General features: G+C 49.3%; 2 pseudogenes; one reads left to right on the top strand and one right to left on the bottom strand.

Annotated features, from left to right (window-relative positions):
- The first annotated feature begins 40,441 nt into the window (after positions 1 to 40,441).
- On the top strand, positions 40,442 to 41,008 carry LOC136316075 (rRNA-processing protein FCF1 homolog pseudogene; annotated as a pseudogene).
- An 8,382-nt stretch (positions 41,009 to 49,390) lies between these two features.
- On the bottom strand, positions 49,391 to 52,565 carry LOC136316076 (protein farnesyltransferase/geranylgeranyltransferase type-1 subunit alpha pseudogene; annotated as a pseudogene).
- Between the last annotated feature and the right edge of the window lie 13,455 nt (positions 52,566 to 66,020).

A 66,020-nucleotide genomic window follows, 5' to 3' on the forward strand; every position in this document is an offset into this window, starting at 1 on the left:
CTTGCTCAACGACAGTTTCCCCAGCAGCTGTTCAGTCTTTGAGGTCCATTGAGCTCTTCTATCTACATTTACAGTTTTCACCAATTCTGGGAAAGTTTTGGTCATTATTTTTTCAACTGGTTTTGTTGTTTTTTTTGGTCTTCCCTTCTCTCCCTCAGAAACTGCAATTTCACATATAGCAGGCCACATGAAGTTGTCCCACAGCTCTTTCCCAGTTACCTGTGGAGTAAATGTTGTGTGTGTGTGTGTGTGTGTGTGTGTGTGTAAGCATGTGTGTGCATGCACACCAGGAATTCCTGAGTCCAGAAACATCACTGTGTCTCAGCCTGTACAAAGAAGGAGCAGCCTACTAAGGAGCCTTGTCAGGGGCCCCAAACTCTGGGGTTCACAATTCATTCTAAAAAAGAGAAGATTGGGCCCTGGCCAGGTTGATCAGTAGATAAGAGTATCATCCCAACACGCTGAGGTCACAGGTTCCATCCCTGGTCAGGGCACATGCAAGAAGCAACCAATAGGTACACAACTAAATGTAACAACTATGTGAAACGGTAAGTTGATGCTTCTTTCTCTCTCTTTCTCTCTCACCCTCACTCCCTCAAATCAATGGAAAAATTAAAAAAGAAAGAAAGAAAGAAAGAAAGAAAGAAAGAAAGAAAGAAAGAAAGAAAGGATTAGATTGAAGTCCTGTCAACACCCTAAAGATTCTGATGTTGACTCAAAGATCATTAGAATCTTAAATTTTTACAATGAGAGGTTCTTTCTGAAAGAACCTGGCCTCAAACCTCACTAATTTTTATAAACGGATAGAGCTGTTCTGGGAATTGATAAACTTCTCAGTCACAGGGTCGAACGGAAGATGAATGTTCCAATCTCAACCCTGCCCAATATGATCTCAAAGGCAACTTGCTGGAAAGAAAACAAACAAGCCATGGACAAACTAATAGGATGTTTTTTCACCCTTAAAAAAGAAAGAGAGGATTATGATTGTTTTTGAACTTTGGCATCCTAACCAGCCGTGGTGAGTGATTGAAGTTCTGTGAAGTGGATTTACGGCTGGTGATGACAGGTGACGGAGAGGATGATGGTTGTTTGAAGAAAAAATAGGAAAACAAGGGATCTCTCTCGGGAGAAGGGGGACGATGACACGATGAGTTGTTGTTTCCTGTAACAGTTGCTGCCCGTCCTGAGCCAGAGGACTCAGCAGCGGCCCCCACCCTGGCCCGTGATGGGCGGGAGAGGGCACCTGCCTCTGCTCCAGGAGGCCAGGAAGCCGAGTGTCACGCTCCCAGTGCCAGAGGGAGACCGTGCAACCCCTCGAGTTTCCTCCGCTTCCTTCACTCCTCCTCTGAGCCGCAGGTCCTCCGGCCAGACAGAGAAGAGAGAGTCCAGCAGAGGACTTGCTTCACAGCCGGGGCTCTAAGTATAACGAGAAAACCTCAGCTGGGAGTGTGTGCCGTGCAGAGAACATGGGACTGAGGCCCCGACAGGAGCCCATGGGCAAACATGGCGGCCACCATGGGAGGACCGAGAGAGGAGGCCCCAGTCTGGATGACCCATCTTCCCCTGTGCCCTCAGAGCACTGGGGACCTGCATGTCCCTCTGACCTGACCTGCAGGGCCTCTCAGGCTTCAGGGAAGAGATGGCCACACTCAGGCCCCCGCTCCAAAGCCCTGCATGAAATCATCACTACTATCCCCGCTTTCAAAGGGAAAAGTCCCTCTCTGGAGTGGGACTTTGCCAAATCGCTTAGTTACCAAGCGCGCATGTGTGCAGTTATACTTACTAACCCGGTCCTTCCCCGTCCTGTTCGAGTCGCCAGAAACCCTGTTGGTTTACTTCCCGGCCCGATGGTGGGACCAGCTGCCAGAGGTGCTCCTGCCTGAGAGCTGCCAGGGTTGCGGGGCGGGGGGCTGTCCCCTGTCACAGGCCACTGTCTCCAGCAGCCCCACGAGCCTGTCTCAGGCCGTGCTTCCGTCCCCTCTGCCCCCAGCTCTCCCACAGACGGGTCATGAGCACCCGTGTCCCAGACGCCCTCCCGTGCATTCGGGGAGCCCTAACGAGAGCTCTGACGACCTTGCAGGCTCCACTCCAGCGACGTCACACGTCTTCATTGAGTTCATGCTCACAGTAATCCTACGGAGAAGATGAACGCAGTGGAGACACAGCACTTTAAGTGAGGTGACCACTGTCACACTGGTTGGCGTGCTGGAGCCAAGACTGGAGCAGGAATTCCGACTGCTCTGCTCATGCTCTCGAGCCCCACGCTGCAATCATCCCTCGGGACTCACGGGCAGAACCCGCCCTACGTCATTAGCTCAGGACAGTCAGGTGACGTGCTAGACATGGAGTCAGGGAATGGGGGGCAGGGCGCAACGGGCTGGCTTTACCTGGGGTCCTCTGCATCGAAGAAGTGAGGTCCCTCTGAGCCCCAGAGCCGTCACGGCAATGTCTAAACTGTGCCCCAGGGCTCAAGACCAACTTTCAGATCACAGTTGTGAGTGACTGAGGATCGGCCTCCACTCCGTGTACTGCGTGGACATAGCCCTGATTCGGCCCCTGCTCTGTGGGCTGGCTCTGTGCCATCCCCGCTCCCTTCCTGCTGCAGCAGGGGACGCGTCATTGAGAAGAAATGCCATTTCTGTCATTGAGAAGAAATGCTATTTCCGCCGGCGGCCCGGACTCCCACTGCCGCGGAGGAGCCTCAGGCGGGGCTCCCTTTGCAGTTAGAATTTTCCCAAGCTCTCCGGTTGTTGAGCTCCTGCTCTGGGTCCTGCCCCTGCTCCCCACCTGCCCTCTTGACCACAGCAGCCGCCGCTGTGGTCACACAGCGCTCTCACTTGGCACACGTTTACCAACCCCTACCACGTGCCCGGCACTGACCCAGGGGCTGCCAATTCTGCAGTGCACAAAACAGGGGGGGAAATAACTGCCCTCCTGGCCATAGTGGACGATGCATAATGAACAAAATAGTGAAATACTCTCCTTGCTGTTCAAATCGGAACCCAGTTTCTAAGTTCAGAGATGGAGAATCAGATAGGGCACCGCCTGCTGCAGCGTGGTGGGCCCATCAGTGCTGGATGCAGAGATGCCAGGCAGGGGAGGGTGCAGGGCTGCAGGGCGGGCGCCGTGGTAACAGGTCTGGAGAGGTTTCAATGAGAAGGGGACCCCTGAGTGCGGGAGAGAGTGACCCATGCAAATAACTACAGAAAGAGTACTCTAGGCAGAGGATCAGCAGGCGCAAAGGTCCTGAGGCAGGAGGGTGTCTGGCGTGCCGAAATGTCAAAGGATTTAGAGGACCACACAGCGTTCCCTGTGCACACAGAGCCGGGGACTTGAGCGGCAGGCAGCAGCGGGCTCTGCCATCTTGCTCTTTTTCTTACCAACCATGTAAACGTGGCCAGTCTGCCACATGGGAAGCTGTGACAGACAAAGTCAACAGCACCACGCTGGAATGAAATTAATGCTGTCGCTGCACATGTGATTCGGGGAAAAGGAGACCCTCCCTTTATTCCGGGGTACCATTTGGCTGAGGGGGGCCAGTTTAGAAGCAGTGCTCTAGAAGCATTCCTGGCTTCCCTCACAGCTTATTAGAGACCTGCCACACCTGCTGCCTGGGGGTAACAGTAATGACAGGAACGTCACCTACTACCAGGGGAGGAGTTGCAGGCCACTAGCAAAGTCCCACCTGCTGCCTTGTTGGGACACCTCAGCAACCTTCTCCAGCTGGGAGAGGATGACCCTGACTCCCCTCCTTGCATATGGAGATGCTTGAAATGCAGAGATAAGTGACTCAACCAGTCAGTGACTGAGCTGGGAGATCAAGGCCACAACATGGGACTTATTTTAGGGCACCCAAAGATAACTGGCCGGCCCACCAAACAGGGGGCCTGCTTTTATGTTTTTTCCCACGCAGGCAAAAAGTGGCTGGCCGTGAGAGGGGCGGCTTCCTGACTAGGAGCGGGCAGGGACACAGATGCGGGCCCCCAGGAGGCAGAGAAGACTCGTCAGCATGAGGACGGAGCCCAGGCTCCTGTCACCCGGTCCTGTGGGGTGCTGGGAGCCAGGGTGGGGCACAGCGTGGGAGTCTGTGTGGGTGTCGGTGCTCAGGGGAGCAGGGCTCCCACCAGAAGGGTGAAGAGCAAACAAAATAAAATTAAAATTAACCTCTTTCGGCCCTGGCCGGTTGGCTCAGCGGTAGAGCATGGGCCTGGCGTGCAGGGGACCCGGGTTCGATTCCCGGCCAGGGCACATAGGAGAAGCGCCCATTTGCTTCTCCACCCCCACCCCCTCCTTCCTCTCTGTCTCTCTCTTCCCCTCCCGCAGCCGAGGCTCCACTGGAGCAAAGATGGCCCGGGCGCTGGGGATGACTCCTTGGCCTCTGCCCCAGGCGCTAGAGTGGCTCTGGTCGCGGCAAAGCGACGCCCCGGAGGGGCAGAGCATCGCCCCCTGGTGGGCAGAGCGTCGCCCCTGGTGGGCGTGCCGGGTGGATCCCGGTCGGGCGCATGTAGGAGTCTGTCTGACTGTCTCTCCCCGTTTCCAGCTTCAGAAAAATACAAAAAAAAAAAAATTAACCTCTTTCCTAGTTTAGCTAAAGGTCAACCCTGTCAGTAGTCAACTGAGACTGTTCTAATTTTGTTAGCGAGCCTTGTTTTCATCTCATTTAATGTGTGTTCTCACACTGCCTGCCCAGGGCTCTGCACATCTATCTATAGAGTCATAAGTCACAGAAGTTCCAAGTTAGGGGCAGTGTCTGAGGTCACTCAGGCCAACGCCCCCCTTTTACAGGTGACGACACCGAAGCCCAAGGAGGTTTGATGAGAGATTCCAGGTCACTCCCCTCCCACAGTAGAGCAGGGATTGAAATGCCTCTGCTGTTCTGCAGTCTAAACTGCCCTCTACTTCCCGAACTCTTCGGGATCCGCTATTGAATGTCACGGCTATTTTTGTACTAAACATAACATGCCCAGAGATGGATTGCTGAGACTTCTACACTTGGTTCACCATTTTTCTTCAAAATGTCCCATTTCCTTCTTCCTTCTTAATAATGGTTTCTCTATTTGCTTCTGTGATTTTCACCCTGGGGTATTTTTTATTGCCTCTTATTCCCACTCTATCATAAAAGAATTCCATCTATTTCTAAACGTGTCTTCTGTCTTTGTCAGAGTCCACTGCCAACCGTCTGCGACCGGAGGGCCTGCAGCACCAGTCCTGGGCCACAGCGTGTGCCAGAGGGCCTGTGGCGTCAGCTGGTACAGTGAGCTGGAGACGGAGCTGAGCTGAGAGAAGACTAATGATGATTACACATTATTTACTGCCTTCCTTGTTCATTTGCTGAGAATCATGTTGAAATCTTCTCGGGTAGGAAGTTGCTTGTTACTGGAGGTTCCTCGCCCAGCATGCACAGATGTATGCAATTTTCCACCTCACTGACCGATCATGTACAATACACCGAGCAGGAGCCGCCCGACCAAAGAGGCGTCCAAGGACCCGAAAAGCTGCAGTCTCTCCTTCTACTTGGCCCCACTGCCAAGAACTCTAAAGGCACTGGGTCCAATCGCAGCAGCGCCTTCGTTAAGACGGACAGGAAGAGCGCCGCTTCCTTTGTAAATGGTAATCTAAGAGCAAGCTTGTCATTACTTCGAATGACTTCCAAGTATTTAACAGCTATGTCATTTTGTTTATTGTGAAGGCTCAAAGGAGGCACAGAGAACTCAGCCAAGAGAGTGAGGATGGTGGGGGAAGGAAGGACGCTAGGAATGCATCCAATGAAAGGGGGTCTTGAGAACATGGAGGTGTTCACCAGTCAAAGAGCGGGGAGTAGGGGGTCCAGGCCCAAGGAGCCCACTGGGCGGCCGCAGGAACATGACAGCGCAGGGTGTGAGGGGCCCCCAAGGTTGGCGGCTGGACGGCGATGCGTGAGGCTAGGAGGGGGAGAAGAGGCGGCCGGCAGGCGCGGGCTGGGCTGTGTGGTCCTTCCTCCCAAGGGACGGGGCCGAGCCCACAGACCAGCACGTCTCAGGGGCTCGCAAAGGGAGTTCTCTGACCTCCTAACAACTGTCTTCAAAATGTCTGTCTCTCCATCTTTTTCAAAAATGTTTCAAAGGCAGAGGTGACTCCCAAATACTTTTCAATCCACTGTTAGCAAGGATGAGGAGCCATGGACGTGTTTTTAAGCAACCTGATCATGTTTTTCAGCTCTCCACGGGGACAGTGTGGAGAAAAGACCCCGGCAGGGAAAGGCTGGGGCAGAAGTGGGAAGAGGATGAAGAGGGCCGTCCAGGGGCCGGAGGGCGAGCGCTGAGCCGGACACAGTGGGCGGGGCCAGCGGGGTGCGGAGCCGTGCACGCTAGGCGGCCAGGGCAGAGGAGGCCGGACGCTGACCGCGTGCAGGGAGTGGGGGGAAGAGAGGACTCGGACGTGAGCCCCTACGTTTCCAGCTCAGGTACAGCACTGGCAGTGTCACCGAATGAAGCAGGTGCCCCGGAAGGAGGAGAAGCTATTCTGAAGAAAAGATAAACTCAGCTTCAGACAGTCCACACTTGTCTCCTATGGGGAAAGACGTTCAGAGACGGTTAGAATGTGTTCAGAGTTTGTGCGGCGACCAGGGAAGTGCCACGCGCATTTAAAGGGTACCGGTGAAATGACGACAGTAAATAGAGTCAGGAGAACACGCGGCAGGAGAACGGAGGAGAAGAGAGCTAGGTGGCAAAAGCCTGCGACAGGTCACATCAGAGAGCGGAGAGAAGGGTCGTGGAGGAAGGAGAGGACGGAGGAAATGGCCCAGGAGGCTGAAGAGGATCACAAGACTACGAAAGCGGCCAGCTTTCCCCTGATAAGGCCTGGAAACTAGTCACGGGGTTTGGCAAGTGGAAGGTCACCAGTTACCATTCCAGCATCCTGATTGAGATGGAAGAAAAAATGAGTTTTAAACGTTTGAAAGGTAATCAAGAAGAAAGAGTGGGCGTCTCAGTTCATTCAGGCTGCTCCAACCAAATACCAGAGACCACGCGGCTCGCAAACAATAGGAAGTTCTTCCTCACAGTTCTGGGGACTGGAAGTCCAAGGTCAGGGCACCAGCAGGCTCAGGGTCTTGCGAGGGCCACTTCCAGATGGCAGACTGCCGGCTTCTCATTACATCCTCACACAGTTGAGGGGGGGAGGGCGCTCTGGGCTCTCTGAAGGGCACCGAGGCCATTCATGAGGGACCCCTCTCATGACCTATCACCTCCCAAAGGCCCCCCTCCTAACACCATCACGTTGGGAGTCAGTTTTAAATATATGAATGGGGGAGGGCACAAACATTCAACTCTCCCAGGCCCTGGCAACCACCACTCTACTCTGTTTCTATGAGTTTGGCTTTTTCAGATCCCACATCCAGTAAAATCACACAGTCTTTGTCTCTCGTGTCTGGCTATTCCCCTTAGCAGCGCCCCCCCCCCCCCGGGCGCTGGGCTGGTCTCGCTGTTGTTGTTAACGCAGAACAAGCAGTGTCCTTCGTACTTATTATCTGCACACTGTAAACCACTAAGTTTCTAAGACATGTTCATTTATCATATTCACACCATACCTTCCTCTTTTTTAAAAAATTGTGAAATGGACACAACAGTTCTCCAACCTCTTTGTCCTTCTGTTCTTGATCTTTCTTAGGTAGGGGATAGTTTTCATCACCGTTCATTTTATTCTCTCCCTCTTTCCTGTCTCTTTTTAGCTCAGTTAAAAACAAAATGTGAAGTCCGAAGTCAGCTCTGACACTCAGGAGCCACACTGAAAGCGACTGTCGCGGAAACGCGATTTCCCAGCTTTTGGAAGCAGGCTTCTTTTTCCATCGTTGCGTTTCTCCCCGCTGACCGGACCTGTTCAATCTTTTCATTTGTGTATACGTGGTGCTATTTTTTAAACTCAGTCCTGGAAAAATTTGTCCTTTCCACCCCCTCTGAACCATTTGTCTAACTCATCCAAGTACCTGAAGTCTGCATCTCGCTTCCAAGATGCCATATCCCCCGCCTCACTCGGCGACATCCCGAAGCTAGATGGGTGTGCCCCCTGCTCCTTCCCCCACAGTGACAAAGAAATGAAGCCACACAGACCGTAGGGCCAGCCTCTGGCAGGCCGTGGTCTCAGTGGGGTGATCGTAAACTGTGTGTGGATAGCTCGGCTCTACATGCAGAAGTACGTGGTCATCAGTCAACTGTAGCCCCGTGAAACCTGCCACCAGCAGGTCAGGGCTTATCATGCGCAGGAGCACTAGTGCCTGAGCTGAAACGGAAGCTCCCTCCCGGAGGGAAAGGCACTTCCTGAAGGAGCAGGGGATGTCCTAGTCTGTTCAGGCGGCCCAGCTGCCTGCGCTGCATCCATCAATCACAGGGCGTGGACAGTCTCTCTCGAATGTTAACCAACTCTCCAGTTTCCTAAGGAAGACGTACAATGGCCAATATCACTAATCGTCAGGGAAATGTAAATCAAAACAACAATGAGATAGCACCTCACACCTGTCAGGATGGCCATCATTTATAAAAGCAAAAGATAACATGTTGGAGCAATTCAAACTCTTGCACACTGTGGATGGGAATGTAAATTGGTACAGCCACTATGGAAAACAGTATGGAGGTTCCTCAAAAAATTAAAAATAAAACTACCATATGATCCAGCAATCTTTCTTTTGGGTATTTATCCAAAAGACTTGATCAGGATCTCAACCAGATACCTGCACTCCCGTGTTCATTCACCCAAGTCTTCAGTGCCAGGTGAATGGATAAAGAAAATGTGGTACGCACACACAAGAGAATGTTGTTCAGCCTGAAAGAAGAAGGCAAGCTGCTATTGGACAATGTGGGTAGACTTGGAGGAGTCTGCAAGTTTATAAAGCTTGCAATGAGCTCTATCAGATGCCAGAAAACTGGTAACAATAGTTGACACATGTATATATGTCACCAGCCGCACTTCCCAGAAACTGAAGCTTCACAGAGGGAAATAGGTTAGAGACACCTGTGAATGCCTCATGAAAGCTCTGGACCCTCTGTCCAGGGAAATACACATTCCCATAGACACCCGGAATGTGTTTCAGAGGACGCACGGACTCCCCGCTATTGAGGCCCCCACCAGTAACTTTTAGGAAAATGCCTATGAGAGCTGCTTCCCTTTGATTTAATAATAAAGTGGAAAATTACTTCCTTCCTATTTCAGAGAATAAGCCAGGAGCTTGGCAGGAAGAAGTAGCTAAATAGCCAGCCTATCTCTTCCTTTTCATTCACATGACATGACGGGGAGACAGATTAAAGGAGTCAGTAGAAGAATGGATGGGACCTGGAGGTGACCTCTTCATGTTAAAGATGCAGATGCCAATTAGTTTGAATAATCTAAGCATAGTGAGTAAATATCCAATTACTGAGCTGGGAGGCAGGAGTCACTGGTCGTAGGTCACAGATCCATGGACCAAGACCTGTGAAGTACCTGCACTGAGATGAAATGTTAGAACAGTTTGGATTCAGTTGTTCTCGATGACTGTTTCTCAGTGACAGCAATATAGAAGCGAATAGAGTTAGGAGTCTCTTTCTTTTAAAAGCTTACTCCATGAGATTATCTACATTTTTAGTGTTTGGATTTCTTTAGTATTGTTTTCATTTTATAAGTATGGCTTGAAAAATTCATGGGTATTTCTGGATTTCAAATAGGCATACATTCAACAGTTCAGACTGCTGTCCCCTGGTGGCAAAGTGCCAGCAGTGTAGATAGAGAAAGAGCACCTGTCAGGGTCATAGGTGACAGACGCAGCTTCAAGTTTAGAAACTACGGATAAAGAGTTAAGTGAGGGCAAAGGTCCCACACTGATTCGACACTTGTCCTTCCGACACTATACCATGATCTTTCCACGTCTGCGAGGGTGCTCACATATCCGTGTCTCTTTACTCTGGGAGGGTCTAGCTGGACGCTGTATCTGTGCTTGCAGCCTGGAGGGAGGCTGGCGTGGTGTCAGAGCCCTCTGGAGGTTTCTGTGACAGAGAGGGAAGAGAGACACTTCTGGGAAAAGTGGTGGGAAATTGCCACACACAAATTAGTTGCCAAAGAAATACTAAGATGCACGACAAAGACCAGAGGAGACAAAAGGTGGAGAGCAGGGATCTCGGGCTGCGGGACTACCTCTCCCCTCGTTCTCCACGACCCCCACCTGGCCTTTCTCACTCCGTGGCTGCAGGCACACTCTCACAGTTCACCTGCCTTGAAGGCGTGTGACCTGAAGTAATGACGTCACTCTACACGTGTGGCCCACCCACAATGATGCATGATCAAGGTGACTGCGTCCCACCACGGGTCAAGGGAGTTGACTGAGGGCACTGAAGAGTCCATTCTGGGCCTGATCTCTGCAGTAGTGTGACCATGGCCCCAAGTGAACAAGGGGCCTGAGGGACGTTCGGTGGGAGAGCAGAGGCCAGAGAGGTTAGGCGGGCTACCCACCAGAGACACAGAGGAAGTCCAACCGTTGTGCTCAGGATCAGAACTCATATGGCACAGGGTGGGCATGCAGGCTGGTGGGGCCAGTGCATCGTCGGGAAATGACTCTGTCTATGGTCCCTGGCGGGCAGTGACCGTAGCCGCAGCTCATCACCCTCAGAGAACACTGGACAGGTTGCCTGGGTGGCTCTCACTCAGTCCAGAGCTCAGAGGAAAGACGGCTGGGCAGACGGCCTAGCCTGCCAGACAGAAAGGAACAAATCGTCAAACGAGGCTGATCTGGAATTGGAATTAAATGTGAAAAGAGTCCCAGGACTCCCATAGAAATAAGACTCCTCGTGACAGGCTGACAGACAGGAATGGAAACCTGGAGGCTGTGGGGACTCATTGCCCAGTCCCTGAATGACAACGTTAGCAGCTCACATGCACGGAGCGCTTGCTCTGGGAGCGTGACATCGAGAATCTATCTTCTCCTCCGCACGAGGAGCAAAGGCTCCTGTTTCACAGAGGAGGAGGCTGAGCCTCAGAGGGGCGTCTGGGGTGACTTCGCTACTATGCCGCGGAATCAGGATCTGAACCCAGGCAACCTGACTCTAGAGTCGGATGCTTTTATTTTCCAGCTTTATTGGGGTATAACTGACAAATAAAAACAACATGTATTTAAGGTGTACAACATTGTGACTTCACATGTGTGTACACTGTGAAATGATCACCACGATCAAGCTAACTGTCCCATCCATCACCCCAGGTACTCGCCCCGTTTTTGTGTGGTGAGAAGACCTGGCACATGTTCCCTTAGTGACGCGGTGCTGTAACTACAGTCCCCGTGCAGATCCTGGGAACCCCGGAACCTGCTCATCGCAGGACTGAAACTTCAGTGCTTTTAATAACGTCACTCTACCGCCCCTGCAAGGGTCCTCCCCACCGCCTCCTCTCCACTTCGGTCACTTCAGAAGTGAGCCCAGCCGCCTGCCTGGGAGAGGCGGTGTTCGGTGTCAGTGGGGAAGCCGGTTTGGGCCCCGCCCTCTCCTCCAGCTCTCTCTCCGACCCTGACGCTGGGTGGCACCTGCCTCTAGAAGGCACACCGCCCTTGCCCGGAGGGTTAAGGGAAAGGTGAGCCATCTTACAATAGATGCGGGAAATGGACAAAACCTGTCAGGAAATTGATTTCTATGGAACTGTGAGGTCGACAGGCAGGAGTGACTGGATTTATTCTTAGCAGCTGAAGTCACTGCTTTGTCTTTTTTTTTTTAATACATGTTCATGGTCAGCTCTCAGCACCGGCGCCGAGTTCCATGAGAGGATGTTCAGCTGCGTCCCTGAGAGCACAGGTCCTCTTGGTGGTAGGATGTTAATCTCCCCGGCCCCCACGCCGGGCCCCCCCCCCCCCAGCCCTCCTCAGACACTGAAAATACATCACTTCCATTTCCATGTGTGTGGCTCAGAACACTTACTGTCATCACGCTGTCGCGTCTGCTGTCAACATTGGTGTCCTGGAAAAGCAGCCCACACCTCCTCAGGCCGTAGGGGGTGGGGGGCCGGCCCTGCTCTCTTCCCACCCGCGTGGTCGCCTCCCTTTCCTTGCTCCCCCCAGAAGCTTCAGGACTGCGGGGAATCTGGACGTGAGCACATCCCTACCTCACCAGGGAAGTCTGGGTCACCCAGGAAGGTGCAGAAACGGGACTCCCATTTCCCGGCCGCAACCCGCTGCCATCACGGGGGGGGGGGGGGGGGGGGCTCTGGAGCGGGCGCGCAGGGGCACCGTCCGCCCTGCGGCTCCACATCCTCCCATCTGGTTCAGCCCGCCTGCCGGACTCCAAGTGCCCTCAGCTGTCCAGCCACCCAGGGTGCTCCCTCCCCATGTCCTTCCTGAATGAGTGAACAGAGAGCGCTCTCGTTGTGAAGTGTTTTCAACATTCCAAAGAGAAGAAAGAATAATATAACAAACGCCATGTACCCATTGCCTAGATTTTGTAAGCGCACAGAAACGACTGGGCTGGCGGACGTTCCACGTCAGCTCTGCACGTCACCACTGCCCCTGGCTTACTGCACTGCCTGCCTGGTGACATTGGGGGGTTCGACGTCTGGGGGTGGTATCGGCCGAGGCGTGTAGACGGCATGTATAATCCTTCAAGCTGGTGGAAGGCGCCGCGTCATCACGGCCTGCCTTCTCCTCACTGTTAGTGAGCTCCCTCCTGCTGTTCGCACCCGGAACCTACACAAAGCGCCGGGGGTTCCAGGCCCTAAAAAACTGTCACCTAGTAGCAAAGTCACCATAATGTTGCTGAGTGCGGTGACCACAATAACCCTAATTTATGAGTGAGAGTAATCCCAAGGCCCACCAATGCAACCCCTCGTTTCACGGAGAGAAATCAGGCCTGGACCCTCATTCTCCACTGCCCTGAGGCTCATGTTTTTTCCATCGTCACAGCATTCTTTCATGAAACATGAAGTGAAATCCATGTGTACTTGCTCTAACCACGGCCGGGCTGACTTAGGAAGCAAAGGCGATGTCTGGAGCACCTGCCTGTCCGCACAGTGTGTGGGGGTTCCGAGGGCCCCGGCTCTCTCCTCGGCCCAGAGCACAGCTCTGTGGTTCCTCCCCTGGGCCAACCCCACCTACCCGTTGAACTGGGTCCCATCCCCCCCCCCCCCCCCCCCCCGTCCTCATCTGTGCCTGGCTAGTCTGAGCAAGGAGCTTTCCCTGGCATACTGCACTGGTCTGTCAGCCCGCCGGTGGCCCTCAGTCCTGCAGCACTATACCAGCCCTGACTGGACACCAGTCTCCTGCCCACCTCCACCAGGCCCGATTAGTCAGCTGGGCCCTCTCCCGTCTCCTTCCCTTCACCATTGAATAATGTCAGTGCACTGTCCCAGATGCAAAAACATACAGAAAAATCAATACAGGAGACTAGGGCAGGAAAAGACTGGCCTCATCCACTAACAGAATAATCCAACACCGAAGAATAAAGCATAAGCTACGATCACCATCCTGCTCCCGAACAGATTTCCAAGTGACTGAACTTCCCGAACGAATGGTTCAGACAGTGAAACCAAACCTGACACACCAAGACTTTCCCACCCACACTTCCATGTCAGGAAGAAAGAGGCATCTAGACTGCTAGTTGCCTGGGGACTTGAACTCGACCCGAATCCAAATGGTGTTTCCCAGAGGCCTCCCTGAGCGGCCCAGGCTCTGCCCCAATCCACAGTGACGTCAGTGCCCGGCTCCCTGCAGCCTGGAAGACGCATAGGAACAGGGGCCTGATCCAGAAGTTCGCCCGGGCACTTGGGACATCCTGACTGGACCACCCCGGGGCTCCCCAGACGGCCCTGAATCGCCTGCATCTTGGAGCCTGGCTCCAGACACCTGGCTTCTGGCTTCAGGTGGACCCAGGCATGAGAGTAGCCGAATGAAACATTCCTTTTACCTTCAGAAGCCTAAGACAATGATTTCGAGGTTACTTCTCTGCAGAGCTGGGGCAACTGGCATTCCCAGAGGGGTTTCCCTGCTCTGGGCCCAGTGGGCCCTGGAGGACTCCCCAGTGGTCCTGAGAAGCCTTCCTTTCTTCGTCTCACCTTAGTTCCCAAGTCCTGGCGCTGGAAGTGAGAAAAGAAAGCACACACGTCTATAAGAGGACCCGTGAATCTGCCGGCCACTGCAGCAGCCGGCCCAGACGGCGGCCCGGAACAGACATGGGGCCAGGCTGGTCTCTGGCCTCTCTGCATGCCGCAGACGGGGCACAGCGCTCCTGGCCTCTCACCCACTCGGTGCTCTTCAGAGGGGCAGATTCGGGGTTAACGCTGCCCCCAGAACCTTCTAGGGTAGTTCACAGAGAGTAAATGAGAAAATAGATTTGACGGTCTCGGCATAGCACCTAGCATACAGTAAGCAGGCCATCCCTGCCATTATAAGGCACCGGGGCCCTCAGAGAAGCGCAGGACAGAACATCACTGGGAACTGGATGGTCCAGGCTCCAGGGAACGCAGGAGAAAACACACACCAGGAAAGAACCCTGTTCCAAGTTCGTGCCGCTGGCTGGTGCAGAACACAGGTCAGAATGTGTGTCCCCAGCCGGCGTCCAGTGTGTCCCATGTCCCTCACAGCCTGAAAGCGGTCTCTCTCTCAGCCTGTCCCTTTTCTTAACAGCCACGCAGCCATAGTGAATGTTTACTTGTCCTTCATTAAACCACAAACGGCACGCTCCTGAGTGCCCTCTGAGCCTGACTTACTTTCTAGACGGACCTTCTGACTGTGCTGCATTCACACAGTATTTTTATTCGTTTCTTTTCCTCTCTCTCTCTCTCTTTTCTTGCCAGCCCTTTAAATACTCATCAGAGCCTCATCTAAAACATGCTTCAGAAATCCACACACTCATAATGACTCAACATCAAAGAGCTTTCCCCTCACCTCTCATGAATCACAGCATCCCTGCTGACAACTCATCTGTCCTCGAGAGGCGTGGCCGGGCCCATACACGTCATCGCAGGGACAGAAGCTACCTCGGGGCCTCGGCACCTGGGCCCCGCCACAGGGAAACAACTCACACAAGGAACATTTTACAGCTGAGTGGGAGAAGTGTGGTTTCTGCTCTGGAAATGAATTTGATAAATAGGCTTTCTCACTAGGAGTCCCACCCAACCACCCTGACGCTTCTTGTCATAAGACACACTTGCTGTATCCATCAATCCTGAGTCAGTTAACCCTTGGAGTAGTGAGTTTCTTTCATGCTCGCTGACCCCCGGGAGTGAGTTTTTTTCAAAAAGTGAAATTAGTTCCAGTTACAGTTTTAGTAACTTAAAATCATGTTTGTTTGATAACCAATTTATGGAAACAAGAAGAACATACATTGCCCTTTTTTTAATGTTAGGCCTTACACATTTTTAAAATAAATCGATCGTACTCTGGAGGTCAGGAGGCACGAGGACGGTCATGAACCTTTGTATTACTCAAAGGGTTAAACCTCTAGGAATCCTGAAATAAGCTTGCTGAATTCTTGGGTGAAAAATGAACTAGAATCAGTGCTACAATGTACAAAACAGAAACTCTATCTTCAAAGCCTTTCAACTCAACACATATAAACTCAGTGCCCTCTGTGAGCCCGGCTCCCACTGGGCGTTCTCGTACACACATCTTGTTTATCCTTCACAGCTGCCCAGCGAGTAGACTGTGTCCTGTGTCGGTGAGCAGTTCACGAAGACTAAAGTGGACAGTGGCACTGCCCAGGGTTAGCAGCCAAAAAGAAAATGCCTCTGTCATCAGTTCAGTGTGGCATTCCTCCACTTCCCTACTTAGATCACCTACAGAATCAGTGTTCCATCAGTGGAACTACTATTCCACCTGGTTTCAGCGGGTTCATTCTGAGCAAACTTAAGTTGAACCCTTAGCTACTATTTTTGTGTGCGTTGTCCTTGAGGAGGCAAGGTGAGCGGTAGACTCAGAGGGTCGACCGTTACTCACCAGAGACGTTCGGATTTTAATCGTCTGCTCAGTGTGAGCACACACAGCAGGGCCGGGAAGGGGTCTCCGGGGGGTGTTAGATGTGACTGAATGCAGGGCGCACACATGTCTCTCCATTGCTCCACGGTGTCGGCATGGAGGGCTCGTTGTGTCCCTGGGGTGGTGATCTCACACGGTGACACGAATTGTGAAATCCCAGATAGACCCAGTGTGGGTCGACATCTGCTCTCTTGATTGAAACCAGCCCAAGGAAGTGACCCTCCTCACTGCCCGGTAGCCGGTAACTCACTGCCTGACCTCCTGCCTTGGGACCAGGTGCTGCAGACGGCTCCCATGCGACAGAAGCCCTAGGGCAATCACCGTTCTCAGTCGCCACGTATTAGAATAGGGAGGCCCTCCCCATCCGAGCTGCTGGGTGTCAGCAGGGTTCTGTCCGCGCTGGGAAAGCTGGACCTTGGGCCTGCTGGTAAATGAAGAGGCAGCTCTGCGTCATGGGCAGTGGGCGAGCCCCTTGGTGATTGGCTGGCACACACCTGAGCCCTCTGGGCAGAGCTGAGATGTCCCCCACAGGCTCAGTGGGGACAGAGAAGGGCACTCCTCACCCCAAGTCCGCGCTCACCCAATAACCTGCTCCCCTTGGCTCCTCCTGCCTACCTTCCTACAGGAGGAAAACAGAAGCTCTACCTCTCACCGTGAATTGACATTTTAACCAGCGGTTTCTAGCCCACCTCCTGCGAGTGTCGTTACAGAGAGTTGGCTACCGAGGTGATGGGCCAGGGCCGCACTGGGGCGCAGGCCTCAGGAGGAAGAGAACCCTTACTAGCAGCCCAGGCGGCTCTGTCTGAGCTGTTGGCCAACCCCACTCTGTGGCTGAAGCAACCGTGCCGTATGCCGTACAGGGCCGGCCGCTGGAGCGGACCAGCTATTGCAGAGGGCAGCCAGCACGCTCTGTCCCCCCTGCCCCGACAGTTCACGCTCTCCCGGCCCCTCTTACAGACTCCACTCAAACGACCCCACATATAATGTACCAGCCAATCGGCTGGGCTCTTCATTAATCACAACTTCAGTGCTCTCATGTGTCTCTGAATCAACCTGATCAGATTGTGTGATCCCCAGTCTCTCAGCCCTGGTCCCAGTCTCACTGCCCATGTCCCTGGTCCTCCTGCCCTGGTCCTTGTTGTCCGTCCCGGGTGGCTGGGCACCTTGGGGAAAGTGTCCATTTATAAATTATTGGGAAATCATCCTTCCAAAGCAATCTTATTTGCAATGAAATGTGTCACAGTTAGTAAGGGGCTGAGGGAACTGAGAAAGCTCAAGGTAGGACACAGGCAGGATTTCCAAGTTAGATGATCAGTATGGACTCAATCGCACGACGTCAGCATTAGAGTGAAGGCTGCACTTCCCCGCAGCGAGGCCGCGCCTGCGCTTAAGGAGTCTGTCCTCTAATGACGGGAAATTTCCAAGCAGACACACAGCAAGCAGACTGAAGTCGTAAACGACGGATGAAAAGATGTGCGTAAACGGCAATGAAAGAAAGAACACGCCAACACTAATGAGATACCGTAGATAGGCAGCTCTGGCGCCCCCCAGAACAAAGACAGGGCGGTGAGAAAGGAAACTTATCTATACTGGATGCGTGAGGAGGAGGTGCGGCGAGCCCCCGGGGGCCAGCGTGACAGAAGGACTGTTAGAAAAGCAGACAGACGGAAGCGCTGGGCACGCGTGCGGGACGGAGGAAGTGGGAGGAGGGTGGGAAGCGCTGGGCACGCGTGCGGGACGGAGGAAGTGGGAGGAGGGTGGGAAGCGCTGGGCACGCGTGAGGGACGGAGGAAGTGGGAGGAGGGCGGGAAGCGCTGGGCACCCATGCGGGACGGAGGAAGTGGGAGGAGGGTGGGAAGCGCTGGGCACGCGTGAGGGACGGAGGAAGTGGGAGGAGGGTGGGAAGCGCTGGGCACGCGTGAGGGACGGAGGAAGTGGGAGGAGGGCGGGAAGCGCTGGGCACCCATGCGGGACGGAGGAAGTGGGAGGAGGGCGGGAAGCGCTGGGCACCCATGCGGGACGGAGGAAGTGGGAGGAGGGCGGGAAGCGCTGGGTAGCGTGCGGACGGAGGAAGTGGGAGGAGGGCACTGTGAGAGTGGATGGAAAGAAAGCAGCTGGGGTGACGTGACAGAGGGTCCCTGGGGAGGAGAGGGAGGAGAGACCACGGGGACATGCTGCTCTCGGGGGTGAGACGCAGCGCGTTCTCTGAGGTGCACGGGAAGCGTCACCAAAGTCAGGGTTCAGGGAAAGGCTGAGAGGGAGAGATGGGGGCTCCGTGCCCACCCCCTTTCCCTCTGGGAAGTGGGAACCAGCCACGCGCAGGAATGAGGGGTAGGAATCGGGAAAGTCAGAAGAGCTCTGGAATGAGCACGTGGAGAACTGTGCTCGTGGGTTGAATGAGAATAAATAAGAAGGAGTATCGGCAATTAGAACCAGGAAGCCCCCATTCAGGACTTTTCCCAAGGTGCCCAGCCACCCGGAACGGACAAGGACCAGGGCAGGAGGACCAGGGACATGGGCAGTGAGAGGATAGAGCGCGGCAGCTCACGGGCTTCCAGGGCCACCTGGTAAACCAGTTAGGCTCAGTAGTGTCTGCAGTAAAAACCAGTACAGCATCATTAGAAAATAAATAAAATGACGGGGGAAACATGATTCAAGTTTGGCTAGAATGCCTTTCGAATCTGTTTTAGGATTTTGGCACTGGCACACCTAATTTAATTTGGCCCCGGACCACCAACATTGTAGAATAGTTCATAATCAGCTAAGCGGGAACAAGAGCAAACTGCATAGTTCTTAGGAAAATATAAACATAAGCATATAAACACTATCTCCATAAAGTACAGCATTTGACAAGTTCACCCTAAACAAATGCAAACTTGGGATTGAACCAAAGCAGCCCTCTTCACAAGCCACTACAAATGCAGGCAGGGCAAACGGAGGGGTACAGTGTGACTTCATGAAACACAGGGTTTACTCCGGTATTATTCTTGGTTCGTTATTGCATTATTTCCCATGCGAACAACTGGAAACCTACTTCTGCCGCCTGTGCATGCACCCAAGCTCTTCATTTTGAAATGTGTCAGAACCAACAGCGTATCGTCTGCTCACTGAATTCTAATGGTTTATCTCCCTTAGACCATGTTTCTTACACAAAATATTTGGGGTTTCCAAAACTAATACTATTACAATGACTCATTTATGTATTTAAAATAAACTCTTCTCTGTCCCTGGGCAAAGGGGACGGACACATTGGCCAATGTTTCGCTGGCACGACTCTTGGAGTATTCCAGGCTGTGTGCAGGCAGGGGAGGTGGGAGAAGGACTCGGGCACTCGGTGGACTGGGGAGGGTGAGCCCAGGAAGAGGTGAGGAGGACGGTGGTCACGAAGAGCGGTTCCCCACGGCAGTGGGAAGACAGGAAGACATGGGAAGTAAGAAGTATCAGAGAATGGCCTGGACTGGAGGTGGAGGGCACTGGGGCCAGAAGGCTGAGTTGCTGTGGGCCCACTTCTCCTCCTGTCTATCCTTTGTAAAGTCAGCACACCAATCTTTCCAGTATCAGAACCTGAACTAATCTGTTGCATGTTCGACAAATAATAGACACTATCTGGGCCGTTTATTTCAACTGCTAAAGGCTTGCCTATCCTTCCAGCCTCTGCTCACGTGCTGACCTCCTTTGAGGACCCCTCCAGGGCTCTCAGACAGAGTCTGGCGTCCGTGACTCCATAATCCCACGGCTTGGTACCGCGTGTCATCAGCACTTTACTGCTGTGCTGCAAATTCCACAGCAGGTCTCTCCTAAGATACAAAATCCTTAAGGACAAAGAGGCAGACTTATTCATGTCTGTACCCCAGTGCCTAGCACAAAAGAGGGCACATTCCAGGCAAAGAGAATGCTGCGTGCCCAAGTCATTCAAATTTAAAAGTAGATGGTTTCAACAGGGGTAAATGGCTGAGTTTTCTGGGAGGACATTTTTCAAAATGCAGCATCCTATGGATTTGCTCTCAGGGGCTGCCTTTGGGCAGCTGTATTTTGGAGACCCTTCCTCAGACGAGCCAGAGGCTGCCCGCGCCTGAGAGCCTCTGCCCTGGAGGTACTGCTCCAAGTTCTAGGCCAGGGGTCCCCAAACTACGGCCCCGCGGGCCGCATGCGGCCCCCTGAGGCCATTTATCCAGCCTCCGCTGCACTTCCGGAAGGGGCACCGCTTTCATTGGTGGTCAGTGAGAGGAGCATAGTTCCCATTGAAATACTGGCTGGTTTGTTGATTTAAATTTACTTGTTATTTATTTTAAATATTGTATTTGTTCCCGTTTTGTTTTTTTACTTTAAAATAAGATATGTGCAGTGTGCATAGGGATTTGTTCATAGTTTTTTTTTATAGTCCGGCCCTCCAACGGTCTGAGGGACAGTGAACTGGTCCCCTGTGTAAAAAGTTCGGGGACCCCTGCTCTAGGCAGTTGTGTTACTGACATTGCCCGTAAGGTCTGGAGGCAGAAGGTCACCACAAAGAACCCAGGTTCCGGAGTCAGATGGATCTGAATTTAATTTGTAGCCTTAGTTTGTGTGTCTATTGCCAACCAAGCCTGGGATCTTGGGCAAGTTCCTAACCCTCTCTGAGCCCTGGCTCAGCCTTTACAACTCAGAGGCTGTTCAAAATTAAAAGGGACTATGCAAAGTACAGAGCAGACATCGGAGCTGGTCCTGATTATATCTGGTAATAAATCAAAGCCTTGGGCATTCAATCCTGTTGATTATAATAACGATGACCTTTTGTATATTTGCAAAGCTTATTATTCTTCCCACAAAATATTCATGTTGTGACATCATTTATACCCCTTAATAACTTTCTACAAAAGGGGGCAGAGAATGTCTTGTTTACTCACTTTATAGATAAGGGAATTGTATAGCACGGAAGTGTAAAGATTAGCCTTGAGCACATCCGAATGTCCCAACCGGAACAAACACCTTCCTGCTCTTCTCACTTGGACCATCAGCTCATCAGTGCACGGCCGCCCTCTCCCCAGGTAGTCACACAGGTGTGCGGGGAGTGGGAGGCTGGGAAGAAGCCCCAGGCCTACAGCCATTAGTTCAGTCCTGACCTGCTCAGGAGGAGAGGAAAGCAGCATGCCAGCAGAGGTAAAACTTCTGTCCAGAAAGACAAAACTGCAGGCAAAGAGAATTCCACATGCTAAGGAGCAGAGGCAGGGAAGAGACAGGTCCGTCCTCAGAAGCAGCTCGTGGTTCATTCTGGTGAGTAAGGGACTGTGTGGGCAGGAAGCTTTCGGCCAATCATGAGGGGCCCTGGATGACATTTATTCTCTATTTGTTCGGCAATGCAGAGTCACTGAAGATTGTCAGCAGAAAAATTAATAGTCTCAACACTCTATCCCACGCTTTTGAATGGATTAACATGGGGATAATAATAATTAAATCCTAAACACACACTGGGCACTGTCCTAAATTCTTACAAAAATAAACTCATTTAAAAAAATAAGAAAATGAAACTAAGCTCACAGATACAGAGAACAGAAGAGATTAGTCGTCGCAGAGCTGGGCAGGAAGCAGTCCAAAGGTCCAAACCGCCAGCTCTAAAACAAGAAAGTCCTGGAGGGGTCTTCTACAGCAGAGGCTACAGTGGACCTTTGAGAGCTGCTCAGAGTGAATCATAACAGTTCTCATCACAAGAAAAAAATCTGTATATTAACTAGACTTAATCTCAATTAAAAACATAATTAACTCATTTAATCCTCATAGACGCCCCTTAGGCAGATCCTATCATTTTCTTCATTCTACAGATGAGGAAAGAAGGTGAAGAGATGTTAAAGCACTTGCCAGGGTCACAGAGCAGGTGAGTGGCAGGGCTGGGATTTCCTGGTGCCCAGTTTGCGGGGCAAAGCTCTGAATTACCTCTGGGTATCTCCCACGAAACAGAACAGCAGACAGAGCAGGTAAGAGAGGGTGGTAATCGGAATGAAAAGGAAGGAAAAGAAGACCTGACTTAGAACGAATAAGTGTAGACTTTTAAAGATTACTATTTAGTATCTGTAGAAATCTGCCTTCCAGAGAGATCACAGATGCCTCCCATTCAACATTTTTGTGAGTGGAGGGGGGTTGGTAGGAAGGGCTCATCTTCATTTTCATCCATGTTCTACAGGTAAGGAAGTGCCCAGAGGCGCTATAAGAATGCACCTTCTATCCGCCGTGCCCAGTATTTGGTCTGATGGGACCGATGCCTTACGCCCCAGGGACACCAAGTAACAGTCTAGCAAAGAGAACACGGGACAGACAGGAGCCCAGGCTGTGTTTTCTCTGAGCCCCCTCCGCCTTCAGAGGCCATGCTTTCTGGAAGATACTTGGCAATAGGAGACAGAAAAATATAAAGACTGCAAGAGTTAAAGAGAAGGATCAAGAGAGAAAAGAAAACCAGAACTGAAATACTTCAGCGATCTTTGAAAATGACCAGAGATCTAAAAGCATTAAACATTTCAAACTTGCAACTGCACTGGAAACAAAAAGCTAGTGCTAAGTGCAGCGTGCCCAGAGCATTGCCTCAGCCATGCGGGTGTCCTCCCGGGTGCTGGGGTCTCCGTGCAAGAGATCGGTCCCAGCTGGCTCCGGGGGACGCCTCCCTAACCTCGTGCTCTCTCACTGAGCTCATCTTGGCTGGCTCCGTGGAGAAGAAATCTTGTTTTATGTACCCTGATTTATCAATGTCACTGCATTAAATTTAATAATAAAAAATTTTTTAAAAATCATGTTTGATATGCTGCCTTTACTATCTGCCCTTGTTTCTGACTTTTCTTTGCAAAACCTCACAGTAGCTCCAGCCTCGGGCTTCCCCCAAAGGCCCTGCAGGACCCGCCTACGCTGCCATCCGTGGGTTTACCAGTAGACCCCGCAGAAGTCCTGCCTTCGCTAAGCTGGGCTGTGTGATCGTCTTCAGAGGGCGCTGTGACAGGGACTGGCTGGTGGTTCCCCCAGCCATGTCCCTTTCCCTCCTGGACACCTGAACACTGCATTTCCCGGCCTCCATGGCTGCGGGGCACTCAGGTGCCCGAGCTCCAGGTGGAGAGTGTGGGAGGATGATGCAGCCATTTCCAGGCTGACCCGTACCCCTTTCCAAACACGGTGTGCGTCCCGCTTCGCTCACATGGTCTGCGTGCCAGTGAGACATCCGGACCCGTGGGCCGGGAGCTCATGACACACTCTGAAGCTGTGACTGCCCAGAGACTGGGGACTGAGGGGCACCGAGGGCAGACCCCTAAGGACCACCAGCTCTTCGTGAGACTATCCCGAGAAGCTGCAGATATGCTCTGAGAAAGAAAGAGAGGAGCAGAGGAGCAGGGTGAAATGCTCACGAAAATTAAGGAAGGAGAGTTTCCAGGCAGCAGTAACTGAAAGTGGCAACTGTTACTGCAAGTTCAGTACAATGAGGAGAAATCAAGGTGTGTTAGGTCTGCCGGTGCCAAGGTCTTGGACAGCATTTGCCAGCCGCTGGTGGGCATAGGGAGAGGGTGAGGAGAGAGGGGAGACAGGAGAGGGAGGTTCGGGGTGTAGAATACAGCCGGGAGAGCTGAGCTCTGAACGAGAGGGCAGAGACGCAGACAGGCTTGTAGACTCCCCATACTTACTAAGAAAAGGAAGATGAGAAAACCCAGCAACAAGACAGAAGAAACACAGCAACCGGGAAAGGCGTTTTAATGGGAAGACAAAGCAAATTAGAAAATAGATCTACGCTATCATCCTGATTTTGCAAGTGGGGAAAAGGGTGGATGGATGAAGAGAAAAGAAGAGGCAACACACGTACAAAAAACAAAAATCCAAAAAATAATAACACAAAAACGTTCAGGGTGATTCTCTTCCGCCAGTGGTAAGCCCATGTGTGGGTTTTTGTTTTCTTCTGTGTAATTTTCTGTATTTCCCAAACTTTCTGCACTGACTCCTATACTGCACAGGTAACAGTTACAGGGGCTGGGTGTCGGCTGTTGGTGGCAGAGACTCAAGGAGGTCTGTGAGCAGGAGACCAGAGGGCAAGAGGCAAGAAGGGCAGCTGAGCAGCCCGGCTCTGAGGACAGTGGGAGCGCGGGAATCTAGGCCCGTGGGGAAAGTTCTCGTCCGATACTTTATTTTCTCAAGGCCACCGCTGAGGAAGGAGCAGGAGGCATGGGCTGGAGAGTCCAGACTCGGGAGTGGACAGAGCGCGGAAACACGTGGTCAGCACGGTACCCGCCATCGGCTCCCCCGGTCTCCTGCAAGCAGCTTCCAGTCTGGATGGCCCGGCCTCGTTTCCTCAGCCTCAACTGACGCCCTGGGGCCAGGCCCCGGGCTGCGGAGCTGAACTGCTGCCTTCCTTCTTCCAAAATTTACTGTCCCCGTCCATCCCTCTGTGATCCTCACTCTGAGCTGACATCATCACCCACCCCTGAAGGGAAAAGCACCTCATGAATTAACTCATCCCTTGAAGCTGACAGTGACTAATGACTAATACTATTCCTTCCTACTGATGAGCAATTGCACTGAAACAGAAGACTTTTCGAGTCATGCATTTTAATCAAGAGGTGGGCATTTCCAGCACTGTGACACTTGGGCAAGAGCTTTTCCTTTGTTTGTCTGTCTGTTTGTTTGTTTGTAATGGAAAGCGTTGGTCCAGTTTCCTGTAACCCACTATGTAGGGAAAGGTGCGGCTTATCCAATGTGACGACAGCCACACTGATGGTTGGATTCCAAATATCACCTGCTATGCATCACTTTAACAGAAAGAAAAATAATGGCATAGGGAAAGAAAGACTGTATCCATCAAATAGATTTTTCAAGGTCCAGGATAAAATAAAGATATTTCAAGAAAAACAAAACCTGAAAGAGGTTCAGTAACCACAGGTCCTCACTAAAGGAAGCCTTAAGGCAGCGGTTCTCAACCTGTGGGTCGTGATCCCAGCAGGTCGCCTAAAGCCATCGGAAAATACATAATGCATATCAGGTATTTACATTCCGAATCATAACTGTAGCAAAATTACAGTTATGAAGTAGCCACCAAAATTATTTTTTGGTTTGGGGTCACCGCAACATGAAGAACTGTATTGCAGGGTCACAGCATTAGAAAGGTTGAGAACCACTGCCCTAAGCATTTATTTCAGGGGAAAGAAGAATATTATCCCAGATGGAAAGAATGAAATGCAAAAGAAGTTAAAAACAAAGAAAGGGGGAAATATGTCAGTCAATCTAGAAAAACATTGATATTTAAAATAGGAAGGGAAAGAATGATATGATGATAATAATGTTTTTGGGGAATGCTTTTAAAGTGGAATTAAAATACACACAATTGCGCAATGTTAGAAGGGGTGATTAAAACTGAACAGCACTTGACAGATTTCAGGTTTTTTGGAAAGAGGGTTTAGTATTGATTAATTTCATATTTTGATAAACTATGCATATTAAGTTTCTATAGTAGCTATGAAAATAGAGATAGAATGCATAGCTTTTCAACTACTATAGAAAAAAATGAAATAAGAAAAACTAATCAATCAAAATGAAGATAAAAAAAATATGTGAATGGTAGAATAAGTAGAAATCACAAAATAATATAACAATAAGGGAGCTATACACAAACATTTTTGTAATTACAATAAATGTAAAGAGATTAAATTCTCTGGTTTAAAATGGCAATTAACAGATACTTTTTAAAAGAAACACATCGAGCCTGACCAGGCAGTGGTGCAGTGGATAGAGCATCCGACTGGGATGCAGAGGGCCCAGGTTCGAGACCCGAGGTTCCCAGCTTGAGTACAGGCTCATCTGGTTTGAGCAAAAAGCCCACCAGCTTGAACCCAAGGTCTCTGGCTCCAGCAAGGGGTTACTCGGTTTGCTGAAGGCCCACGGTCAAGGCACATATGAGAAAGCAATCAATGAACAAACTAAGGTGTTGCAACGCGCAATGAAAAACTAATGATTGATGCTTCTCATCTCTCTCCATTACTGTCTGTCTGTCCCTGTCTATCCCTCTCTCTGACTCACTCTCTGTCTCTGTAAAAAAAAATTTTTTTTTAATAAAAAATAAAAGAAACACATTGAGCCTGACCAGGTGGTGGCGCAGTAGATAGAGCATTGGACTGGGATGTTGAGGACCCAGGTTCAAGATCCCGAGGTCACCAGCTTGGACCCAAGGTCGCTGGTTTGAGCAAGGGGTTACTCGGTCTGCTGAAGGACCATGGTCAAGGCACATATGAGGAAGCAATCAATGAACAACTAAGGTGTCACAATGAAAAACTAATGGTTGATGCTTCTCATCTCTCTCCGTTCCTGTCTGTCTGTCCCTATCTATCCCTCTCTCTTATTCTCTCTGTCTCTGTAAAAAATAAACAAATAAATAAGAAAAGAAAAGAAACACATTGAAAACATATGGATTCAGAAACATTAAAAGGAAAAGATAATAGAAGTGCAGGTAGATGCTAGTCAAAGAAAACTATTGTAGTTACAGTAATTTTAGAAATGATGGACTTTAAAGCAAAAGGTTTAATTTCCTAATAAGTTAAAATAATTCTAAACTATTAGGCATCTAATCACAAAGCCTCAAATTATATAAAGCAAAATGGACAGAATATGGAAAATAGATAAGTCTACCACATTGCAATAGATGTTCAGGTAACACTCTCAAAATTGTAAGTCCAAGCACGCAAAAAATCAGTAGACATGGATCCAAAATAAAGCACTTAAAAAGTTTGACCTCATTGGAAGATAGATGACTATTATACTCAATAGCTATTCAGAATGTTTATAAAAACTGACCATATTCAAAACTGATACAAAATAATATTGAATGTAAACTGTAATTGAAAAATAAAATTTTTAAAAGATAACCATATACTGTGGCATAAAGCAAGTTTCAACCCGTTTAAAAGAATGATTATAGAACACATTTTAAGACAATGGTATCAATAAAAATAAATTAACAAAGAGATCACTAAAGTTGCCATATGTTTAAAATTTTAAACATACTTCTAAATCATTTATAAATCAAAAAAATCAAAATGAAAGCTGAAAATATTTTAACTGAATGATAGTGAAAATACTACACATCAAAACTTTCATGCCCTGGCCAGCTGGCCCAGTGTATGGACATCCTGGGTTTGATTCCCAGTCAGGGCACACAGGAGAAACTACCATCTGCTTCTCTCCCCCCTTCTCTCTCTCTTCCCCTCACACAGCCAGAGGCTTGACTGGTTCGAGCATTGGCCTTGGGGGCTGAGGATAGCGAGCATCAGCCCCAGGCACTAAACAAATAGCTTGGTTGATTTGAGCATCAGCCCCAGACCGGGGTTACTGGGTGGATCCCGACAGGGGCACATGCAGGAATCTATCTCCACTCCTCTCACTTAAAAAAAAAAACAAAAAAAAAAAACTTTCAGAATATAGCTATAGCAGAACTTAGATGAAAATGCATGGCCCTAAACATTTAGATTATTAAAATGAAGGGCCCAGGCCCTGGCTGGTTGGCTCAGCGGTAGAGTGTTGGCCCGGTATGTGGAAGTCCCAGGTTCAATTCCCGGCCAGGGCACACAGGAGAAGCACCACCCATCTGCTTCTCCACCTCTGCCCCTCTCCTTTCCCCCTGTCTCTCTCTTCCCCTCCCTCAACCAAAGCTCCATTGGAGCAAAGATGGCCCGGGCGCTGGGGATGGCTCCATGGCCTCTGCCTCAGGTGCTAGAATGACTCTGGTTGCAACAAAGCAACGCCCCAGATGGGCAGAGCATCGCCCCCTGGTGGGCATGCCGGGTGGATCCCAGTCAGGCGCATGCGGGAGTCTCTCTGCCTCCCAGCTTCTCACTTCAGAAAAATACAGAAAAATAAAAGAAAAAATGAAAGTCCCAAAATAAATCATGTAAGCCTATATCTACAAAAGATAGAAAAAAGAATTGCAAAATAAATTAAAATTCAGTGTAAAGGAGGAAATTATAAAACTAAAAGAAGCATACAAGAGAAGAACAAAATCAGTCCCTTGGAAAGACTAATAAAATGACAAGCTTTGAGTAAGACTGATGCAGAAAAAGAGAGATCACAAACACAACTGGGAACATAGCTTCAAGTATTGCCAATATTAAAAAACATAAGAGAATATCAAGAACAATATGTAGGAACAAAGTTGTACAAATTAGATATATAACATGCAATAAAATACTCAAATTCCTAGAAAAATATAACTCACCAAAACTGAGTTCAGAAAAAACAGTCCAATAAGCATTAAAGAAATTGAGTCAATATCTCATTTAAGGAACAAATAACTACATTTTAGCAGAAATTTTCTGGAATACAAAAAAATAAGGAAATGCCTGCTAGTTTATTTACTGAGGTTGTTAGGACAGAGGTCGGTGAAAGTGAGCAGGAGGCGGAGAGAGAAGGTAAAGCATGAGTAAGATGAAGGGTTACAGCTGACCTCTGGGCACACAGGTTAGAGCATCGACCTGGGATGCTGAGATCCCAGGTTCAAAACCTCGAGGTCTCTGGCTTGCATGTGGGATCATCAACGTGATCCCATGGTTGCTGGCTTGAGCCCAAGGTCACTGGCTTGAGCAAGGGGGTCACTGGTTTGGCTGGGACCCCCAGGTGAAGGCATGTATGAGAAGCCATCAAAGAACAGCTAAAGTGCTACAGCTATGAGTTGATGCTTCTCATCTCTCTCTCTCTCAAAAAAAAAAAAATGCGGGTTCTAGAGTTAAGCACTTAACTTCAATTTTTTTATGTGTAAAATAGGTATTTGAGACTACCATACACTACAGATTTATTGTGAGGATTAGATGAATTGAAAAAGAGCATCCAATAACATATTGCTGTTATTATTGCTATTATTAGCTGTTGATAACAAAACCTGTCAAGGACTGTATGAGAAAGAAAATTACAGGTCAATCTCAAATGAAAATCGATACCAAAAAAAACCAAAAACTAAAGATGTTAACAAAAAGAAAACAGATGAGATAAAATAATAGCATGACAAAATAATATGATCTAATTGCATTTATTCTAGAAAATCACATTGATTTCATATTAGCTCATAAATTAATATAACTCACCACATTAACAGCTTAAAGGAGAAAATCATACATTTATCTTAATAAAGTATCCTCTACAATAATCAATATCCCTTCATGATTAAAAAAATAATTCTCAGCAAGCTTGGAACAAAGTGCTTCCTTATTCTGCTGAAGAGAATCTAAAATAAAGCCAATGGAAACTTCATTTTAATGGTGAAACTCTGGGATTTCTTTAGGATGAAAAATGAGATCTAGGTAGCACTACTGGAAAATTGATCACTGCTTCACCCACGTCACAGTGGACTTGTGGTCAGGGCCATGGTTGTTATCAGTCACTTGTCCCTGCTGGTGGCAGGCATAGAGCCAGACTCCAGAGCAGCGGGAAGAAAACTAGAAGATTTTCAAAGCCTGGTGTGAATGGAACCGGGACTTCCGGGGCCTCACAATCTCACCACCCCCAAATAGGCAAGACTGGCCACAGCCGAGGTCTCGGGGGGGGGGGGGGGGGGGGGGGGGGGGGGGCTTGAAGGCCTGGGGCCGTGCCCTGCTTCCTCCTCACGGGCACCATGCAGGGTGAGCTTCATTTCTCTGAGGGGACGCACGGAAGCAAATCGTCAGGACTAAACAGCATTTCACTCAGATGTCGGGATGTAAAATGACTAAGTCTTTGTTAAGAAAGTTGAATATTTACAACTACCCAAGTAAACAAACACTCTTAGTGGACTGACTCATCGCCTGAAAGGTCCCAAGTGGGATAAAACTTGTTTGCGTCCTGGTCTCCAGTGCAAGGTTTGTTTTTATTTTTTCTATTGTATTTTGTCCTTGTTAAATTGTTCTAATATGAGGCAATGTGTTCGCCCATCTGAAATATCAACTACTTATATGTGAGTGAACATCCAGGCTAGAGCAGCTTATTTTAAAAAGTGATGTCGGAAATGGAGTAGAAGGTGGAGATCCCTGTGCTATCTGACAACCTGAGCGAGTGCCTGAGGCAGGAGCCTGTGGTCGCCCAGCAGGCAGGGGCCAGGGACGTCAGCAGGAGTGCTTCTGACAGTCTCAGGCGCTCAGGCTGAGTGCAGATCCATGAGGCTCCGAGGGGGCGTGGGCCCTGGAAGGGTCCTCTGTCCCACAGAAGTTATCACTAAGACAAATTTCTCCTCTGTATACGCCCTCTTCTCTTTTCTGTCACATTTAACTTCTCGTTTTTAGCAAGCCTCAGCACAGCGGTCCTGTCACATCCCAACACTGTGCCTCTCTAGGGTCTCCCTGTCTTCTCGGGGTGCTGTTGGGAACTCAGAGCTCTCTCCAGGCTTCTGTTCCAGGGGACTGTCCACCCCTGTTTCTCCAAAATAAACTGCTTCTTTCCTCAACCTTTCCCCTCTCTTTTGGTCTTGCCACAGTAAATATTAACTATTGAATCCAGATTCTTAACCGTTAGCTGCCAAAAAAAAAAAAAAAAAAGTTGCCTTATCCCCAAAGGCAGAAAGAAATGAATTTTTTTAATCCCCTTAGAAGGTAGAGAGAAATATTTGTGTTCCATCCTTCTAGTGCCTCAAAGAACGAACAGAAAAACAACTGTTATGTGGCCTGTGAAAATGGTCTGAGCCTTCATTTGCTCACTGTGATCACACTGTGTGCTCATGAACAGTTACTGCAATCCGAGGTGTGGGAGTCTTTGCCACGGCGCCCTCCTGCTGTTTGTGGGTGACTCAAGGGAGGGTGTAGTGATAATACACCTCCATCCTGTGGTTTGAGCTGCTAAGAAAGCCTGGGAGGGCATATGTGCAGGGGGTAGATTCCACAAAAATCATACTAAACAGAGTTCTATAAACTTTTTTCCACTTAAGATACATTGTTGACATTTTCTCATCATTAAATAATTTTCAGCACCTCTTTTAATGGCTGGTTAATCTGTATAAGTACAAGACTTGATTTCTTACCAAACAAGCCCTTACAGTTAGATATTTTCATTTTTCCTTATTTCTGGCTATTATATGTATTGCTTCAATTCCTTGTAAATAAACATGGTTTGCATCCTTGATATTTCATTTGGATGTGTTCCTAGAAGTAAAATTGCCCAGCCAAAGGATATAAGGACTTTCTTTTAAAAACTAACAAGCACTATCAAAATGCCCTCCAAAGGGCTTGTGCCTGTTTACATTCCACTATCAACAGAGCGCTCGCCTGTAATTCTCAGAAGGCAGCGTCTTTGTGCTCATGAACTCGACCCTCGGTCCAACGAGGTTTTCCTTGCAAGTGTCTCTTAGTAGGCTGTTACCACAGCCTGTGTGCTCTCAGAAGTCATTGGTTTCTTCTGTTCCAAATTCAAAGTACTGCGTTTAAATAATTTCTAAATTTGATAAATGCTAACAAACTGATCTATACTATGCATTCTCATTCAAATGAATAATAAAAGCTAATGTGTACATATAAGACACTAATCTGAGACACAGACTTTAAACGGCAGAGCTGAGATTAATACCCAGGCACTCTGGCTCTAGAATCCAGAGTGTATCCACTATATTTTATTACCTCCTTTCTGTAAATATTAGCTAGAAATTAGCCTCTTAGAAATAACACAAATAACCTTTTGGACTGGTTATTCCCTAAACATCAAGGGCACAAGAAAGCAGCCAACGGAGAAATAACACACCATGTGGATAGTCCGGCCCAAGAAGTTCTCCCGCCAATCCATGTCCTCACAGGCGAGTGTCTACCCATTTAGGTTTGTTGCTCTACATCTTAAACTTTGATTTAAATATATATTCCGTCCAGATGGCTCTACACCGTAGGCAACCGCGTGAAGTCTTGCCCTTCCCCAAACGCACCAGCAATGCTTTCCAACGTGGACTCAGTTAAGGAAGGTGAAGCTTCACCCCAAGCTGCTCTGGGGCCCAGCGGGCCTGGTTCCTATCTATCCCTGGAGGGCATTTCCCTGCATGGCAGACACAAGGCTGGTTCTGTAAAGGGCAGGGGGTCCTCCTCCACGGTATTCACTCCAGAGAAAGTAAAAGCTAGCACCATGAAGTAAGGCACGCAGGTCGGGACGCAGTGTGTTTGGAGGTTCCGGGTGGGAACTGTCAAGCAGCGTCCACCCAGGACAGCCCTTCGAAATCTGACTTGGAGACTGCTGGGGGGAGGGACGAAGTTCTGCAATCAGCACTGAACAACCGTGAGGGAACGCTCTTCCCTCTAAGAGTGACACCAAGAGCAAAGAACCTTGTGTTTTCTCATTCAAGCAGAGATTTTCCTGTTTCCTGGTGTGAGTGATTTTTTATTGTATCCTGGAGACTGCGAAGTTTATGTTGCCAAGAACATGTGATCTCAGAAATGCCTGAAGGTGCAAAGCAGCGCCCGAGCTGTGCTGCACGGGGGTGACGGCTCTCAGATGTCACCAGTGTCCTCAGGGTCCTCACAAGGATAGACACATCCACCTCCTGATGAAATCTTCAAGGTGGGATGGTCACAGGATAAGGGTCATTTGTTCTTCCCTCTAATGAATGACAAATATCAGAAGAAAAAACTTTAAAAAAAAAAGAACAATTTTAAATTTCCCCCAAGCTTCTCAAGTTTGAAACACATATTCCTCCCCCAACCAAAAAAAAAAAAAAAAAAGCTGCCTGTTTCTTGTTTCCACCTCCAACCTATAAAACAGAGAAAACAGAGTCTGCCAGGCCTTTTGCTAAGAGCTATTTATTATGACAAAGCCAGTTGTCGTTGTCCACATGAAGTCATCTGGGCCCGAGCATGTTAGGCGCCTGGCTTAGGAGGTCGTGTCATTCCTTGAGCTATAGAATATCGTTCTGGCAGAAAGGCAGCTGGCTGTCTGCTCCCCCCTCCGGAAACCATCCAACGCCTCCCCCTCCAGTGCATCAAAGCACGCCATCCGCCATCCGCCCAGTCACAGCCCTGGCCCCGGACATCCTCTGCGGCAGTCTTCTTCTGCTAGGAGGGGGAGGGGCAGGAAGGGATCCAGGTGACATGGCCCCTGGAGAAGAAGCCTCCTCTCCGTGCAGGAAGACACAGGAGGGACTACAGCCCCGGTGGCAGCCGGCGGCACCCCCCAAGAAGGCTGATGGTGAAAGCCCTGCATCCTGGGGCTCCCAGCAGGGGCCCGGGGCACGGAACCGCCCCCAAGCAGAAGGGCTGTGTGCCTCCTGCCAGCTTGTTCTTCTGCAGCTGATTCTACTTGAGAGCGAACTTGCCAGAGAAAATGGAAAAACACATCTCAGAGATAAATCAACGTCAGCTCCCAGTTTCTGTTCCAATTGTTTCTGCACTGTGGTCCGTCCTTGCTCGTGACTATGTGGCAATGACCTAGTGGTGAGTGTTCTCTTGGGTCAGAGGATGAGGTATGCTCTTAGACGTAGCTGTCCACCTGGGTGGTCCGTGGTAAGATCTGTCCCCCGTTGGGGAATCGTAGGATTTTAGGGTTGGAAGGAATCCTGCCGAGCTCCTCTCTGGTACACGACTCGTACTGATGGGAAGACGAGGCCCAGAAAGGCTGGGTGACTTGCACAGGCTCCCACAGCAATCCAGTCACAGAGCCGGATCAGAGCGGAGTCTCCAGAGGGTGTGGGGCCCTTTCTGTCTCGACATGGCGACTCTCTAGACTCTGTGACTTTTGGTTGAGCCTGACTTCAAAATTGATTCCAAATATTTTAACTGTAAATGGAGCCGTTTAAAAACAATTCAAACCTCTGGGTATTCTAAATTTTTCTACTTCAGGTGGAGGAGTGAATACAGTTGACTCTTAACCAACCTGGGTTTGAATTGCGCAGGCCCACTTACATGCAGATTTTTTTTTCAACAAATACTGGTATCGTTTTTATCCACAGTTGGGGGTCCACAGATGAGGGCCAGATATATACATGGATCTACTCCGTTTTATATAAGGGGCTTGAACATCTGAGGATTTTTATATCCGCAGGGGGTTCTAGAACCAATTCCCCGTAGATACCAAGGGATAACTTAAGATTTTGGGGAGTCAAAATTAGGCACAGACTTTTTAACAGCATAGGGGGTTGGTGCTCCTGACCCCTGTGTTGTTCAAGGGCCAACTGTATACTATTTTAAAATTTAAGCCATCAAAATTTGAAGAATGCTTAACCTAACCCTATCCAACTAAACCAGGGGTCGGGAACCTTTTTGGCTGAGAGCCATGAACACCACATATTTTAAAATGTAATTCCGTGAGAGCCATACAACGACCCGTGTACATTACGCATTATCCAATAAAAATTTGGTGTTGTCCTGGAGGACAGCTGTGATTGGCTCCAGCCACCCGCAACCATGAACATGAGTGGTAGGAAATGAATGGATTGTAATACATGAGGATGTTTTATATTTTAACATTATTACTTTTTTCCTTCTGGTTTTTGTTTTTTGGGTTTTTTTTTACAGGGACAGAGAGAGAGTCAGATAGAAGGATAGATAGGGACAGACAGACAGGAACGGAGAGAGATGAGAAGCATCAATCATCAGTTTTTCGTTGTGACACCGTAGTTGTTCATTGATTGCTTTCTCACATGTGCCATAACCGCGGGCCTTCAGCAGACTGAGTAACCCCCCGCTCGAGCCAGTGACCTTGGGTCCATGCTAGTGAGCTTTTTGCTCAAGCCAGATGAGCCCGCGCTCAAGCTGGCAACCCCAGGGTATCAAACCTGGGTCCTTCCTCATCCCAGTCCAACGCTCTATCCACTGCGCCACCGCCTGGTCAGGCCGTTATTACTTTTTTTATCAAAGATTTGTCTGCAAGCCAGATGAAGCCATCAAAAGAGCTACATCTGGCTCGCAGCCATAGGTTCCCGACCCCTGAACAAAACCAAAGGCTTATAGACACTGAGATGTTTGGAATGGTATTTCAAGTCAATTTCTGGTTTGAGTTTAGTACAGTAAATAAACATGTTGTTTTTGTTATTTCCTGTGATGCATTTGGAGCCTGTGATTTCTATCAAACTATCCACGCTGCACCTCATCCTCTTAACAGGAATCAAACCATCATGGTAAAGACGGTACTGGCCTGTCAGATACACTGATGACATTCTAGAACAATAAGACAAAGTCAAGAAAGCAGTGACTACATAGAATATATGTTCAATCTAATCTAGAACAACACACGGGCGGTCCTGGGTCTTGTATGTTTCACATAAAGCAATAACTGGTCAATCCCTATACAAAAGGAAGGTAACTTCCATATTTCTTAAAGAATATGTTAAGTAAAGGCCAACAGCTCATTGAATAAAATCTTTCACTGAATCTGTATTTTGGAGCCAGTACCTTTTCCAGACTTGATATCAAAGACATTGGTACCTGAAATGGGTTGAACAATGGCCCCCAAAAGATATGTCCACCCAAGACCTGTGAACGTGACCTTCTCTGGAAATAGGGTCTTTGCAGGTATGGTTAAAGGGTCTCCAGCTGAGGAAACAATCCTTGATCACCTGGGGTGAGCCCTAACTCTGATGTGTCCATAGGAGAGGGGAAGATGACCCTGACATGGGGGAGAAGATGCAGAAGAGAAGCTCATGTGAAAACAGAGGCAGAGATTGAGTCATGTTTTCACAAGTTTATGAATGCTGAGAGCCACCAGCAGCTAAATGAGGCAAAAAAGGACTTCCCTCCTAAAACTCAAAGGGCAGTGGTCCCTGCAGACACTTTGATTTTGGCCCAGTAGTGCTGATTTCAGACTTCTGGCCTCCAGAACTGTGAGAGAATGCACTTCCTTGGTCTGGGGCCACATCACTCCAATCTCTGTCCACCATGGTCACACTTCTTCTTTTCTTTGTATGTGTCTAAGTTGTCCTCTCTTTCTTATAAGGACACTTACCTAGGATGGCATTTAGGATTCACCGAGATAATCTAGGATAATTTCCTCATCTCAGGATTCTTAATCCATACCTGCAAAAACCACTTTCCATTCATAGGTTCCAGTGATTAGGACTTAACAGCTTGGAGGTGGGAGGTATTAATCTGCCTGCCACAATCCCCAAATCTCATTGGCTTAACACAGGAAAGACCAGCACGGCCTCCATCTTGTAGTGAGCCCTCCAGAGCACCTGGCTGCCCAGTTCATAACAGCAAGGAAAGAAGATAGATGGGAAAGGACTCCAGGCTCTGATGACCTTAGCTTGAAGTCAGCTCACATTCATTCCGCTCACAGTCCATGGCCAGAGCTAGTCCTAACTACGGAGCTAACCTAACTACAAGGAAGGCTGTCATATAGAAAGGGGGGAAATGGATATTCGGTGGGACTAACTGCTTTGCAACATACTGAGGGAGGTAATAAAATTATATGAGATCTGTGCCATGGGAGATAACCACTGCGTCTGTCACCTACCACTGACCCCTACTTCCTCTAGGAGAATCCCATGCCATGCGGTTCCAGGCTCGAAGGTAGCAGCATTATGCGTCTGTCTAATAAAAGTCTCCGTGTGGACTGACCAGGTGGTGGCGCAGTGAACAGAGCGTTGACCTGGGACGTTGAGGACACAGGATCAAGACCCCAAGATCACCAGCTTGAGCATGGGGTCACTGGCTTGAGCATGGGATCATAGTCATGACCCCATGGTCACTGGCTTGAGCCCAAAGGTCGCTGGCTTGAACCCAAGGTCATTGGCTTAAGCAAGGGGTCACCAGCTCAGCTGGAGCCTCCAGGTCAAGGCACAGATGAGAAAGCAATCAATGAACAACTAGAGTGAAGCAACTATAAGTTGATGCTTCTCATCTCTCTCCCTTCCTGTTTGCCTGTCTGTCTCTCTCTCTCTCTCTCACTTAAAAAATAAAAACTCTCAGTGTGGAGTTTTCCATTTTGATGTTAGAAGGCAAAGATATCTCTTCCTTTGCCAAGCTGGCGCAATGCAATTCTGACACTGCACAGAGTTAGGTCAGATTTCACAGGTAAAGGGCCCAGTTCTCTATAGATCACCTCGGCTGACAGCGGCTGCATGCTGAGGGGACCGCAGTCCATCCATATTTCTGACCGACTGCTACAAATTCGGAAGTTCCCACCACCTTCTCAGTAGAACAACTCACAGAACTCAGGAGAACACTACCCGGGGCTTTGTTAGAGCAAAGGACACCAAGCGGGACCAGACCAAGGAAGAGACACAGAGGCTGATAGGTGGGAGGGTTCCAAACGCAAAGCCCCCGTGTCCTCAGGATGTGCCACTCTCCCAGCACACTGATGTGTGGTCCCCAGAACCCTGACTGGGGTTTCACTCTGTACGTATGATTGATGGCATCACCAGCCATGTGATTGGACTCAGTCCCCACCCTCCTTCCTCAGGCTGGAAGTTGGGCTGACACTGCCTGGCTTACAGCCCTAAGTCTCTAATCACACGGTTGGCCTTTCTGGAATGGCCTCATCCTGAAACCCTCTAGGGGTCCAACCATGAGTCACCTCCTTAGTATAAACTCAGGTGTAGTCCAAGCAACCCACGATGTATTACAAAGGCACTCCTACCACTCAGGAAATTTCAAGAGTTCAGAGGCTTTCCCCAAGCACCAGGGACCAAGGCCAGCCAAATCCATCATACAACAGCTGGGATAATAAAAGTATGTAGCCGTCTGCTACCGGGTCACCTGCTCTCTGCTCATTCCCTCTGCCCACCCCCGTAATAGGAGAAAATGAAAGCGACACAAAGAGCAAACGAGATGAGAGAAGAACGAGCCCAACAGCACGGTGTGAGCCCTGGTGCAGCCACCCTGCCCGCTCGCAGGAGTCGGCAAACCCCAGCCCTGCAGGGCACACAACTGCCATCGGTCCCGTGAAACCCAAAGCCACCAAACCCCCGCTCTGGAGGAGCACACTGCTTGACTGAGGGGTGAGAGGTACAAACGACAAATTAAACTGCCAGGAAATCACTTGAGAATAACCACACAGCCGTTTCTGAGGAAGCGGCAAGGGAGGGCGGCAGACAGCTCTTCCCCAGCAGGGTTCAAGGGCTGACACCCACTCTCCTCCAGTTCCCTCTTTACTCAGCAACATGCCAAAGCTCAAGACGGCAGGACAGCCACTCTGAGGCAGAGCAAAGAGCAAGAGGAGCACGAGAAAGAGTTCCCAGACACCAAGTGCTTCTCGTTGTGTTCGAGGGAGGGGAGGCGGCTGGGAATGAAGGGGTGCCACAAAATCCTGAAAATACAATGTTTGCAGGATGTGTCCCTTTCCCAGCACTCGATATAACACTGATTTTAAAACTGTGAACCAGCATTGCCCTGGCCGGTTGGCTCAGTGGTAGAGCGTCAGCCTGGCGTGCAGAAGTCCCAGGTTCGATTCCCGGCCAGGGTACACAGGAGAAGCGCCCATCTGCTTCTCCACCCCTCCCCCTCTCCTTCCTCTCTGTCTCTCTCTTCCCCTCCCGCAGCCAAGGCTCCATTGGAGCAAAGATGGCCCGGGCACTGGGGATGGCTCCTTGGCCTCTGCCCAGACGCTAGAGTGGCTCTGGTCGCAACAGAGCAACGCCCCTGGTGGGCAGAGCGTAGCCCCCTGGTGGGCGTGCCGGGTGGATCCCAGTCGGGTGCATGCGGGAGTCTGTCTGACTGTCTCTCCCCGTTTCCAGCTTCAGAAAAAAAAAGAAAAGAAAAAAAGAAAAAAAAACTGAGAACCAGCATTAAGTTTCATTCACTTTTTAAAAAATGTTATTTTATATCCTCCAAAGGGACACTGAAAGGTGTTCTTCAATGAGAGAAAGGCGAAGATCCATAATGGCAGATCACACAAGGGACAGCCTCTCCCACTCTGAAGGCCCCGGAAGTCACCACTTTATCCAGTGGGCATATTGCCAAGCCGCTGGGGCACTCCACGGTTCGGCTTCTATGCACCGTTGGTCACCGTGGTTATTTCAGAGCGGCGGTCTGCGCCACCCCGCCCGGCCATCGGCTGCACAGGACGGCCCCACCAGCCCCAACTAGGTCAGCAAGTGAGGCGAAAGCAAGTCCCGAACAGACATGGTTTCTCCAATAAACATGTTTCGTGACACGGCAGGCTCCTAGGTCCCCCGGGGGTGTGGCGAGTAGACACAGCCTGGCAGTCCCACTTCACACACCTCACCAAGTCACACAGAAAGCCTCCCCCCAGAGAAGGTGGCACGCTCAGCTTCCCTGCAGATGGGTCCAGTCCGGAGGCAGGCATCACTGACAGCATCATTCACGGAGCTGTGACAAGGTGCTTTCGCTGAAGGGTGGCCTTGACCCTGAGAAAGTGGAACAGGCTCGGAAACGCCCGGAGGACGGGTAAAACAGAGTGTGGCTGTGGACAACTGATTAACTCAGAGACTGGCATGTAGCATCCAGGAAACCACCCGCTAAATGAATCCCTCCGCCTACGCGCTGGGGTGGCCTGTTACGGAGCAAGGTGTTATGGAGCAAGGTGTTATGGACCGTAAATGGCAAAACCTTTGTAGATTGGAGGCTTAGCAAAAGGCTAAGTTCTCCCCCCTCCACCTCCATATTGGCTGTGAAGCTGAGTATTTGCACCCACTTCACTTGCTTGCTTAAATTGCTAGAAGCAATTTACATGCCCTTCCTCTTACTCTTTGTCCAGATGTTGGTTGATTTTGCTTATGCATGGTGGGGGGATTCCTGTTTATGCCTTGGGAGAGTTCCTGTTTTTGCTTCAGATGTGTAACTTTGTAACAAGGACTTCCTTGATTTGCATATGGCTATATAATAAAGCAAACTGGGGCTATGGGGCGCTCGGATATTACCATCAGCATTGGAGAGTTCTCCCAATCCCATCCTTTATTCTTAATAAGTCTGTTTTCTTAATTCCGCACCGTTCTCACTTAAAACCCAGAATTAGGAGCCGCGCTGGTCCACGGCAGCAAGGAACTTCTTGCTAAAATGGTATTACCCCTGTGGGCCTGTAGTTTGGGTAAATTCTAAATGCTGGGAATAATATACCTCTCATCTCCCCAGCTGGTATTTCAATAAGCCAGTGGTGAGTTTCTATGGTGACCAGTCTGAAGATTTTCTGGGACTTGGGAGATGTCAGAGAAAGGGGAGGAGTCAAGGCCACTGCAAGAGCTGGAGCGGAGGGAATGCGGAAGGTGCTGCGTTTCCCCAGACGGGAGCCTGGAGGGAGAGCAGGTGCGGGCAGAGAAGGGGCCGAGTGCTCTGTCTGGGTGCCTTAAGTTTAAGATGCCAGTTGGACAACCCCTAATCAAGCTGGCTTTGAGGATGGAGAAGGTGGATTTACGAGTCTGAAGTTTGGTGGAGAGGTCTAAGTAGGAAGTCTAAATTTTGGGGTCTTTGGCACATAAACGAGATGCAGCCATGAGACAGAATGAGACTCCCTGGGGAGAACACGGGGTATGTCAGTGTCTGACGTCCAGGAACCCAGCAGGACCCCACAGAGGGACCGAGAGGCACCCTCAGTGTTCTGGGAGGGGGAGGAGAAGCCAAGGAAAAACTGTTCGTAGACAAAGGAGTGGGGTCGCGAGCCCAGAAGAAACAAGAGTGGGGCGTGAACATGGAGAAGCAAAAAAAAAACAACACGAAATATAAAACCATGAAGCAAATTTTTCATCTCAGAAATCAGAGGCTTACAGAAAAGGATGGATTAAAATCCAAAAAGAAAGAAAAGACCCCAGTGCACTCAAGGGAAGAGAAGGGCCCCAAGAACCTCCTGTTTATTCTTCTATGGAACACACAGCCAGACCCACCTTGCCACGTCCTGGCTGATACCAACCTTGGCAACTTTTCCTTTAAGGCCAAATGGAATTTAGTGCAGTCAGTGATGGACTGTCTCTGTGCGAGGTGTACCCTTTGTATAACTGACCATGTAATGGCTGAAACTGAGAAGTTGGGGCAGAAATACTAAGTGCCTCTTAGGATCGTCAAGAACCCAAGATTTGAATGATTACCATGCACACACAGGAACCATGCAGATGACGGCTTAGGACTGAGAGTAACTCAGTACAAGTGTTACATTATGGCCACTGGCTGGCCATCAGGAGGACCCCTGAAGTCCTCACGGTGTCCATTTCTAACCCTGGGTACAACACTGAGTGGGTGCCTGGTGGTTCTGGAGCCCTGAGGTTCTGGTTCTTACAGGGCAGAGTCCTCTGCGTTCCTCCCACCACCTTCCTGTGTTGCCAGCTCAGTCAGCATGCTACCGCCGAGTTAGGATTCCACCTACCCCTCTGCTTTGTTATGAGCCGAGTATGGTCAAACATATTCTTTTTGATGTTGTTTGGAAAAGGATCTTTTGTATCGTTTTAAAATTTGTTGCACTTTTTTATAAATCAGAGGACTGCTGACAAAATTTAAAAATAAACACAAAGGGAGTGGCCAACCGTCAAATGCTGATGAGTCAAGAAAGGAAAATGACCCACTGGCTCTATTGGCACGTCTGGGACTAAAGAGTCATTTAAGTGGAATAAGGGCACGAACACCTGCCTAGAGAAGATTCAGAAGAAATTTGAGGGAATGGAAAGAGAGTCTGTGAGTCGGGGCCACCACTTGGAAGGGTTCTGCCCTAAGGAAAGAGAAATGGCGCTTCCAGGGCGGGCGATGCCTCAGGGGGTTTGCCTCTGCAGCCTGTGTGTGTATGGGTCAGCAGACAGAAATCTGATTTTGAAGAAGGGGAAGGGTGACCATATAGGTAAAATCCTTAGGAAGTATGAGAGCGGACCAGTGAACAATTTCAAAGAGGGAAATTTGGGGAAGAATACAAACGTCTCACCCCTGATCTCTGCCATGGAAAATGCTAAGTCTTCCTGGTTAAGGCATTTTACTTGGGTTTTTTGCTATCTGTAGACGAAACAACATCTTAACTGAAACAGTTCACTAGTATACCGTGAAGGATTACCAACTGACTTTTTTTTTTTTTTTTTCATTTTTCTGAAGCTGGAAACAGGGAGAGACAGTCAGACAGACTCCCGCATGCGCCCGACCGGGATCCACCCGGCACGCCCACCAGGGGCGACGCTCTGCCCACCAGGGGGCGATGCTCTGCCCATCCTGGGCGTCGCCATGTTGCGACCAGAGCCACTCTAGCGCCTGGGGCATAGGCCACAGAGCCATCCCCAGCGCCCGGGCCATCTTTGCTCCAATGGAGCCTTGGCTGCTGGAGGGGAAGAGAGAGAGACAGAGAGGAAAGTGCGGCGGAGGGGTGGAGAAGCAAATGGGCGCTTCTCCTGTGTGCCCTGGCCGGGAATCAAACCCGGGTCCTCCGCACGCTAGGCCGACGCTCTACCGCTGAGCCAACCGGCCAGGGCCCCAACTGACTTTTAAGATCAGTCAAGGTACAGGCTTTAGCCCTGGCCGGATAGCTCGGTTGGCTGGCATATCATCCCACAGTGCAGAGGTTGCCAGTTTGATCCCAGTGAGGGCACATACAGGAAGAAATTAATGTTTCTGTCTCTCTTTCTCTCCCTTCCTCTGCCTCTAAAATCAATAATTGTTTCATTGGCCAGGCGTGTGGATGTCCCGCGTTCGATTTCCCATCAGGGCACAAAGGAGAAGCACCTATCTGCTTCTCTACCCCTCCCCTTTGTCTCTCTCTTCCTTCTCCTCCTGCAGCCATGACTCAATCAAAGAGTTGGCCCCAGGAGCTGAGGATGGCTCCATGGCCTATGCCTCAGGTGCTAATAAGTGCTCAGTTGCTAAACAACAGAGCAACACCCCAGATGGGCAGAGCACCATCTCCTAGTGAGCTTGCCAGGTGGATCCCAGTCGGGGCACATGCAGGAGTCTCTCTGCCTCCCCTTCTCTTACTGAACTAAAAAAAAATATTTGTTTATTAAGATAAAAAATATAGTCTTTAAAAACAAATAGACCAACAGGAAAAGCAGACTCGGGACCTTCAGAGCAATGGGACTCTAGCTGCCCTGGGAGGTAACTAGCCTGAGGCTCCCAGCAAGAGGGTTTCAGAGGCTTTAAGAATTGACTGAACTGTTACCCATCTGTCTGAACCTAATGACCCTCCCAATAAAAACAAGGGCTGCCCCTCTCCCAGGGCACTCGTCCTGTTCTGGGGTAATTCTGTGGGAGCAGGAAGCTCCCTTGGAAGCGGGTATGCTGCTTGGCAAGATACAGTGAGGAGGAGTCCACATCCCTGACAGCAGAAGTCCCCCAACTCCTACTTAAGCCCAGTGGGGTTCCCACAGAGACACGTCAGTTTTAAGGACAGATTTAGCATCCACAGTCTCCACAGAATTTCAGCCTCAACTCATCTTACCAGGCAATGACAGCTGGTTAGACTCCTGTCCTTGGCCCCAGGCTTTCCCCTCTCTGTCCCGCACAGCGCCTCCCACTGGCTGAGGTGAGTGAGAGAGCAGCTGCCTCTGTTGGGTGAGTGATGGGTTGTTGTGCTGGAAGGAGGGCCTTCTTTGTAAAACAACACAAAAGCATGGTTTTAAAATTCCAGTATGTGAAGAAATTTCTACAGAAAACAGACAACGGATTCTGGCATGTAGTCCCACACAGATAGAAAGTGGAGCTGGGCAGAGCGGTGGTCAGAGCTTTCAAACGTAGGGTGGAATTTTCATCTGTCTTCAAGTGGAAAAGAGAAAACCACCCGACACATATTTTGTCTTAATAATAAAGACTTTCTAAGTTGAGTTACTGAACAGATTTTATTTACATTCTGAAGTACTGCAAATATAAGGTCTACCGGAAAGTTCTGTCCGTCTTTGGAATAAAACAAAATACAAATTTTTCTTACCATCAATAAACTTTATTAAATAATATATTTTCACACCAATCCTATCTTCCGAATATGGTCCGAAATGGTTTGCTGAGCTGAATTAAGCCTTTCTGCGATCTCCGATGTTGTCAGAAAAGGATCTTGCTCCAACATGGTCTTAATAACATCGTTATCAATCAAAGATGGTCACCCAGAACGTGGCTTATCAGAAAGGTCGAAATCACCTGTTTCAAATTTTTTGAACCATCTTCTGCATGTCCTATCAGAAACTGTACCTTCACCAAACACTTTCAATAAATTTCTACATGCTTCTGTAGCATTTCTTCCTTGTTGAAATTCGTATACAATACAGTGGCGTAAATGAACTTTATCAGTAGCCATGACTACACTGTCGCTTCACACATAAGACTAACGTGAATCAACTTTGTTTTAGTTAATTTGCTACATCAGTATGTATACATTAAGTGATAAAAATAGAGAGGCGGCCCTGGCCAGTTGGCTCAGCGGTAGAGCATTGGCCTGGCATGCGGGGGACCCGGGTTCGATTCCTGGCCAGGGCACATAGGAGAAGCGCCCATTTGCTTCTCCACCCCCCCCCCTTCCTCTCTGTCTCTCTCTTCCCCTCCCGTAGCCAGGGCTCCATTGGAGCAAAGATGGCCCGGGCGCTGGGGATGGCTCCTTGGCCTCTGCCCCAGGTGCTGGAGTGGCTCTGGTCGCGGCAGAGCGACGCCCCGGAGGGGCAGAGCATAGCCCCTGGTGGGCATGCCGGGTGGATCCCAGTCGGGCGCATGCGGGAGTCTGTCTGACTATCTCTCCCCGTTTCCAGCTTCAGAAAAATACAAAAATAAAAATAAAAATAAAAATAAAAATAAAAATAAAAAAAAATAGAGAGGCGCACATGCGCCAAATAAACACATGCTTACGTGTTGAAACTTGTTGTGATAGAAACGGACAGAACTTTCCAGTAGACCTTATAATAACCTGAATTAACAGCTACCAAGCAAACAGTGGAGATTTAAGGAACGTTCCAGAAGGGGTTATTGCTCTGAAAGACAAGTTTGAGAGTTAGATAAAGAGAGCTGAGTATGGAAACTGTACACTTTCAGTTTTAAGCATTTTGTATGGAGAGTTTCAATAGCTCAGTGGTACATCATTTGGAGAGCACAGCCACAATAACAGGACAAGTCCTCCACGCCCTCATCATCCAGCTCCAACAACTGTCAGCACACTTGCGGTCCCGTCCTACATGCCCTCCCCACCTTAGCCCACTCCGGCCACACCGGGCAGATCCCAGACCCTCCATCCATAAATCATCTAATGCATGCTCCACAATGATTAGCAGTTCATTGAGATTTACGGTTGAACATAACCACAACACTACAACCACATCTAAAAATTAATATTCTTTAATACCGCAGTCACTGTTTGAATTGAGAGTGAGTCTTTTGAGAGAATTCCATACAAATAATTTAAAACACTTTGTTTTAAAATATTTTTATATTAAAAGAATATAAACATTGTGTATAGCCTGACCAGGTGATGGCACAGTGGATAGAGCGTCGGACTGGGATGTGGAGGACCGAGACCCCGAGGTTACCAGCTTGAGCGCGAGCTCATCTAGTTTGAGCAAGGCTCACCAGCTTGAACTCAAGGTCGCTGGCTCAAGCAAGGGGTTACTCGGTCTGCTGAAGGTCCACTGTCAAGGCACATATGAGAAAGCAATCAATGAACAACTAAGGTGTCGCAACGAAAAACTAATAACTGATGCTTCTCATCTCTCTCTGTTCCTGTCTCTGTCCCTATCTATCCCTCTCTCTGACTCTCTTTCTGTCTCTGTAAAAAAAACAAACAGAGCGTCGTCGGCCTGGCGTGCGGGGGGACCTGGGTTCGATTCCCGGCCAGGGCACATAGGAGAAGCGCCCATTTGCTTCTCCACACCCCCCCCCTCCTTCCTCTCTGTCTCTCTCTTCCCCTCCCGCAGCCAAGGCTCCATTGGAGCAAAGATGGCCCGGGCGCTGGGGATGGCTCCTTGGCCTCTGCCCCAGGCGCTAGAGTGGCTCTGGTCGCGGCAGAGTGACGCCCCGGAGGGGCAGAGCATCGCCCCCTGGTGGGCAGAGCGTTGCCCCTGGTGGGCGTGCCAGGTGGATCCCGGTCGGGCGCATGCGGGAGTTTGTCTGACTGTCTCTCCCCGTTTCCAGCTTCAGAAAAATACAAAAAACAAACAAACAAAAAAAACAAAAAACATTGTGTATAAATGATGCAGAATGCAAAATTTGCATGAACTTTTTTGTTTTTATACTTTTAAAAATTTTCTTCAAACATTCATACATAGAATTTTACATAAAACATAAAGGCAGTAATATAAAACAATAGGGTTTTTTTTCCTTAGACTCCTTTTAACCATATAAATACACAATCTAGTGTCTACCTAATTGTTTTCCCCAAGTTTATACTGCTCCTCTAAGCATTGTCGATTATGTGCTATTTAAGTTTACATTCGAGAACCGCATAAACATATATCTAAACATGTACTATGTATATATACTGTGTACATATTAAATATGGTTTTCTGAATCTAGATTTTCTTTTTTGTGTTTGTTATTGTGTTTGTTTTCGTTAAGGTAAAATACACGTAACATAAAATTTACCATTCTAATCATTTTTAACCATATGGCTCAGTGGTATTAAGTACTGAATCTTGACTGTCTTACTCAACACTATCAAATCAACTGGTTCAGCTCTATTCATCCTCTTTAATGCTTATATAGTGCCACAAGGTATCCGAAAAACTGACCATTTCTCTGATAATCACTATTCCTTTCATTCACATGTTTTGCCACTGTAGAGATCCTCACACACGTGACAGCTGCTATTTTTATTTCTATAGATTCGATTCCTAGAAGTATAATTGCTGGGTCAAAGGATATATTATTTTTATATCCAGAATATATAAAGATTTGTTTAAAAAAAAAAAAAAAGGATGACAAAGACAGGATAATAGAGAGGCATACAAGAGCCAGTGAAAGAATTTTCACCAAGGATGGACGATCAGCTGTGTCAGATTGGCAGTCCAGGGCAGAGCTGAGTCTTTTCTAGTTCTTTCTGCTTAGAAGCATTTAAAACAAAACTTTTCCTTTTATTCTTAAAGCTCTACAATTTTACCAGGAAATTCCTGGTCACATTTTTTTCTCTTCAAGTTGGCTCAGACTCTGGTTCACTCTTTGAAAGGGAATCTCCAAGAGAAGAGGACGCGCCACAGAGAGAAAGAAAGTATCCATAAAACACATATCTGATAGAGGACTGTTACCCAAAACACACAAAGAACTCTTCATACTGAACACCAAGAAATGAACAACCTGATTTTAAAATGAGCCAAAGATCTGAATAGACAGACACCTCACCAAGGAAGATCTAATGAAGGCAAACAAGCGCATGCAACTTAAATTTAGCGATGATAAGATACCACTACACGTGTTAGAATGGCGGAAATGCAGAACGTGGATGCCGCCGAGTGCCAACGAGGGTGCGGAGAACAAGAGCTCTCACTGCTGGGGGGACCGCAAAATGGTACAGCTGCTTTGGAAGACCAGCCAGCACTTTCTTACAAAGGGAACCCTACTCCTCCCTACAATCCAGCAATTACACTCCTTTATATTTACCCACAGGAACTGAAAATTTCTCTCCACATAAAAACCTGCACCCAGATGTTCACAGCAGCTTTATTCATAATTGCCAGTACTTGAAAACAACTAAGATGTCCCTCAGTAGGTGAACGCATAAACTGGGGTCCATCCGGACAGCGGAATACTATTCGGCTCTAAAAAGAAATGAACCACTGATGTGTACACGATGAAGGTGAAGATGGTATGAAAAGACACGGACGAACATTAGATGCGTATTACTAAGTGAAGAAAAGCCAATCTGGAAAGGCAATGGTCTATATCAGTGGTCCCCAGCCCCGGTATTGGTCCATGGACCATTTGGTACCGGTTCGCAGAGAAAGAATAAATAACTTACATTATTTCCGTTTTATTTATATTTAAGTCTGAACAATGTTTTATTTTTAAAAAACGACCAGATTCCCTCTGTTACATTGCTCTAAGACTCACTCTTGGCCCTTGTCTCAGTCACATGATACATTTATCCATCCCACCCTAAAGGCTGGTTTGTGAAAATATTTTCTGACATTAAACTGGTCCTGGCCCAAAAAAGTTTGGGGACCACTGGTCTATATGATTTCAACTCTGTGACATCCTGAAAAAGGCAAAACTGAGGAGACAATGAAAAGATCAGTGGCTGTAGGGAGGGGTAGGGGAAGGGAGGGGAGGGGAGGGGAGGGGAGCCAGAGCACAGAGGATCTGGGGGCAGAGAAGCTATTCTGTATAATACTACAGTGGTGGATAATGTCATTATACATTTGTCCAAAGCCACAGAAGGGACAACACCAACAGTGACGTCCAAAGAATCTCTGGACCCTGGGTGATAATGACAGGTCAGTGTGGGTCCATGACTGTAACCTCGGTATCACTCGTTGCCGTACTGATAGAGGGAGGCTATGCATGGGGGTGGGGGTGCATTTATGGGAACCTGGCTCCATTTTGCTGTGAACCTTAAATTATTCTAAAAATAAACTATGTTAAATTTTTGTTGGATAAATCTATCATTTCTTACAAAACCATTCTTTTGGATTAACTGGTTACAGGATAGCAAGATACTGTGAGTGCAGCATAGCACACACATGCTCTGCTTCCTGAACCGAAGTTTCAGTTACCTTGGATCCATCATCTACAGCAGGGGTCCCCAAACTACGGCCCGTGGGCCACATGCGGTCCCCTGAGGCCATTTATCCGGCCCCCACCGCACTTCCGGAAGGGGCACCTCTTTCATTGGTGGTCAATGAGAGGAGCACATTGACCATCTCATTAGCCAAAAGCAGGCCCATAGTTCCCATTGAAATACTGGTTTGTTGATTTTAATTTACTTGTTCTTTATTTTAAATATTGTATTTGTTCCTGTTTTGTTTTTTTACTTTATAATAAGATATGTGCAGTGTGCATAGGGATTTGTTCATAGTTTTTTTTATAGTCCGGCCCTCCAATGGTCTGAGGGACAGTGAACTGGCCCCCTGTGTAAAAAGTTTGGGGACCCCTGATCTACAAGGTACTTGCGGTCACTGACGCTGCAACTCCTGGTGCAGACGCGGTGGAGGGAGGAGTCCACGCTGAGGGGCAGAGCAACTGTTGATAAGACTACAAAAGTTCCTTTATGGGGCTTCATTTCTTGTCCCCTCCCCCCCAAAATGACTCTACCTTAAAAGAATCAAATCACCAAATCACTCAGCTGCTGCTCTGAGTAGCAGCAGCGCCCAAGGGGCATCACACCTGGTCCCTAATAAAAGCATTGTCAGTACTGAAGGGATCAACCCACAGGCGCACACAGGACACAGAGACACCAGGGAGGCAACAGCCAGAGGGAAGGGGGCGTGGCGGAGGTGGAGGTGGGCAAAGGAGGGGGACCAGAGGGGCAGAAAGAGACTGCTCGGGGCAGAGGGTGCACGATGCAGGGGGAAGATGGTGTTGTATTGAGTTGCCTGCTGAAAACCTGTATGGTTTTGCAAACCAGTGTCATTTCAAAATTTTTTTTTAAAGTGATACCTGTGCAATGCACGTTTTATACCACAGGTACAGGGAACAACTCTCGTTTTCACTCCTGCATGTAGGTCTCCTAAAACATAAATGCGTTCATTCCGTCAAGTCCTTCTAGATGGTGTTACTGCTGTATACTTGTTGGTGGGTCACTTTCTGGGTCATGTTTGCTTTTAAGGGATTTCCCAATACATCTCCAATATTGCTTTCGTATAGTGTCCTTTAGCTAGGATTTCACATGACTCTAATGCTTTATTGAGAATGTCTTCCTTGTTGTCATATTGGTTTTCTATATAGCATATCTTCATAGATATCCACAAGACAGGCAATTAAGCAAGGGGAACAGTGACTTGATTATAAATCAAGTACAGGGAGTCCTCGGGTTACGACACAGTTCCGTTCCTACGACAGTGACGTAACCCAAACATTGGCGTAAGTCAAAACCACCCTAACCTAAGTCACTTACCTATTCTAACACTGTTGTAAAATCATAATCTAGAACATAAAAACACAACTAAGCCACAGAAAAAGGAAAAGGACACACATATACTGTACTGTACACTGTACTGCGTATTCTTCTGTGCTGCACGCAACCAAACTAATTCGCCCACAGAGTCCGTAAGTAAGACACGAACACGCTAATGGTGTAAGCTGAAACACTCATGTCTCAATTTTTCATGGGAGTGAGCGCTGTAAAATCGGAGCACCCTTGGCAGAGACTAGTAACCCGAGACCTCCCTATAACTGACTTCACAGATTGGGACTGTATTTAAAAAGACCACGACCCTGCAAAATCCCTTGCAAACAGCTCCGTGCACCTTCATCACGTGGTGCTAGTTTGACCGTGTCCAGAGTGCACTGGACTTCTCTCTCCAATGCAGCAGTCACTGTAGCCAGTGGGGTTCGGGATTATGAAGTATATTTGGTTCCAGAGTTATTTCTCGTGTCCTCTTTAAGAACTTGGTCTACATACTGCCAAACATTATCCCGAAGTTTAAGTCCTGACTAACCCACTGTCGATGTTGCTAAGCATGATAATTCTCTGCATTCTAAGAATATCAGCAGTAAACTCAAGCTCCTGTGATGGATCCTTTAGCCATTCCATGAATACTCGCCTAGATGCCAAACTTGATAGTTTTGGGTCCGTTCTTCAATTACTGCAGTGATGAAGTTTATTTCCTCATGGAGAGCCCTTTGAAGTGGATTTAAGACAACCCTCTGAAAACGCCACCCTGTCTAACTGGCTGCATTTAGCTCACTAGCATCTCTGGTTAATTTAAAAGCTCATTCACTTCTTTCATCACGTTGCAGAACAGCCCGGAAATAATCATAAACAGCTCTGTTTCACACAGTGACCTGGACCAGAGGCTTGGGGCACGTCCTGCAGCACTGATCTATATTGACGCGCTGTGCTCTGTCTCTGTACAGGGCACAGGTGAGTGAGTGCAGGCTGAGGGGCCCACCATCCACTGGGATGCCACCGCTTCTCCAGCCTCGGTCCCCATCACTTCTTGCTGCTGCTGGAGGGAAGGGAGGTCCGGCTGGGGCGGTGGTGGCTGGGGCCCGCTGGGCTCACAGCCCTGTGTAGCCTCCCTGGCCCTCAGTGGCCACCATCCTGAATTTTTTAAAAAGGAAAGAGTCTCGCTTTCCTACAGGGCCGCGGGCAGAGTAAGTTGAGTTGGGTGCTGTGGGCCACGCGGGTCTCGCAGGCCTGGCAGCTGCATCCACGACCCATTGCCCACCTTTTCGAGATGCAGCGGAGAGCCTATGAACTGAAGATGAATGAAGGTTGGTGTCACGATGGATATTTTCCAAAAATTTATCACGGAGGATAACTAAAACCCTAGGAGCACAACTGTATGTAACAAGATACCAAAGCATGTAGGTAGCTGCAGATGAAGGAATGTTCAAGTTCCTAGCTGTGGTACTTAAGAATGTCTCATTGCCCACAGGTGTGGTATGTGACATTTTGGGAGGAAAAACAAAGACATGGTCCGGAAGACATGAATTGAAGCAAATGATGAAAATTAATATTTAACACTGATCACCTTGCAACAAATTACATAGAAAATACATGTTTGAATACTATTCATTGCTGGGTGATAAAATCTGTTTTCTTTAAAAAAAAAAGTCTCTGCCATCTTCAACAGCTGATACTCCAGTTCATGCAAGGAGTCAACATCTGATGAGCAGAAAGGAGAAAAGACCAGGCTCTTGCACAAAAGGTTTCACTGGGCCAGGCCTAGAGAGTATCCACACTGATTCCACTGTCCAGAGCTCCAGCATGTGGTCTTACCTTACTGCAAGGGAGCCTGGGAAATGTAGTCTAACTGCATAGCCAAGAAGAAAAGGAATCCAGTTTATGAACATCTGGCACATCTTCCCAGAGAGCCCTATTCGTGAAGACACTGTACATGTAACCCTCCAAGATTCTCTATTCCCAAACTGGATTAATTACCCAGACCTCCAAAATTAACAAATGATTACTCAGATGTGGGTTTTTAACAGAACACATGTGTTTTATAAGTTTCCTCATTGTTATCAACTTCAAGGCATGTCTTGCATGTATCAAAAGGATTAATAGAACAAAAATCCTGAATAGTAAATGTTTTCAACAAGTAGGGTATTATTTATGGAACTTATTATTAAAAGTTTAATAATGTACAATGGGCCTCTGCATACGTTGCATCACTATAAAAAGAAGGAAAATTCAACCAAACATAGTAAGAGTCAAAGCAGTCAACTTTTCCAAGAAAGTACATCAGGGCACTGCTTGCCAGAAAATGCCAGACCAGAGGCACAGGCTTGTGTGGTAGCCCACAGCTTAGCAGCCTGATGTCTTTTGACCCAAGATGCATAAAAATAGCATACAGGGCCCTGCTCTGGTAGCTTAGCCAGTAGTTCCACATCCCAAGGCTGCGGGGAGGCACCTCTCTGGTCACCCTTTTCAATGGGAGCCAGGAAGGTATCCTAATCCCTATCCCTCAACTCTGAGGTACGCATTTAGGTTTTACTTTCGAAATGGAGCTCCAGCCTGGCCTGTGGTGGTGCAGTGGATAAACCTGTGGCCTAGAATGTCAAGGTTGCCGGTTTGAAACCCTGGGTTTTCCTAGTCAAGGCACATACAACAAGCAAGCAATGAACAACATGAAGCAACTATGAGTTGACACTTCCCATTCCATGCTCCCCTCTCTCTCCTGTCTCTGTAAAATCAATAAATAAAGTATTAAAAAAAATGGAGCTCCAGTCCACCCACTTCTTCCCTCCTCTTCCTCGATCATCTTAATTAAAGCCACCATTATCTCATCTCTCACCTGGGCCATGCACTGGCCTTCTAAGTAGACCCTTACATTCATTCATTCCATCCCGATTAAAACACTACATCAACTGCCCGTTGCTCCTAGAAAGTAACTCCAAACATGGCCAACAACACCTGGGTGGCTTCTTCCTACACTGCAGCTCCACGGTCCCCAGCCCGCCCCGCCCCTGTGCTCAGCCATACCTCCTCCCCCAGAGCCCACCCGCTGCACCCAAAGCCCACCCGCTGCACTCAGCCACACCTCCCCCCCCACAGCCCACCCACACTGTGCTCAGCCACACCTCCCCCCCACAGCCCGCCCCCGCTGCACCCAGCCACACCTCCCCCCCACAGCCCGCCCCCGCTGCACCCAGCCACACCTCCCCCCCACAGCCCACCCGCTGCGCCCAGCCACACCTCCCCCCCACAGCCCACCCGCTGCGCCCAGCCACACCTCTCCCCCCACAGCCCACCCGCTGCGCCCAGCCACACCTCTCCCCCCACAGCCCACCCGCTGCGCCCAGCCACACCTCCCCCCCACAGCCCACCCGCTGCGCTCAGCCACACCTCCCCCCCACAGCCCACCCGCTGCGCTCAGCCACACCTCCCCCCCACAGCCCGCCCCCGCTGCACTCAGCCACACCTCCCCCCCCACAGCCCACCCGCTGTGCTCAGCCACACCTCCCCCCCACAGCCCACCCGCTGTGCTCAGCCACACCTCCCCCCCACAGCCCACCCGCTGCGCTCAGCGGGGGGGGGGGGGGGGGCACAGCCCCCCCTCCTGCGCTCAGCCACACCTCCCCCCCACAGCCCACCCGCTGCGCCCAGCCACACCTCTCCCCCCACAGCCCACCCGCTGCGCCCAGCCACACCTCTCCCCCCACAGCCCACCCGCTGCGCCCAGCCACACCTCTCCCCCACAGCCCACCCGCTGCGCCCAGCCACACCTCTCCCCCCACAGCCCACCCGCTGCGCTAAGCCACACCTCCCCCCCACAGCCCACCCGCTGCGCTCAGCCACACCTCCCCCCCACAGCCCACCCGCTGCGCCCAGCCACACCTCCCCCCCACAGCCCACCCGCTGCGCTCAGCCACACCTCCCCCCCCACAGCCCACCCGCTGCGCTCAGCCACACCTCCCCCCACAGCCCACCCGCTGCGCCCAGCCACACCTCCCCCCCCACTGCCCACCCCGCTGCCGCCCAGCCACACCTCCCCCCCACAGCCCACCCGCTGCGCTCAGCGGGGGGGGGGGGGGGGGCCCACAGCCCCCCCTGCTGCGCTCAGCCACACCTCCCCCCCACAGCCCGCCCCCGCTGCACTCAGCCACACCCCCCCACAGCCCGCCCCCCCCCCCCCCCCCCCCCCCGCTGCGCTCAGCCCCACCAGCCCCGCTCCTGTCCCCTGCGCACACCACATGCCCTGCCCTCTGCCTGGTGCTTTCTTCTCCCTCACCCCGCCTCCTGATCCCAACATAAACCTCCTTCCCAGAAGAACCCTCCTCACAGCCTGGAGCAGGTCTTACCCCTCACGTGCTCTCATCATGCAGTGCGTGTGTCCTTGCGAACACTAAGGCAGAAACAGAAAGCAGGGAAAGGAGAAACACCGATGTATCAAAAACCCAAGTTCACGCACTTACTTTAAGTGAACGTTCAAAATCACTGAGAGCTTTCTGCTCATTTTAGCGAACAAAAAGAAACATGGTGGGGTCTGTACTCTGCAATAACTGAGAAAAGAATTCACGCTCTTTCAACACGAGAGACTTTTTTCTGAGAGATAATCTCTAAAATCCCTTCGGGCTAGGGACTTTACAGGTGCTCCAAGCAAATGGCAGTACCTCATTTCACTTGGCTAGACTCGTTCGCGTCGCTTACCTGTTATTGACTATGAACTTCACCTGACGCAGATATGAAACCAACCCTTGTAGCAAAAATAAGCACTACAAATATCTAAGAGATTCAAAGTAAAGCTCTGAGTCAATGCTACGTACCTTCAGTGGTCAAAATTACAGGCTCTGTGGTCAGAAAGGTTGAGAATTGTTATGAATAGTAAACAGATCTACAAAGTTTACCATAGAGCCCGGGATATAGTCAGCTCTTAATAAACCATTATTTTTAGCCTGACCTGTGGTGGCGCAGTGGATAAAACGTCGACCTGGAAATGCTGAAGTCGCTGGTTCGAAACCCTGGGCTTGCCTGGTCAAGGCACATATGGGAGTTGATGCTTCCAGCTCCTCCCCCCTTCTCTCTCTCTGTCTCTCCTCTCTCTCTCTCTCTCTCTCTCCCCCTCCCTCTCCTCTCTAAAATGAATAAAAAATAAATTAATTAATTAAATAAACCATTATTTTTAAAGAATGGGGCACTTACATGTCACTTTGGAATGCTATAATACAAGTCACAGCCCGCCATCCCACTATCTGTCTCATAATCCAGGGACAGAAGGCTCTCTAGACCCAGACTTCCTGGCTACAAGCCTGGGCTCCACCAGCTACAAGCTGTGTCCGGGAGCAAGTCCTTTAACCTCTCTGGGCCTCGATCTCCTCACATGGAAAATGGAGATAATAATGGTACCCACCACACGGACTGTTGTAATGATTAAATGAGTGCATCTATGTAAAGCACTGTGGGCAGTGCCTGGCCCATCATATGGGCTATTTAAGTATAGTCATCACCTCAGAACAACATTTAGATCAATGACAGACCACATATACAATGGTGGTCCCATAGATAATAATGGGCTAGTGATATCCTAGCGTTGTAGCATGGTAGCACAGTGCACTACTCAAGTTTGTGGTGAGGCTGGTATAAACAGACCCACTGCGCTGCCAGTAGTGTAAAAGTACAGTACATACAATTACACACAGTACATAGTACTTGATAACTATAAATGGATGTGTATTTACTACACTTTTTAACGTTATTCCGTGTTCTTTCTACTTAGTAATTTTTTAACTGAGAGGAGGGAAAATAGTGAGACAGACACCCACATGAGCCCCAAATGGGATCCACACCAAAAACCCACATCTGGGGCTGATGTTCAAATCAACTAAGCTATCCTCAGTGCCTGAATCCATCACTCAGACCAACTGAGCTATCATCAGTACCTGGGGCTAACAACTGAACCAACTGAGCCACTAGCTGTGTGAGGAAAAGAGTGAGAGAAAGGGAGGGGAGAGAAGCATATGGCCGTTTCTTATGTGTGCCCTGACTGGGAATCAAACCCAGGATGTCCATATGCCAGACCAATGCTCTATCCACTGAGCAAACCAACCAGGGCCAATTTTTAAAAGTTTTTTGTAAAACAGTATGCCCTCATATGCTGGCAGCAGCCTCATACATCTCATGTTCATTGTGTCTCGTGTTTGCGTCATTTTCTCTTATAGTTGTTTAACCACATGTTACTTTGACAGTAAAATGCCACACAGGCTTGCAGCTTAGGAGCAATAGGCTGTACTGCATAGCCTAGGTGCGCAGTAGGCTGTTCCGTCTAAGTGTGTATAAATACATCTATGACGAGCACACAGAATTGCTTAAGGACACATTTCTCAGACAGTATCCCCACCACTGTTCAATGGTGCATGACTATTATGGCTGTTTTGCAACAGAAGAGAAACCAGGCCAACGAATAAAATATATATCCAAAATACTGTATATTTTGGAAGTTCTTTCCCAAGGGAAAAAGAGCCAGGAATTGAGGTAGGAGCTTAAATAATATTTGTGTTTTCAATGGAGATTTTAGTTTTAGACCAAATAAAATGTCCATATTCCAAATGCTGAGTTTGAGTTCTGCAGCTAAAATTATTTCCACATTTGAATAATTCTTGAGACAAACTTAGAATCCTATATGAACATACAGAACTGTTTTCGGTTATTAATGAACAGAAACTTAATGTGGTCAAATGGAAGGGAACTTCATTTTCTTTTTTTCCCCCAAATACTTTACCTGCCACAGTTTCATCTACAAACCAGCCAGCCAGAGAGCTGTCCTGTGGTTAGCGGTTCATCAACAAGAAGTAACCAGGCACCTTCTCGCGAGCAGACCCACCCCACTTTGTAGACCACTGGGATGCACTATGGTGTCCAACCAGCTTGTTCATCTTTCTGACTCTGGTTCTCCTGCTGTGTAACTGAAACAATCATTTGTGCCTCACAGGCCACTTGCACAATGGAATGAGATTACATGTGAGTGAGACTCCTCCCTGCACAGTGCTCAAGAGTGAACACTTGAGAACTAAGTCTCCATCTCTTCCCTTTCCTACCAGGACGTGGCCTCTTCTAGGAAGTGAGCCTTGGGGAGTCAGCCAATCTGAACCCATAGGAGGCTGCGGGGCCACAGGGCAGGACTGAGCTCAGACCCCACCCAAGTGGGTCCGTGGGCCCCAGGAAGGCCCACGCCGACAGAGGAGCGTGGGGGCGGGGTCTCTGGGACACTCTCCAGAGGGACGGGAGGGATGGGGTTTGCCTCTAGGGTGGCAGGGAGGCGGGCCGAGGAGCAGAGCGTCTTCGGGGCGTTCTGAAACACTATGGAGAGGTAAGAGCACACATCCCACCACATCCTCGTGCTTTCTCATTAGTCCCATGAGTCCGTCAGGGTCGCTGCGGTTACTTCGAAAGGAAGCACTGCAGAAGTGGGTGGCTTTCTGCTTTCACTGTTGGGTGACTAATAGAGCAATCTTGTTTGTCCTCAAGCAGGATGTTCTGGGAAGATTTTAAGAAAAAAATAAGAGACTTTTTCACACAACCCAAAGCCAGAAGATCCCGAGAGAAAAGCCTGCTCGCACCTCACCTCTCCATTCCACCAGAGCAAGAAAACAAGGACACCGCCGGCCACAGCATCGTGCAAAACGGGGACACCGACTTCATTCACGATTGTTAAAGCCTGGCCTGAAAATACTCCCAGGGGGCACACGGCTCATGTATCCACCTTGGTCAGTGGAAGAAAGCAGAAAAGCAGCGTCATGTGGTGACACGAAACCCTTCGAGACCTGTGTGCTACACAGTACGGGGGGTCTCCCGTGGTGGACCCCGCAGACGGAGCTGCAGGAAACCACCAAAACCTGGGTGGGGAACCGGCAGGCAGCAAGGCCACGTGCTACCCGGGCACGTGTGCACCAGTCTGGGTAAACTTCCCAAAGCTAAGCAATGGCTGAGGCGTGTTGCCTCTGTTCCCAGGATCCATCTCTCATGGTTGGGGGTACAAGCATAATTCATGCATCTGGAAGGGAACTCGCGTTCATGCCACAGTTAAATTTATGTTTACTCATTCAGAGCTATAATAACCTCGTGATTGCTACAAGCAAGGTTCAGATCAATGAACTCACTGCTGTGGAGACCACTATCTCTTATGGGAAACAGTCCTTTTTTGGTGGTCAGTTTCTAATTTAGTATTACTTCCTTCCATAATCACTTAAATTGGAAATTTGATTTTGAACATTCAGTAACTTCCAAAGGAAGTCTGGCCTTAATTCCTTCCCTTATTTTCCAAAAATGCCACGACATGCCCAACGTGTCATTCAATCAACAAGGGCTTTTCGCATGCATACCGAAGAGATGGAGCCAGGAACAGAGTAATGTAAACAAAACATAAACACATGGAAAGTTCAATAACAACGCGAAACCAGGAGACTGGAAGTACAATGAGAAATCTCTGTTTAATTCTCGAATGCTCTGGGAAAGACAGAGCCAGAGTTCAGTGTGGAGAATCAGCAATGCTGGCTGGAATGGGCCACGAGTCTTGTGAGAGACTTGAGCATTGATTTGAATATGAAAAGGCTGGAAAATCAGAAAGGCTCGGAGAAGACATACCAGGGCTGAAAAATCATGCAAATCAAGGTAAGAAACCTGGTCAGTGTTGCTGTGGTTTCCTAAGGAAAGCTTCACCCCCTGACACCAGGGCCCACCGCTGATGAAAGTAACAAACGAAGTTCCCCTGCGTCCTCCCTCCTCTCCTCTGCGGCTCCCCTGCCCCCGGGCCCCGCGTGCAGGGCTAGCTACAGAGTTTGCAGAACCCAGTGCAAAGGAAACATGCACAGCTTCAGGGGAGTGGAGAGGTGAACCTCCCTTTCCTGCTGGGACCCACAGGAGTAGGTGGCCCCAGGGGAGTGCAACCTCTGGGTGGGGAGGTACAGAGGGTGGCAGGGTCTGAGGATACAGTTGGGCAGGACAGGCGACCGAGAACACGTCCAGGGACACAGTGGAAGGTCCCCACGCACATGGCCTTGTCCCATTGGTCTTCACTTTGAAAACACAAACTCAGATAAAATTATGAAGAATTTCCAGATAGCAACCACAGAGGAAGGGCCTCTGAGCGCCAAAGCCCAGGTGTCTGCCCAAGTGTCTGGTCTAGGAAGCCAGCCCTGCTGCCATCCTGCAAGGACCTGCCCAACCCAGATGTGTCCCCACCCTGCAGAACTCTCTGTTCATCCCCACCCAAACGGACATTATGATCACATTCTCAACTAGTCTGGAAACCTCGTCCTAGCATTCCTTTACGAGCAGGGGCCCCCACTCGCACTTCAGCTGCGCTCACCATGTGAGTCAGACTTGTCCAAGCGTGTCTGGGCACCAGGAGCAAGGTGGCCAAGACTCTCTCCCAGAGAGAGCGCAGAGCCTGCTGGGAAGGAACTGGGGTCCAGCGGCGACACACAGAGTCCCAGGAAGAAGAGCCCTGGGGATCCCCACCGTCAGGGGCCCAGCAAAGGCTCACCTGCAGCATCCACAATGACTGGTGAAGGCTGAGGCAGTTTATTCTTGTGCAAACGTGAGTCACCCTTGAAGAGTCCAAGAAGTAGCTGGGGGAAACTTTGAAAGGAGCTGGAGGTGCAACAAGTTCACTGAGTCAGAGCAACACAATGGGTGGTGAAATGGTGATCTCAGTATCACCTCTCTGGTTCATGTTCCCAGGGGTTTCTGGAATTCTGGCCAACCTACCTACCATTTAAATAAAGGTCTTCTGGAGGCAAAGGTTTCTTAACACAGAGTCATGATTATTTGTGGGAACTTGAGGCAATGTCGCATTTTGGTAACAAGATTCATTTTAAAAATAAGTGTTTAGGCCTGACCAGGCAGTGGCGCAGTGAATAGAGCATCAGCCTGGGACACTGAGGTCCCAGGTTTGAAGCCCCAAGGTTGCCAGCTTGAGCATGGGCTCATTTGGCTTAATCACACGGTCGTTGGCTTAAGCATGGGATCATAATGATCCCATGGTCGCTAGCTTGAGCAAAGGGTCACAGGCTCAGCTGATGCCCCCCAGTCAAGGCATGTATGAGAAAGCAATCAATGAACAATTAAAGTGCTACAATTACGAGTTGATGCTTCCCATCTCTCTCCATCTCTCTTTCTCTCAAAAACAAACAAACAAATCTTTATATGCCATCAAATATATAGCAGAGGTGGCCTCCAATTACAGGAGTGTTAGTGCTATGTGACACAAGGGACAACATCATAACCCAAGTGCTCCCTCCTTTGCCGCGGTGGGAGAGTCAATTCACACAGCCCCTTCCCACGTGCAAACCCTCGGCCCAGCCGCGCCCCTTGACTGGGATAAACCCCCACCCAGTCTCCTTTCTCTCTCAGATACTTTCAGACCGGCTGGGCAGCCTGCTGGTTCTTCCCCAAGCTTCACGATGTGTGTGATACACTTCCCATACACCCTCCTGGTGTGGGTGCGGCACCATCTGTCTTGATATCCAAATCGACTTTTAAGAGGCAAGGGGAGTCCAACCAGCTTCTTCAAAGTGGCTAAAACAAAACCCAGGAATCCATCACACAGTACTGCTCAACACTGCAACAGAAAGACTGGAAAGCAGTTTGGAGGACTGATGACACAATGCCCGATGGAACAGCTGGACCCAGGATCGGGGAACCCCACCATCCAGGGGCCACTCAGTTAGACTCCAGCTCCCTCTTTACAACGTGATCAACAGAAGAGCCATTGCTCACAGCGCTGCACCAGCAGTGAGGACTGAGACCGATGGCAGCTGGCCATGTCCTTGGAAAATTATTTAATAATATAAAGCGGTTCTGAATTTCAAAGAGAACTGTTAGTAAACTACAGAAATGACCTCGTGTAGGGGGCTCAGAGGCTAATAGGGGAGGTGGAGAAGGGGTTACAGAGCACTGGCCAGGGTAAGAGGTATGAACTAACATCCTCTCACTTGGCAAAATAAAATGAAGGCGTATCTACCTGGAAAGCACATTGCTCTGTGGCTTGAATTAGAGTTTTCTCTAAATCACTCACAGTTTGCAGGCTCCGCCTTCTCCGAGTCAGGAACCGCCACACCGGCTCTATCTTGACTCGACACACCATTTGGGGCTTGTTTGGAAGAAACGTGGCCCGGACTGTAGGACGGGGGCTTGGGTCTGGGGTAAGCAGCTCCGTGAAGAATAGGAAACCCACCCTTCGTGCTGGTGCAGAAAAACGGGGGGGAAGGGCCAGCAAGGAACATCAGTGACAACGAAGAAAGGACAAGGGGGCTGGCTGCAGCCCCTGCCTCATAACAGACCCCAGGAAACTCATTTAACAGATCGCTTCCTCGACTTCTCCTCTGGAAAAGAGTGAGGTAAACATGGAGGATCTCTAAGTTCTGAAATTGCTGCAGGTCCATAATTCACAGTCTCTAAATCAAAAGCATCAGGCTTAAAAACTAGGAAGGGGGCAGGTGAGGGATGTGGCCAGGTTTAACTCCCTTCCTGTGCGACTTTTCTTCTTAGCCTGAGAATTCATCTCAATGCGATTCCAAGTCAGACCCTGTAAGACCCCCCAGTAGGTCCTGGGGACCAGCAGCCTGGTATTTCCAGGGCAGCAGTCCATGCCAGTCTCCAGTCTCTGCCACACGCCCTTTGAAACCACACCAGCCAGAGGCCCCTGGGAAATAACTCAATCCTTTCGGCTCCTGTGGACGTTAGACAGGCTTTCTCCGCTGGGGCTGCCAAAGATACTACGCGGCTTTCCGCAGTCTCAGGTTGCTGGTCTACGAAGGGAGAGGGAGACTAAACAGGAGAAAGGCCGCGGCGAGGCCAGCCCGACATGCCGCCTCGGCTGGCCGGGCGGAGGCTGAGCTGAGCCCACAGAACGCGGACCAGGAAAAGGCGGGGTTCCTCTCTGTTTTTAAGGCAAGAAAGAAGCTACTGAGAACCACGGAGAAAAGCTAAGAATGCTTCGAAGTATTCGTATTTTAATGTCTTTTACATTATGCTGTTGGCTAGCGAGCCACATGGAACATCTGTTTCTAGCTGGAAACCTGGTGGAAAACACCCCACTCTCCCTTCAGTCCCTGTCCCTCCCTCGGGCCACCCCTCACCTCTAGGACTTCATGTAAAGCGAGACATAGGTGCCTGTCCTTGTGGTAAAGATGAACTGAGCTAGGTTCTAGTAACTGAATTGAAGACCCTGCAAGTAACCATTAATTCACGTCTGAGCTTCAGTTAATGCACCAGGAAATATATAAAATAAAGTTAAGCTTTGCCTCCTGGACATTATGAGTCTCTCTACTTTGTGCCCAATAGCATACATCCCGAACACAAGCCTTGACCTTCCCGGAGTAATGGACATATGGCTATAGAATTAGCTTCTCACTTCTTCCCTGTAAAGGGCAAGGGGTTCCCCAAACTGTTAACCCCCCTCCCCAGCCCACCCCCACCTTGTCTGTGAAGATCTTCACCCACACGGAATCGGGTGACAGGCATGGAAGCTGAAGGACATCGTGCTGGGCTGAGAGATAACCCTTTCACTTCCAACCGCAGATCCACCCCAGGATTAGCAGTATTCCTGCGTGCGTGCTCTCCACAGAACTCTATAAACCAAACACAGAAAGAACACTCAGTCTTTGGGAGGCCAGAGTGAGAGATGTCCCTGTAAGAGGACTGCATGGTTTAGCAGCCCACCTCGAACGGGAAGTTCCCTTTCTGGCAAGACTGCCCGCCACGCACACGCCAGTCAGAAGAGCAGGCCCACGATTGTAGACAAAGGATAGCATCGGAACATTCAGCAAACACCACACCCCGTTCGTCCTGGGGGTGGCCAGGTGGTTGTGCTGGCCCTTCTCAGGACCAACAAGAGACAGGAAGGGGAGTGTAATGAGGCAAGGAGACCTGTGAGGAAGAGAACGAGATCAAGCTGCCCCTGAAAACAGTGATTCCTAACAACAAAACAATATGGACGGCTCTAAAAATGCCATGTGGAAGTAAATAATCCACAGGTGCTGCCATCAGCCAACTCGTCTGTCGGGCCCCTCCCAGCCCTTCACCAGCAGTGGAGACACAGGCTCTGGTGGCCAGGACTCCAGAGCTTCCTCCTCTCGGCACAGTCCCCTTCCAGCTCGCCTCCTTCCACCCACACTCAGACTGCCACCTGTGGGATAACAGGAAGTATACAGGCTGGTCTCTGCCCCTGGTTCCTGGCTCAGAGCGCCCAAAGCCAGTGTAAGCTCCTAAGTGGTAAAAGCACTAGGAGCATGGCTTGTCTACAGAGGTCACTCCGCAGGGCTCCTGCTTGGCACCTGGATGGGGGCAGGGCATCAGAAAGACCAAGCCTTGGTGAGAACCTGGGAATGATCAACGTCCCCCACACACTCCTCCAGAGAGGAGGCAGGGGCTGGAAGTGGAGTTCATCACTGCTCGTGCCTGGGTGAGGAAGCCTCCATAAAACCCCAGCAGGACCCGGATTAAAGCCCATCCACACTGACAGAGTGACACCCCCAGCTCTGCGGGACAGAAGCTCCTGGCTCAGACCCCTCCCAGACCTCCCCTGTGTGTCTCCTCACCTGGCTGTCCACCTGCATCTCAGCCGTGTCCGTGCATTTCCCTGAGTTCTGTGAGCCACTCTAGCAAGTGAGCCAAACCTGGGGGGGGCGGTCCTGGGAACCTCTGATCCGCAGCCAAATCGGACAGGAGTCGGGGGCAACCTGGGGACCTGCCTTGTGATTGGCAGCTGAAGTGGGGGCAGTCTCGTGGGACTGAGCTCTGAACCCATGGGAGCTGGTGCTATCTCCGGCTACAGTATCGGAATTGAGTTCAATTCTGTAGGACGCCCAGCTGGTGTCACAAAGAACTGCTTGGTGTGGGGAAAAGCTCCACACATGTGGTAACCAGAAGTCAAGTGTGCGTGGGTGGTAAAGGAGACTCCCAGGAGGGAGACCAGTGGAAACACTCAGTGTTTCTCAGCACACGCTCTCCCTAGACTCCGTCCTGACGCAGGCCCCGTGTCCCCCTCCCACTTAAACTAGGGTCAGTGGGGATGGCGCTGCTCTCCCACCCCCACAGGAGCACCTGTCCTGTCCCCTTGTACAAGGACTCCTGTGGGCTCTGCTGCCAGCCAACATCCCACCCGCAGACCCCACGTCACACACTGGCAGCCCAGGCCCGCTCTGGCCGTCAGAGGTGTATACTGGACCACACACTCTGTTAACATCCTTCGTTTCCAAAACTTTCAGTCAGGAGATTTTCACACTGAATATTAACTCCCAGACTATCTTGAAAAATCAGAAGCTATGGCAACAGCAGGCTGGCTTTTTTCAAAGGTGGCTCCCTTTAACTGAGCGCTCGTGCCCAAGTGGCCAGTCTCCACCTGCGGGCTGCACTCACAGAAGGTCCCCGCTTGGTCCCCACAGGCGCTGACCCTGCCAACACTTGGGCAGGATACATAGGAGCAGACATGTTTATTTCCCACTTTGTGGATGTCACAAACACAGCACCCAAATGCAAAAATCATGTGTGAGGAAGGAAAGGTATAAAGCATTTGTACTAAATGGTAAACTAGAATGACAAAATGCACAGTTCTGCACTGAGAAATGCGTTCAGCCTTTCCTGTGGTCTCCTCACCTGCCCCAATTCTCAGAACTGTGCCTTCTGCGCACTCTTCAGGACTTTTCTTCTTAAAAGATTTGTTTTAAAACACATATACTGACACACAAATTGTTGGCCACAGCACTGTCCTTTTCTGCTTTTAAATCAAAATGGTATGGAAAGTACAACACAAAGAAATTTTGAACCTTAAAAAAATGAGTATTTAAACACATGTTTTCAATTATATTGGAATGAATTTAAAGCGACGGAGCCCCAGCTTGGCACACTGAACAACTGGCCTGGTGACCGTCCCCATGGCTTTAATCATGTGATACAAACAAGCCTTCCAAACAGAGCCTTCTGGGTCAGCTTCCAAATGTCACCTGGCCCAACCCAGACCTTTTACTAAAAGAGGAAAATATGTATTATCTCTCCTTCAGGTTTTTACACCAGTGAGTAAGTCAGGACATGCAATTCGCCGTCTCACTTGTCCTGAACGGAGCATCTCAGGGACACCGCCTGCCTTCCTGCCTTCCTGCCTTCCTGCCATCGTCCAGGTTTTACTCCCCATTTGAAACGGAAAAGCCAACTATGGTAAAACTTTGTTCTTCTCCACGTGTTGTCTGAGAGGATGGTTTGCTTTTACCACCCAGCTAGGTTGAGTGAGAGTCCTTCCTGAGTCAAAAATGGCACAGAATTATTTTATGGTTAAATGTAGCATTCTTTTAAGGTGTTAAAGGCAAGAAAATTCCAGCGGCCAACACTAAACTCAAGGGACAGTTGAATAATCCAGTGGGAGTCCAATTAGTGTGTCACAGGTGCATTCCAGGGAGTCACTCCCTTCCACGAATGGCTTCCCAACGATCCTTTAGGAGGCCAGCAGTTCCACAGAAGTGCTCAGGCACTGCAGAAAGGAGGACAAGCAGGGTGAGGGCTCAGCTCCCAGGCCAGGCTGCAGATAGGGCCGCTACGTGAAATCCGCTTTGACAGTGGCCTACAGAGAGTGCGGTCTTATTTAAAGGAGAGTCTGATGGATAAATGACATTCAGGCAACTGAAATACCACCACCCCCAAAAAAACAGTTTTTTAACTTTTTTTTTTTAAACAGGTTTTTTAAATAGGTAGCACATATGACCTAATATAATTATACCTCACTATCCAAAGCTATTTGCTTCCTGAATTTAGTAACAGAAATCCAGATAGACACACTGGCTACTTCTATTGAGTGACTGCTACCAAGCTCACGGTTCACAATGAACCTTCAATAGATTGTATAACTTCAAGCTTTTCACATTTTAATTGCTAAACTTCAATCGTGAAACTTAGGAAGGACTGATTACTGCCCTCCAGCAAAAGGGTGTAACTGAAACACTCCACACATCTGACCCCCGTTCAAGTCACATCCAACACTCACACCCCAAATCACCATTCCAACAAAGAAAATGTTAACAGCGTTCACGGACACTCAGATTTCTGATCATGTATGATTCAGTGATTGAAAACAAAAACAGCTGGTTACCCCTGAGTTGAAAAATTGACTTATCCATTATAAACGTGAATACCCCTGTAAGTTGACATCATTAGTCATTCTCAACCACTAGGAAGTTAGGTGATTCGGCTCAGCAAAAAGATGAGCTCAGGGTCCTAAAGGAATGGGACATCTCAGGGCAAGGGG

Source organism: Saccopteryx bilineata, chromosome 12, assembly GCF_036850765.1.
Source record: "Saccopteryx bilineata isolate mSacBil1 chromosome 12, mSacBil1_pri_phased_curated, whole genome shotgun sequence".
Lineage (NCBI taxonomy): Eukaryota > Metazoa > Chordata > Mammalia > Chiroptera > Emballonuridae > Saccopteryx > Saccopteryx bilineata.